This window comes from Diceros bicornis, chromosome 24, assembly GCF_020826845.1.
Source record: "Diceros bicornis minor isolate mBicDic1 chromosome 24, mDicBic1.mat.cur, whole genome shotgun sequence".
Classification (NCBI taxonomy): Eukaryota; Metazoa; Chordata; class Mammalia; order Perissodactyla; family Rhinocerotidae; genus Diceros; species Diceros bicornis.
Genome location: NC_080763.1, coordinates 18,186,234 through 18,247,083, shown reverse-complemented (window position 1 = coordinate 18,247,083; position 60,850 = coordinate 18,186,234). Strand labels below are relative to the sequence as shown.

The window sequence follows — 60,850 nt, the reverse complement described above, 5'->3', positions numbered from 1 at the left end:
AGACGTTAATAACAGAGAAACCTGGATGCAGGGTATATGGGAATTCTCTATACTATCTTTACAATATTTCTGTAAATCTAAAACTGTCTTAAAAAATAAAGTTTAGTGGGGCCGGCCCGGTGGCGCAAGCGGTTAAGTGCGCGCGCTCCGCTGCGGCGGCCCGGGGTTCGCTGGTTCGGATCCCGGGCGCGCACCGACGCACTGCTTGGGAAGCCATGCTGTGGCGGCGTCCCATATAAAGTGGAGGAAGATAGGCACGGATGTTAGCCCAGGGCCGTCTTCCTCAGCAAAAAAAAAGGAGGAGGATTGGCAGATGTTAGCTCAGGGCTGATCTCCTCACAAAAAAAAAAAAAAAAAAAAAAAAAAAAAAAAAAAAAATAAAGTTTAGTATTAAAAAGTGGGGATAAGAGAGAGGATTCTGAGAAAATGGTGGCAGTGGCACAGTTTTTAATCTCCTATCACTCCCGCAAACACAGATGGAGTAACCAGGACAGCAAAGTCAAGGCCCACAGACAACATCTACGACAGGATTAGGTGACAAGGTATCCCCACAACCACTGAGTATACAACCGAGGGGCAAACCTTCAACAGCTACGAGACTTGCCTGGAATTGGCATCTGGTTCAGCAGAAGGAGAAGGAAGGTCCTGAGAACAAGAGAACCCCAAAATTCACTGGAAAATGCAGCAAGCCAATCTAAGAGGAGTAGCTGGAACCCAGAGGGGCTGCTGCAGGGTCCCATTCACGGGTCGGGGAAGGACACACGACACACGTGACTGATGGTGCTCGAGCAGTGTGGACCCTACAGACTCTCAAAACCAATACGCCACACCACCTTTCCAGAAAAAGCCCCACACCAAGGAGAAGGTGCCGGAAATAGTACCCAAATGGAAGAAGATTGGACGGTAGGAGCGAAAGATAGAAAATGTCACCCAAAAGTAGGAGAGTGGGACAGAGGAAACAGATGTCAGAAAATACAACGCCATATTTTTTGTCTCTTTGCAAAAGCAACAGACTCCTCACTCAACTCTTTCTCCAAAAATACTCAATTCACTTAAAAAAAGTAGTAACAGAAAAGGCCGTTTGAACATCTAAGCAAGAAGACCAAATCACTTATAAGGGAAAGAAAGTGCGATTGTCATCAGACCTTTGACAGCAATGCTTTACACCAAAATACGATGGAATAACATATAAGACACTTGAGAAAAGAAAATGTGGGCTGTGGATTTTATATCCAGCCAAACTGACCTTCAAGTATAAAGGCCACAGGTAAACTTTTAATAACATGCAAGAATTCAGGAATATTTTTTCCATGATCTCTTCCTGAGGAATCTACTAGAAAATTAGTTTCAGAAAACAAAAAATGATTGGAAAGATACCTACATAAGCACTGGTCGTGGGCATTAAATATACATTTGCCTGTAAAATTAAGACCAAATGATGATTATAAGTGAGACAGGAGAGCATGTGGTGCTTATATGCTCTGACAATGTAAATATAGCTATCATAAAATGGGGCAAGAATGGAGAGTGTATATGAAAACTAGAATGAGCATGTTGATTGCCTTGTAAGCGTTTTCTGGGAACAAGAGACTATTAGTTCAAAGACTGGTGGGAAAGGAGGAGATGGGGAGGAGAAATTACTACCTAATTTTAATATTGTTCATATTATGGCATCAAAAGACAATAGGCCACCTCCAAAGAAAAGAAGAGAGGGTACTACAGGCATTATATAAAGATATGAATATAAAGATAACCATTAGAACAAAAACCAAAAGCTTCCTAAATACTAAAAGCTATATTGAGAGAAAGAATGAAAAAGTCCACATAGTGAAAGATACATGACAAGGTATAAGAAAGACAAAGGAGATATACGACGTACGCCATAATAATATGACAGAAATGAGCCCAACATACTTATCATATCAATAGGGTAAATATGTTTAACTCACCTATTAAAAGGAAAAAGTTTTTGAGGCCGGCCTGGTAATATAGTGGTTAAGTTCGCGCACTCTGTTTTGGCAGCCCAGGGTTCGCAGGTTTGGGCCTAAACACCGCTCATCCAACCGTGCTGTGGTGGCGTCCCATGTACAAAACATAGAGGATGACTGGCACAGATGTTAGCTCAGGGACAATCTTCCCCAAGGTAAAAGAGGAAGATTGGGGGCCAGCCCGGTGGCTCAAGTGGTTAAGTGTGCGCGCTCCACTTCGGCGGCCCAGGGTTCGTGAGTTCAGATCCCAGGCGCACACCGTCGCACCACTTGTCAAGCCATGCTGTGGCGGCGTCCCATATAAAGTAGAGGAAGATGGGCACAGATGTTAGCTCAGGGTCAATCTTCCTCGGCAAAAAAAAAAAAAAAAGAAAGAGGAGGATCAGCATCGGACATTAGCTCAGGGCTGATCTTCCTCACCAAAAAAAAAAAAAAAAAGAGGAAGATAGGCAGCAGATGTTGGCTCAGGGCCAATCTTTCTCACCAAAAGAAAAAAAGGAAAACATTTTCAGATCAGCCAAGAAAGCAAAATGAAAACCTATGCTATGTACAAGAGACACACCTAAAACAAAGAGATTCAGATAGGTCGACAATTTTTCAATGGATGAAAGTATGCCAGGAATATATAAATCCAAAAAAAAAATAGGTGTGACATTAAGAGAGACAAAGAGGGGCATTTTATAATGATAAAGCCTATAATTCACCATGACAATATAAAGTTATCAAAATACAGCAACCACTTTAACGAAGGAGAAACTATAGCATTTGCAAGGAAAAATATGAAGAAACACACCAATAGAATTTCATGGCATTTTTATGAACCAGCCTTAGAAGTCATATAGCATCATTTCCACCATACTCTGTCGGCCATGGTAGTTACAAAGACCCACACAGTTTGAAGGGAAGAGACTTAGACTTCATCTCTTAAGGAAGGAATGGGTTTTAGAAGAGCACATGAGATGGGGATATTGTTGCAGCCACATTTGAAAATTGCGCTCTGCCACAACAACCTGCTCTGTTGGTGAGGCTATGCGGAAATGGGCACTCTCATCCAATGTTAGTGAGAATGAAAAATGGTACAATTCCAATGCAGGGAAATTTGACAATATTTAATAAAATTACATGTATATTTAACCATTTGATCCAATAATACCACTTCTAGAAATCTATCTCAAAGATAGTCTGGCAAAAATATGAAAAGACATATGCGCAAGTCTATTTGTTGCAACATTATCTGTAATAACAAAAGGGTAGGGGTGGAGATGTTCATCAACAAGGGACTACTTGAATAAACTATGGTATATCCACATGATGTAACACTATACAGCTGTAAAAAGGAATAAAAATATCTCTATAATATTATGTAGTAATCTCTAGGATATGGTGTTAAAGGGGAAAAAAGAGAATTGGAGAAAAGTAAACCTAGTATGCCACCATATCTTGAAATGAGAGTAGAATATAAATGCATATACTTGTATATTCATTTTTAATGGAAGGATAAATGATAATATTTTTTTAAATGATTACCTATGAGGGATAGAGGAAATGGAGCTGAAAGGATAGGGATATAAGATGGACTCCTTTGACTGTACCTTTGTTTATATTATTTGACTTTGCAATTATACAATATATTTATATAATTTATAATTTATATAATATATAAAAACAAAAATATGCTTATAGAGTAATACCTAAAAATCAAAAGTTAAATGTTACAAACAAACCCAACTATGTATTCAGTTGGAAGCATAACCACACAGAGAAGAACCATTCCAAGAGATTGTAAAATACAGAAATTTGTAAATCCCTAGTGGGATATACCCTAAGGACAAAAAAAAAAATGTATACCAAAACAAAAACCCTCTTAAATGGTTTTCAGTATTCATAATGTTGGTATGTGTGTTGGCATTCATATTCTAAATACTGGTGTGTGTGTAATGTGGAATAAACCAAATAAGTAATTTGTTGGTAGTGTTGAAAACCAAAATTTGGGGTGTGGTCAAAAGGTGACACTGATGCAAGATTAATGAGGTTGTATAAAAAAGTCTGAAATATTAATTTTATCTGTAAATATATACATATGCACACTCATGTTTTCTAGCTCTGTCCACTCAAAGGGCCTAGCAATAATGACCAACTCATTGGTAATGAGCACCCAAGCACACAGATTGTGGTTTCTAAATATCATTCCCATTAAAAGGAGCCAGAACTCTTGAGAAATGGCTGATTCCAGTTCTGAGGCAGGAAATGTACAGGAAAAATCTGAAATATCTTACGATACCAGATAGCAAGGAAACTCTCAAAGACTACCAAGATTGTGTCAAAGAGACTCAGGGGCCAACCTGAATAAATTCCCACTGGCCAAAGATGGGACAATTTGACCACTGATAAAGATAATAACTGTAGGATTAAGACACATCGAGTGTATTTAATTCATGATTTTATAATGATATTAAGAAAATCATTGGTGACCTTTGAAAGATGCTAGGCAACCAACTTATTATCTTCAAAACTGGTAAAGAAATGGAAAGAGTAAGGTTTTCATCCCACCCTTCCTATAACATTTATACCTAAGGTAACTAACTAGTTGATTAAGGGAAGTTCTCTTTATCAGATTACTCTAGCTAATCAATAAAGAAACATTGATAGAATTAGAATATAATCACTTCTGCAACTCTCAATGGATACATGAATCTACTTAGCAAAGATCGTCAATGGCTGATAATATCACAAAAAAAAAGAATCAGACTTTATATACCTCTCACTGGAGGTGTACATCACCACCTATGAGATAGTCTTGCAAAAGAAAGAACAAAAAAGAAACCAACAAAAATCCCTAAAACGGACCTAACTTCAAATCTAACTTCCCAGATCCAATTTATAAAAACACAGGGGACAGAGGAACACATTAACCAACACCACAATTATTAAATCAGCAAAAAATAGGAAAATTTGTGAGCCCACTTCACCCCACATCTCATCTCTGTTAGATATAACTAATCCAGTCCCACAACCCCAGCCGTGGCTGCACGTGAAGAAAGAGAGAAGAAGCCACATGGGATAGAGGTGGAGGGCCAATGGAGTTGGGTTTCTAGTCCTCCCTAATGGGAGGTTATTGAAGACATTGTCTTTAATATCCTTAGTGCCTAGCACAGGCACTCACCCAAATCAATACATACACACACACACACACACACACACACACACACGCAGAGCAACCCTTGACCCAGTGACAGACATGGAAAATGGAATAGAAAACAGATTTATAATAACAGTAAAAAACATTGGGAAGGTTTTCATGTATTACTCGTGTCATTAAATACAAATTTTTTTAAAGAATGTGGGAAATTTGCCTAAGAATTAATTTCAGTTTGTACACATAATATGCATATATTATGCAAATGTCCCTGAGTGTCCATAATCACAAATCAAACCCACTTTCTGGGGCATTTGCCCTCACTCCCCCCTCCACCTCCACCCAGGCCCCCGGGGCTTCTTGGCCAGCCCTGCCCGCACGTAGCTCAGCTCCAGCCGTGCGGAAGCACCAATTATCCTTGGCAGGAGGACCCAGGCTTGTGACCCGCCAAAGGAGGTCTGAGGGTCATTTCAGTGTGAATATCTTGAACTATTTATTTTCAAGCAGGCTGAGAATGGGGGTACAGATGTGTCTAAGACTTGGAGAAACCTTAGACCCATTTCATTTCCCTACCTGGCTCATTCCAAAACACGTGTCCAGGGCTTTCCATGCAAACTCCAGGGAATCAGAAGGGTTAGTCCCAACAGGAGAAGAAGCAAGGAGCCAGGAAGCAAGTCAGCAAGGCCTCAGCTTTGTCTTGGAAGTGGGGAGGGCTAGCTGCAAGCAGGAAGGTTGAAATCTGAGTGAGATTCTGCAAAGGAAAAATCCCACGTCTGTGGAGTTTCCCACAATTTAGGAGACAGGGAGATCCACAGCCTGCCTCGTCACTGCGCCATCATAACCACCTCCACCGGGTGGCAATGCCCCGTGGCCCGATGATATCCATGGGTTTCACAGCCCCGGTTTCTAAAAATCAATTCAAAACAATAAGATGGCTCATGGGGAATTACAGCTTAATGAGCACGGGGTTTTATTAAGGGGTAATTAAATATTTTGGAACTAGACAGAAGTGGAGATTGCACAATAGTGTAAGTGAACTAAATGTCACTAAACTGTTCGCTTTAAAATGGTTAATTTTATGTTATATGGATTTCACCTAAATAAAAAACTAAGATGGTTTGATACAGTGACTGAATAGGAAATTAACACCCAGGAATCGGTTATTTTGACATGGAACAGAAATGTCCAGTTAGAAGAGGACACTGGAGGCCAAGTCCATTTTAAAGTACCAACCAAAACTATGAAACACCTGGGATTAAATTGAACAGGAAGGTGCAAGATCTGTGCATTTAAAATTACCACACTTAATTTAAGGGCAGGGCAGAAATAACTTGAATACATATGGAAAGATTTGCCATAATCCTAAATAGGAATCTAAATATTATGTAGATGGTAATTCTACCCGCAGTATTCTATAAATTAAAGGCAATCTTAATCAAAATCCCAAATTTCTTTCTGGAACTTGAAAAACTTACTACATAATTCATTTAAAAATATAGAAACTAGAAAGTGTAATCTCTGCAATTTGCCCATAATCCTAAAGAGCACAGGTTACTTCTTTCGACAGTCTCACCGTATCGTCTTACATCAGTGTAAACGTTTTTGGAAAAGCCATAAAGCAAAGTGGCAGAGATCTTGGGCTCTGTGGTCCGAGTTGATCCCAACTCTGCAGCTTACGGTTGTGTGTATGACCTTTGCCATGTTTCTTAACCTCCTAAAGCCTCAACTATTCCTTTTGTAAAATGAGGATAATGCCTACCTCATAGACGTGAGGATTAAATGAAATTATCATGTCTGGGTGCTTAGCCTCATATTTCCAGCATAATGATCTCAGCATTCAGTAAATGGTTACTATTACATTTATATAAATACATGATAGCATGTATGTGATTGTATTATACACTGTGAGCTGGTTTTTCGTTTTGTGTGTGAGTGTGTGTGAGGAAGATCAGCCCTGAGCTAACATCCAATGCCAATCCTCCTCTTTTTTTTGCTGAGGAAGACTGGCCCTGGGCTAACATCCGTACCCATCCTCCTCCACTTTATATGGGACGCCGCCACAGCATGGCTTGACAAGCGGTGCGTCTGTGTGCGCCCAGGATCTGAACCTGCGAACCCCAGGCCCCTGAAGCGGAGCGCGTGAACTTAACTGCTGTGCCGCCTGCCGGCCCCTGAGCTGGTTTTTTTAATTCAATGTTCTGTTATGGACATCTTTGCGAGTTAAAACACGTATTTTTATTATCTAGTGCCTAAGCCGGCACCAATACATACTATGTGCTCAGAATATATTTGTTAAGTGAAGAAATGAATCTTAGCTCATCTTTTTTTTTTTTTTTTTTGTGAGGAGATCAGCCCTGAGCTAACATCCGCCAATCTTCCTCTTTTTTTTTGGCTGAGGAAGACGGCCCTGGGCTAACATCGGTGCCCATCTTCCTCCACTTTATATGGGACGCCACCACAGCATGGCTTACCAAGCAGTACTTCGGTGCGCGCCCGGGATCCGAACCAGCGAACCCCGGGCCGCCGCAGCGGAGCACGCGCACTTAACCGCTTGCGCCACCGGGCCGGCCCCTCTTAGCTCATCTTTTTAAGCATGCAACTGGTTGTAACGGTTGCCTTGGGTTCCAGCAGGTGGATGTACTACAAGTGAATAACCAGTCCGCCACTTACAGACATGTTTTATTTATAATGTTAAAAAAAAACCTGAAAACAGCTCATAGATTCAGAGAATGGATTGGTGGTTGCCAGAGGCAGGGCGTGGTGGGCAGGAGGTCAAAAGGTACAAACTTTCAGTTACAAAATAAACGTCATGAGGATGTAATGTACAGCATGGGGACTATAGTTAATAATATTCTATTGAATATTTGAAAATTGTTAAGAGAGTAAATCTTAAAAGTTCTCATCACAAGAAAAAGTACATCACTATGTAACTAGACAATGTGGTGATCATTTCACAATATATACAAATATAGAATCATTATGTTGTACACCTGAAACTAATAAAATGTTGTACGTCAATTATACCTCAGTAAAAAAAAAAAATAACTGAAAACAACATTTTAAAGATCCATTAATGGGGATTATGGATAGACTTTGTGCTTTAAGTAATCCCAAATGTTAAAACACTTTCACACCTATATTACTTGTGACCAAGTAATACCTGGAGGTCATTTCAATGTGAATTCCTCAAGTAAAAATAGTAAAGATAGCTCCATTTTTTTGGAAGGTGGGGGCCCTGATTTTGACTCCTCTGCAGAGCTGACTCTACCCACTAGGAGGCTGCTGTGGGTGAGGACCCCTCTGCGGGTCACAGAGCCTGGAGGAGCCCCACCTCTCTGTGTGCCTTCACTGGTTTGACTTCTTTCTGCTTTTCCAGGAGAAAATGGTAACTGTTTCTTTGTGGGAATTGACCACCAAGTGAGAAATAAATATAGTGAAAATGTCTCTACAGAAAATGTGAGTCAGGAGACAGCCTGGAGCCGTAAGAGCCTTTCTATGTCGGCAAATATGGCGATTCTGAGGTCTTCAAACTGACGTGAAAAAATGTGTGACCTATGACCACATCTTCCACCAGGTACACCAGCAGCCGGGGTCTGGAGCAGGTCCTCCTAATATCTGCAGGTGAGTCACAATACAAATGGAGGACCCTGCCCATAGCCCACCATCCATCTCTTCCCACTCCCAACAGCATCCCCCATCGAAGGGGCCTTGCATGCACATTAGTGTCCAAACAACCTAGTTTGCACGTCCAGCTGCTTCCACCTCCCTCCCGCCTCTGTAGACACCCTGGGCCATCCCTCAGGGGTAGGAGTGCCCACTCCATCAGCCAGGACAACTGGCAGTAAGCCCACGTAGACCCTGGAAAACAGAATATGGTTCACAAAGGTGGGGTTTCTCCAGGTAGGCATGTCCCCTCGGCGCCTGGACTCCCCACCCTGTAGGGAAGGCAGCTGCTGGAAGGGGGCCAGAGCAGGACTCCTGAAAGGCCAACGCCTGCCAGTCTCCTGGCAGCACTGGTCTGCAGCACCCAGAAGCCCAGCCAAAGCTTCCGATACATCATTGGCTCTCAAGTGGTGACGGTTTTGCCTCCCAGGGGTCATTTGGCAGGGTATGCAGGCATTGTTGGTTGTCAGAAGCAGGAGAGGGGTGCTCCTGGCATCTAGTGGGTAGAGGCCAGCGATGCTGCTAAACTTCCTGCAACAACCAGGGTAAAGGCCTGTGCCCCACCCCCAACAAAGAATTATCCAGCCCAAAGTGTTAAGAGTGTCGATGTGGAGAAACTCCATGATACAGGCATGAGTGTGGAGGCCAACAGATTCGGGGTTCAGACCCTCACTCTGCCACTGACTTATTATGGGACCAATTTTTTCTCTCCCTGCACCTCAGGATTCTCATTTGTAAAATGGGGTTGATAGTAATTATTTCACAGGACTGTGTGAGAACTAAAAGGGACTTGATATGTAAAATGCCTGGCACAAAGTAGGTCCTCAATAAATGTTATAGGTGCTCCTAAAATGGGGAAGGAAGAGACTTCGTATTCTTAAATGTCTTTTTATGAACCAATTAGAAGTGTCAGAGTTTGGAAGAGAAAATTTAGGCCATGAAAGCAAGAGAAGCTTATATAATTTAGAACTGCTGTGGATGAAAGATCAAGAGGAAATATGGATGTGTAGAAAAATAGTCTTAAATCATGTTAACAAGAAAGTTGTTTATACACCGCGCTGTAAGAGCTGTGAATTGTGCAAAGCTGAGTTATACTTCTGGCAGGTTATTCCCCTTTTCCATGAAGGATTCTCCATATCAAAACGCCATCCCTACCCTTTCCATGGCCTCTACCCACACCTCTATTTACTCCCCCGCCCTCATCCCCCAGCAGTGCCTAGGTGTAGGGCAAGCCCATCAAAGGTGACTTGCTGCCATCTGGTGGCAGAATTGGTGAAGGTGGCTGAGATTTTGTACATTGGTTTGATTTTTTTTTTTTTTTTGGTAAACGCAGAATGTGATGTACCCCACACAAAGCATTTTTTTTACTGAGATATAATTGACATGTAACATCATGTAACTTTAAGGTGTACAACATGTTGATTTGATACATTTATATATTGTAATACAATTGCCATTGTGCAATCATTTACTTAACAAGAAATGTAAAGATGGGGGCTGGCCCAGTGGCGAAGCGGTTAAGTTTGCGCGCTCCGCTTCGGCGGCCCAAGGGTCGCAGGTTTGAGGGTTCGAATGCTGGGCGCAGACCGGGGCACCGCCTTTCAAGCCATGCTGTGGCGGTGTCCCATATAAAGTAGAGGAAGATGGGCACGGATGTTAGCCCAGAGCCAATCTTCCTCAGAAAAAAGAGGAGGATCAGCAACAGATGTTAGCTCAAGGCTAATCTTCCTCAAAAAAAAAAAAAAAGGAATGTAAAGATGGACTAACCCGCACTCCTTCCCAAAATCAGATGGAGATATTTGGGTTCCTGGGCAGCTGATAATAACTTGGGGTCCCTTCAAACCCGTTCTAACGTATGTCTAGTTGGAGTAGGGATGCTCCATGTAATAAAAATAGGAATTATATAATTCCTTATGTTCAAATAAGGAATTTCCTACATGTACTCACATAAAGCTCTAACCATTCACGCTTAACCAAGGAAAGAGATCATTTACAAGCATATAGATATAAAACAATGCCCAAAAATGCTTACAAATTCTTTTTCTGACTTTGGCAGCAAAATGCTTCCACTTTCCTGTATTTCTTGTATTCTTTTGCTATTTTCTTAATTGGGCAACTTTTTTAGAGGCAAACTTAAGGATTTAAAATGTAGATAATAAATCAGGCCTTACTGATAACACTATGCCATGATTATTTGATTTCAGAGTGTCAGCTGACTTCAAAGCCCTGCCAGGGCTCATAGTGTGACCCAGCGTTGCACTGAACAGGTTACATTCCAGGTCACAAAAATACTAGATCCAGTTTGGTGCTACCAAGAACTGTTTTTTGTTCCTGATCCAGAGTGTTAAATCAATGAAAGCAGGACCAATTTACCTTTCCCCGGATGTGAAAAGAGTTGCATGTGGAAACCTGAGTTAACTGGCACTGGATTTCCAATTCATTCCAGTGATTTTTCAAATGCTTATATTTATTATAAAATGTTTTCTACATCTAAGTAATGCATATATATATATATATACATATAAAATAAAATATATACCTAAGTATGTATCGCCCAAATCAAGAAAGAGAACCTTGACAATGATTTCCAAGGCCCTGTATACTGTATCTCTCCACTCCTACCCCTCACCACCAAGAGGAATCCAATCCAACAAGGTTTTTGCATCTTGTATGAGTCAGAGTTTCTGGTTGAAAACAACAGACACCAACTTTGCTGGTTTTTAAAAAAAGGGGTGTTGTTGAAAGAAGAGAGGGGTTCTCACAGAATTCATAGGAGGCTGGAGGATCAGATCAGACTTGGAATAAACAGAACCAGCAGGGCTCAGGGCTGGTCTGCCACCTCCAACACCGAGAAAACACTACTCCCACAGACGGGAACCCATCTTACCTTTGCATCCTTCACCCACAATTTAGTTTTGTAAACCTGGGTCCTGTGCCCACAGCAGGCAGGGGTGGCTTCTGGGGAGATCAAAACCTGAAAACTGACCACTACAGTTGAGTGGCCCAGAGCTGCCCAGCTGGTCCACCACACCCGTCTCTGCTCTTGTCCCCCTGGAGCTTTCCATCTGGGAGGAAGCCACGCAGGGAAATGAAGACCTGAAGAATATACAGAAAGTGTCCCGAGAGGTCCCCAGATCTTGATTGAGCAGGTTCACTGAGTACACACAAATGGGACAACATTCAGGGGGAAGAAGATACTCCCTCCAGGAGAGCTGAGCCCCTACAGGATGGGGAGGATTCACAAATGTCATCAGATCATGGAAGGCCTTGGATATCTTGCTAAAGAGTTCGGATTTTAATCCTGTGGGACATGGAGGGCTGTTAAATGGTGTATGTGTGTGTGAGTGCGCGTGCGCACGCGCGCGCGCGTGCATGCTGTGGAAGAGCCGTGCTTTGGGAAGATTATGCTGAGGGTGAAACTCAATTCAAGGAGACCTGTTGGTTGTGGGGTCAAACTGACTCAGTTCGGCCAATCCTTGGATTCTCAGAGAGAAAGGAAAAGGTAGGTATGGGGGCATCTCCATCCCTTGGCTTTGGTGTAATTCTCCTGGCCCAGCCTCCCCTCATTCACTCTCCCCTGAGGATGTATTGTGACTGATCTGAAGGGTGAGCTTGAGATAAGGAGCCAAGGAATGAGTTCAGCCTTTCCCTGCTTCCTTCCCTTGGGAGCCAGCCTCCAGCAGGCAGCCTGATTTCATGTCTGATGTTCCAGGCGGTGAGCCTTCAGGAAGTTTTGACACCACACTCTCACTATCATTCTCAGTCTTCCTTGCTGGATTGTCCTCCTTTTCCCTAACTCTAAACACTGAGATGCCTCAGGGCTCTGACCTCGGAGCTCTTCTCCTGAACCTATGTTCATCTCCTACAGTCCCAGTGCTAAGAATCCCGTCCAAACACTGATGACTTCCAAATGTGTCCTGACTTTTCCTCTACATTCCAACCTCATATTTAACTCCTTGGGTGACAGAGACCTCTCCCTCAACATTTCCAAAATTTATTCGTTAATTTCCCCTCCCCAAACCTGTTCCTTCCTCAGTGTCCCTCATCTCTGTAAATGGCACCACCAATAAACCGGCTGCTCAGCCCTCGCTTCTTACCTCTCACCTTTTCGTCAGCCCTACTTTCAGAATCGACGCAGAATCCAATCATTTCTTACCACTCCAGTTCACGCTCCAGTTCAGTGCTGCCTCATAGAAATATAATGTGAGCCACAAATGCAAGCCACATATGTAATTTTAGATTTTCTAGAAGCCAGACTTAAAAAGTAAAATGGGGGTCAGCCCCGTGGCTTAGCAGTTAAGTGCGTGCGCTCTGCTACTGGCGTCCCCAGTTCGGATGCCAGGTGCGCGCTGACGCACCGCTTCTCCCGCCATGCTGAGGCCGCGTCCCACATACAGCAACTAGAAGGATATGCAACTATGACATACAACTATCTACTGGGGCTTTGGGTGGGAAAAGGGAAAAAAAGGAGGAGGATCGGCAATAGATGTTAGCTCAGGGCCAGTCTTCCTCAGCAAAAAGAGGATTGGCACGGATGTTAGCTCAGGGCTGATCTTCCTCAAAAAGAAAAAAAAAAGTAAACTGAAGCAGGTCAGATTAACTTTAATAATGTATTTTATTTAACCCAACATCATCAAAATATTATCACGTCAACATGTAATCAATATTTTTAAAAAATTATCAGTGATATTTTATTTTCTTATTTTTGTAGTAAGTTTTTGAAATTCAGGGTGTATTTCATACTAACAGCACATCTCAATTTAGACTAGCCACATTTCAAGTACTTACAGCCAGCATGTGGCTAGTGGCCTCCATAGCGGACAGCCCAGCGACAGTCTAAGCAGCCTTCATCTCTAGTCTGGATGATTGCAATAGTCGCCTGCTTCCGCTCTTGCTCTCCGGAAGGCCTTTTTCCACAGAGCAGTCACATCATGTCACTTCCCTTTTTAAGACCTTCAGTGATTTCCCACCGCTCTGAGAACAAAATCGAGGATCCCTTCCACGTCTGACAAGCATTAGCACAATCTGGCTTTGGCTTCTTCTCTTTCCTCATCACCTACTACTCGCTCCCTCCCTTGGCTGCTTTACTGGCCAATCCTTTTTGCTGCCTCCAAGCCTACCAAACAGACCCGCAGCCCAGACCCTCTCCACTTGCTGTTCCCTCTGCCCAGAACACTCCTTCCCCAATCACTGTCTGTCCATGCACCCTGCTTTCCCTTATCCGAGCCATGAAGTCCCTTGAGACCCAGCTGGTCACGTGCCCTTTGGGCCTCAGGAGTCTCAGAAAGGAGAGATTCACCAGCATGGGTCGTCTCTGCCCAGATGCGCCATCCTGCCATCTCCACACGACTGCTGCTGGCCACAGCAGGGGACTCTAGATCTCAGGACTCCCCCCAGGCTCCATCTGGGAAGGAGCACAGGTCCTCTCTGCTCTCAGAGCCCTCAGATTTACTCAAGTGACCGTCCCCAACCTGGGGTCGTGACCCTGAGGAAGATTGTGGTGACAGGGTGCAAGCCCTTTCTGAGGGGCTTCATTTCTCTCTGGCTTCCTCTCTAATTCTCTTTCCTCCCCCTCCCAGATCTTCTGAAACTTGTTTAGACCTTGGTCTTGAAAGCAGTCAAGACTCTTCTCTGCTTTAAGTTTCAAATAACAAGCTGAGTCTCCACATGCTGCTTTCTCTCCTCATTTCTGATATTCTCCACTAAAGGCCTCAGAACTTACCGGCCAGGCAGGGGAGGGGCCACAGGATGCAGAATAGTGTGGGATTGGGGAAGGGGAAAGGTAATATTTGGCCTTATTATCCTGCCACTCATTAAAAGGTATTTCTGTCAAAAGATATTTACCATACCTCAATAATAAAAATAAAGGACCAGCGCTGAAATGATCCATTACATGATGTAATGGCACCACGATCTGTCACAAATTCAGTTCTTGTTGCACAGCCCCTGACCTCCCTTTGAGGTGGAGGTACGTGTGCGGAAGGGAAGGCTCTAAGCCTTCGGGGTCCGTAACCCAGAACCACACCGTGAGCTGCCTTCGTGTGGGCTCCTGTATGATTTCCCACGGGTACACCAGCGGGGCTGCAGGGCTCCAGCCTGCCGGCCGAGGCACATTGATGACAAGTGCAAATAAACGCCCAGGAACAGCAGGAGGGGTGGGTTCAAGGCTGGAAGAGAGAGACTCACATAGTCCTGTGGGGGGGCGGGGGGGAGTCTCCATGAGGTTATTTCTCATCCAAGCTCACCTGCACATTTGCTTATCGCAACTTTTATATGGTCCAAATCTTTTATCCTTCTTGGATTAAATTCTAATAGCATTTGCAGAGTCTTAGAATCACCTCCACAGAATCCTGGGTCCTCCAGGAACCCAGTTGGAAACCATCAGACTCAAATATTAGCTGTGCTTGACGTTGGGTGGTGAGATTTTTGTTTTGTTCTTTGCGCTTATCTTTATTTTCTGTCTACTCTAAAACATCCTGTGTGACTTGTGTAATTTTGTTTAAGCTGAAAAAAAATCAATGTGATAATGTCCTCCCGACCCTGGGAGTCCTGTGGCTCTCTGCCCTGGGGAGTTTCGTCTCCCATGCCCTTTGCTCTCTCCTGATCGCGGAATATTTGCTTACGTTTACAGGCAGGTAAGGAGTGCTTCAGAGGTGACGCTGACCTCCACTCCTCCGGGCTCACCATTTTCCAGGCTGAGGGATGTAGGAAGAATCAAGAGTGGGGCAGTAACCACAGCCTGAGTGATTCCAGGGGGATAATTAAAGGACTTCTTCAGCAAAAGTTGTAAGACACTGGGAGTAGTCTTCCTCATCCCCCAGTTCTATCTCATAATCATCAGGTCAAACAATCATGGTCCATCAAAATCCTAATGACCTCCACCCACCACGGCCTCCTCTGGCCAGCATCGACCTGACCTATCAGCTCTCACAGATGGGCCAAGTTCCCTATTATCGGTCTCACTGTGGCCACCTGAAAACCGGCTGAGGCCCCCAGCATCGAATTCAGACATTTACAAATGTGTTTTGTGTAACAGAAAGAGTTCGGGCGTATTCCAGGAACGTTATCACCGTCTCCAGCCATAGAATGTGCGAGGACAAGCTAGCCGTTCTTCCAAAACCCCACCTTCCAGCATATTTTATATTTATTTTGGAATGGGATCAATCCTCTGAGAGTGTATGAAAGGTAGTGCTTGCCATCTTTGCTGATTTAGAAGCTTGTGTACACATTTCCCAACCACATGTTAGAACACTGAACAGATACTATTTTGCTTCAATATCAACAGACTTATAACTAACAGGCCATGCTTAGGACCGTGTGAACCTCTTCTGTTCATCCTCCTTTCACTAACCTATCCCCTCTGCCAACTAGTCTAACCCTAGAATCTCAGGCAAGAAAATAACTTGTTCATCTCCTTGCCCAGATCCCCACCTGATACTCAGTCCCCCGAAAAATGGTCATCTCTGCTTGAACTCCTCCCACCCGCCTCAGCCCTAGTGACAGGCACTTCAAAGATACTTCATTCCTTTCTCAGACAGTTACAAGTTAAAAATTTTCCCTATGTGGAATCAAATGCAGATTCACCTTTCCAACTCTGCAATTTCCGAATCCAAAATGTTCTGAAATCTAAAAGTGTTTTTGTAATTCCTTTGACAACAAACCCTATTCTGAACCGGGGTGAGGCTGTTCATAGTCTTTATTTACCCCATCACAGGACTCATTGCAGAAATATCAATTTGTTTGATTATAGTACTGCCTCAGTCCCCAATTGGGATGTCATATAATATACAGTACATATACTATATCACCTTCCCAAACTTTGAAAAATTATGGAAGGTTTTGGATAAGAAATTGTGAAACTATATCTCCATCTCTAAATATACTATTCTGGTCTATATTCTAATTTATTTTTTCCAGATGATCTATCACTGATTGAGACAGGTGAATTAAAGCCTCCTACTATTTGTTTGCTCGTCTTTTTTTCCCCGTATCTCCTGTAATTTTAGCTTGATGAATATTGTGCTTTGTTATTTGGTACATAGATATTCATAACTGTTATGTCTTCATTGTCAATCACATCTTTGAGCACTATAAAGTGCCTTTCTTCATCTTCGTTTTATGTAATATTAAGATTATGACCTATGCTTTCTTTTCTTTGTATTTGCCTTATATACCTTTGAACATACTTTTATTTTCAACCTCTCCGGAAACACTTTGTCTCTGATGGGCCATTTGCTTGATTACAGTATAATTTTATTTATTTATTTATTTTCCCCCCAAAGCCCCAGTAGATAGTTGTACGTCATAGCTGCACATCCTTCTAGTTGCTGTATGTGGGACACGGCCTCAGCGTGGCCAGAGAAGCGGTGCATCGGTGCGCGCCCGGGATCCAAACCCAGGCTGCCAGCAACGGAGCGCACGCACATAACTGCTAAGCCACGGGACTGGCCCTTGATTACAGTATAAAGTTGGGTTTTGCCTAGGGAGCAGTCTGAATATTTTTTTCTTTTAATAGGTGAGTAAGCCTATTTCAACATTTATTGATATGTCACATAGGTTAGTCTTAGTTTTATCATATTAATATTATATTATACTTTCTGTTTTTGTAGTTTTTAAAAAGGTTTCACTAAGTAATCTTTTGTCTTCGTGGCTGTGAGTAATTCTCAAATTTCAGAAGGTTTTTGTTTTTGCTCTAGTTTTTGCTTTTATCGTGAAAACTTCAAAAAATACCTCTAGTTTTCTATTATTTAACCAACGTCTATTAATTCCTTACTATGAATAATGAAAAAATAAGCACATTTTCTCTTCTTCCCTTCCTTTCCTCTTCTACTCAGTTTTAGTCAATAATATCTTTCACAGAGTTTATCTTTGCATTTCAAAAGCATTTATTTTCTTACTTGGTTTGTCCGTTCTGTGGCAATGTTTTCCTGGTGAGTGTTTTCAATTATTAGAAACTTTTGCTACTCTTTTCCTCTTTTACTTTAGTGGGTTTAATTTGATGCTGTGTATTACTCATCATCGAATGGGCTAGTTGCTTGCACGAGGCTCCCGCAGAGGGGGCCAGGGCAGCCTTCCAGGCTAGCTGGCTTCCCCACCACCATCAGCCACGGACACAGGCTGCTTCCTACGACTGCTGCTCGCCCATGTGATTCTTTGGGTAGCCCCATGTGGAGGATTAAAAATGGCCACAAATTCTTTGCTACTCTACCCATTCAGAGGTGGAATCTACTCCTCCCATCCCTCGAATCTGGGACGTCTTAGTAACTTGTTTGACAAATAGAATTAGCGCATAAGATGCCTTGGGAGCTTTGGTCCAGGCCACTTGGAGCAATTACTCTGGGGGAAGTCAGTTACCGCGTAAAAAGTCTGTCTTTCTTGAGACCACCACGCCCTCAGGAAACCCAAGCTGGTCACATGGAGAGGCCACGTGGAGAGACAGACGCCTGACAACCTGAGGAGCCAGATGTGTCAGTGTAGAAGACTTCAAACGACTCATCCTCGGCCACCATCTGACGGCAACTGTATGAGGAACTCCAGGCAAAAGCCACGAGCTGAGCCTGTCACATCCCAGAATTGTGAAAGATAATACTCAGTTGGTGTTGGATCATGATGAAGTCACTAAGTTTGTTATGCGGCAATAGGCAAGTGGAACACGCACTTCTGTTGGTTGTATGAACCTATACATTTCGGGGTCTAAAATGGCTCTGCCGTCAGCCTGGCTCACCCCAGCCCCCATAACTGCTGTTGCAAAGAAGGGGTGCCACTTTTGTATATTTCTGGAGCGTTCTCACATCTGCCCCCTCTCCCCTTCACTTTCTTTTTTGTGATTTCTGCCTGATATCAGGCACTTTGGCAGCCCTTCCACATATTTTGGAGTCTGCAAATTATATTTGTCCTCTAGTTTCACCAAAAAATATTGTCTGTAGGGTTTTCCCTCCTTTTTTTTTTTTTTGGTTGTTGTTGTTGTTGCTTTTGAATGATTTGCGAGAAAAGAGAGGGAAATGCCAATTTCTACAGCCACTTGCACAGTATAAGTTACTATTACATTTTTTTAAATGGCTACATTCTTTTAAATGCACCATAACCAATCACTACTAATAGACACGAAGGTTGTTTCCAATATTTCACTATTACAAGCAACGCTGCAGTGAAAATCCCTTTACATAGAACCTTTTTGCACTCAAACAAGTATTTGTGTAGGATAATTTTCTGCAAGTAGAATTTTGGGGTCAAGGGCAATGGCTGATTGAAGGCTTTTTATGACACTTCAGAATATGGGAAAATAGCCCAGTTTTGCTAGAGCTGAAGCTACAGTGCTCAAGTAAATTCACTTGGCCACCGCTACTCCTATTAAATTGTTTGAGTGTTGTGTTGCCTGGTGTATCCAGCCTGTGAAAGAAACAGTCTAGTCCAGTTTGGAAAAAATATGTAATCACAAGGGCTTTTCCAGTCAAAGCTTCCAGGTCTCAAAAAGCAGGGTAACTAGTGAGATAGGGTGAGGTGGAATTAGGAACACGACAAAGCAACACAGCATAGCAGCGAGGGGCACAGAGTGAGGATGGGTGTCAATACCCCCACTCTCAGACCTGGGTGTGAATGACGATTCCACCACTCAATAGCTGTGCAAATTGGGCAGATCGCTTAACCTCTCTGAGCCTTACTTTCCTGATCTGTAAAATAAGAATAGTAATCGTATTTACCGCATAAGGCTATTGTGCGGACTAAACAAGAAATGTAATTTACATCACACTGTCTGTCACATAATATGTGCTCAGTAACTGTCAGCTATCATTAATATAACACAAAAGATCCTCCAGCTCCCAAAATTTTATGGCATCAGAGTAAGTGCAGAGGAGACACGGAGAAAAGGATGGAGGTTGACCGCTTCCTAGAAGAGATTTTTCCATTCCCTACAAAGGCAGATTGCTGGGAACAAACAGAGTGGATAGGAGAAGAGTGGGGAGGGAGGCATGGCCAAGACAAGAAGGTGTGTTTTCCCAAAGGGAAAAGTCCACAGTAGGAGGTAGGACTTTGGGTTTCTGAGAAGAGGCAAGGAGGGAGAGTTGGTGGAGACAAAATGGCTTGGTATCCAGTTTACAAGTCTGTTAATGGGAGCTCTGCTCTATGTGCACAATCTGATCAATAGATACACTCTATGAGCCTGATCTTTAACAGATACTGATCCATTACTCCTCACCCTCTTAGGCATCAGGCAGATGTATAAAAATTAATGCCATCCTTTGGCTTCAGGGCCCCAAGTATGGTTGCACAGGATGTCTGTGTGGATAGTGTCTCTAGTGTTGTACAGTACACAGCCTGCACAACTGTGCCTGCCTGTACATGGCAGCCTGCATGGACTTCACCCCAACGTGCTTCTGTTTGCATTGTGTACCACATGGTCCCCTATGGTCTCACATGGACCATAAGGTCCCTGAAGGCAGAAACATGGATTATACAGTTTTTTCTCCTCCCACAGTGCCTGGCACTCGGTTGATGATCAATAATTCTCCCCTAGGGGCCGGCCCGGTGGTGTAGTGGTTAAGTTCACGCACTCTGCTTTGGCGGCCTGGGGTTCACAAGTTTGGATCCCCAGTGCGGACCTATGCACCGCTCATCAAGCCATGCTGTGGCAGCATCCCATATACGAAACAGAGGAAGATTGGCACAGATGTTAGCTCAGGGCCAATCTTCCTCACCAAAAAATAAAAATAAAAAAAAATAATAATTCTCCCCTAGCAACTCTGTTAGGGAGCCTCTTCTGATTCGCTCCAGGAAGAGAAAGCAGCCTTCTTTGGGCCTGCCCCTGACCTTCTAGGCACACTTGGTCAAAGCTCCACACACCCCCATCAGTATCCAGTGCCCAGCACCCTGCCTGCTCTCCCCTTGAGACCAGATCAACTCAAGCACCAGGAAATCATTGACATCAGAGACTCTCAGATGGAAAGAAGTTTCAAGTTGTTGTCACTCAGGGCCATGGAATACAGCCCTGCAGGCTGTGCACTGCACGAATCCAGGAAGCTGCCTTCTCATGCATCTTATGATGCACAGTGTGTGGATCCTGTCACCCAACCCTTATCTATGCAGGATTCCAAAGGCTCCCAGGGGCCATTATTGGAGAGTGCTCATTTTCAGGTGGTTCCTCATACCAAGCCGAAATCTGTCCCCACCCCTACCCCACAGCAGTTCACACCTTGGAGTGAACTGGCCCTCTGGAGTCCCACACAGAAAGCCCAATTTCCTGTTTTAGCAAATATAAAACTATGAGACCCCACCCAGACCTCGTGGGTTCCAACCCAGCCACGAGACGATTGTGTTTCTGAAGACTGCTGCCTTGTTCCACCTCTGAAGGTACTACTCCTGCCGCTGGGACGGGCGGAGGGAGGCCCAGGACGGCCATGCATCCACGGCTGTGCCTGCCCCAGGCGGGCCTGTCCCTCTCTCTCTGCTGCTCCAGCCAGAGCCGGGCTCCCAGTCTGAGACGCACAGGCGCAGAGCAAAAGTAGAGCAGTCAGGAAACGGAAAAGAAAAGCCCGTGCATTCCTGCTTCCTTCTCAGCAAGCTTCCAGAGCGATGGGGCTCCTCAGGCGGCTGGCTGGAGAGTCTGGGCACAAACAAACCTCCACAGCCAGGGTTCCCTCAGAGCTGCCTTTTGGAGAAAGAGCCCCAAAGCCTTCTGAGAGCCCTCAGCCATCCCACAGGCTCTTCCCTCTGGAGGTAAGAGTGCTGGCGAGTGTGCCCCTACCCTGGGACCTGTACCATCCAGGTTTGGGGGTGGCACAGGGGTTTCCCCAACACAGGCCAGAAGGACACGGGCACCTCTCATCTCCCAGGAGAAGATTCATGGCCTCCTGGAGGCCAGCGACACACCTGCCCCTACTCTGTCCCACAACCCCTTGGGATATGCTACCTTCACTCAGGTAACACTCAACTCTTTTCACTCCTGTGGGTTTGGGGGCAGATAAAGGCGACCGCTGGGCATGGGGAGGGCACCCTCCCCTGAATGAGAAACTAAGGCATTAGGGACTGAGCAGAGCACAAGAAGGGCTGGACCTGGACTGGTCCCCAGGAACAGAATGTCTGTGGGCGTGCTCAGTGGCTATCGAAGGAGAGAACTCAGCCCTCCTGCCCCGGAAGCAGCAATGTGTAAGAGAGGAGTGTGCAGGGCACCCAGGAAGGCAGCAGAGGTGGTGGAGTTCCGGAGAGACAGGGCAGACAGGCAGATAAGGCTCTGGGCTCTCTCCCCTCTGGGGCCCCAGCCAGAGAAATAGCAGGCCGGTTGCATAATCCTTCTATTTGCCCAGAGCTACATTTTGTCCTGAAACACTCCACCCTGGGAGGTGATTGAAGAAGGATCCAGCAAGGACCAGGCAGGGAAGGGAATCAGCAGAGGAGCAAGACGTGTGCTGGATCCCTCGGCCTTCCGCTGCCACCCAAGAGGATGGAGGCCCACAATGCATCCGCCCCACTCAACTTCACCCTGCCACCCAACTTCGGCAAGCGCCCCACCGACCTGGCGCTGAGCGTCATCCTTGTGCTCATGCTGTTCATCGTCATGTTCTCGCTGGGCTGCACCATGGAGTTCAGCAAGATCAAGGCTCACTTCTGGAAGCCTAAGGGGCTGGCCATCGCCCTGGTGGCACAGTATGGCATCATGCCCCTCACTGCCTTTGCACTGGGCAAGGTCTTCCGGCTGAACAACGTTGAGGCGTTGGCCATCCTGGTTTGTGGCTGCTCACCGGGGGGGAACCTGTCCAACATCTTCAGTCTGGCCATAAAGGGGGACATGAACCTCAGGTAGGCCTGCGGGTGAGGAGGGGGGAGCCTGGGGACACGATTGGAGATGTCACAATTGAGGGGAAGAGCTAGGCTAAAGCCAGGAGAGGGAGTGAGTGGGGGCTCGGCGAATGCTAGGGCAGGGAGTGTCAGGCATTTATTGTCAAGATCTTATGCTGGGCTGGGAGCAGGGGCTGGGGTACATCTTGGTTTATGCATCACGCCCAAGGGGCCAAGCTAGAGACTCCCCTACTCCCAGAAGTGTCTCAAGTGGGGCACAAGGATTGTCTTGAAGGAAGACTGATTTAAACCAATGGGGCCTCTGGAGAATTCTGCCTGCCTACAATGGTGAGCAAGTTGTCTGCTCTGAGGCCAGAGATCTAAAAGGGGGTGCAGATTGGTCCCAAACATCTCCAGGGAGATCAAGGTGGCTTGGAACCAAATGAGCCCCTCCAATTCCTGCAGAACAGGCAAGAATTTCCAAAGATACTCCCAACCATCCTGCCATGTGGGATATCTTCCCCTAACATCCCCCATCCACCCATCAGATGCAGAAACACTTCCAGGCAAATACACAACAGTCAGATCAAAGAGTCTCCCAGCCCCTGTCTAGGTTATGCTGGGCATCACCTCAGCCCAGCCGGTAGTGATTACAGCAGAAATCAGTGAAGCCTCCCTCCTGCAGGGGCCCGTCCTTCCAAACAGGTGGGACTCTGGTTGGGCACACCTGCCAGAGTGAGGCCGTTTCAGACCTGCTCCATTTCCAGCAGCAGCAGCTGGTTCCAGCAGCACCAGCAGAAGCTCTTGCCTTTCTCTAGGCCTCTGTCTCAGGCTCAGTGTCCTCTGGCTCGGTCCTCAGTGGAGACACCATGCTATGCCAGGTAGGGCAGAGGATTCAGACAGTCCATCTGCTATGTCTGTCAGCACTCTGCCCCTAGCTGAACTTTACTAAGGAAACCAGCCAAGTAAGGAACCCTTTCCTGGTGATTCCAAGTGGGCGTGGGGCCGATTTTTTTTTTCTTTTTTTTTATTGTGAAATTTTTTGTGTGTGTGTGTGAGGAAGATCAGCCCTGTGCTAACATCTGCCAATCCTCCTCTTTTATTGCTGAGGAAGACTGGCCCTGGGCTAACATCCGTGCCAATCTTCCTCCACTTTATATCAGACGCCGCCACAGCATGGCCCACCAAGCGGTGTGTCAGTGCGCACCCAGGATACAAACCAGCGAACCCCGGGCCACTGCAGCGGAGCGCGGGCACCCAACCACCTGCGCCACCCAGCCGGCCCCTTTATTGTGAAATTTTTGTTGTACATTATTGTTTATCAGTCACCATATAAGTGCATCCCTCCACCCCTTGTGCCCACCCCTCACCCCCATTGCCTCTGGTAACCACAATACAGTTTTCTCTGCCCTTGTGTTGGTTTATCTTCCACATATGAGTGAAATCATGCACTGTTTGTCTTTCTCTTTCTGGCTTATTTCACTTAACATAATACCCTCCAGGTCCATCCATGTTGTTGCAAATGGGATGATTTTGTCTTTTTTATGGCTGAGTAGTATTCCACAGTATATGTATACTACATCTTCTTTATCCAATCATCAGTCAAGGGACACTTGGGTTGCTTCCATGTCTTGGCTATAGTGTATAATGCTGCGATGAACATAGGGGTGCATAAGCCTCTTTGGATTGTTGATTTCAGGTGCATTGGGTAGATACCCAGTAGTGGGATAGCTGGATCATAAGGTATTTCTATTTTTAATTTTTTGAGGACTCTCCATACTGTTTTCCATAGAGGCTGCACCAGTTTGCATTCCCACCAGCAGTGGATTAGTGTTCCCCTTTCTCCACAGCCTCTCCAGCATTTGTTGCTTTTTGTCTTGGTGATTATAGACATTCTAACAGGTATAAGATGGTATCTTAGTGTGGTTTTGATTTGCGTTTCCCTGATGACTAGTGATGTTGAGCATCTTTTCATGTGCCTATTGGCCATCTGTATATCTTCTTTGGAGAAGTGTCTGTTCATTTCCTCTGCCCATTTTTGGATTGAGTTGTTTGTTTTTTTGTTATTCAGTTGTGTGAGTTCTTTATATACAATGGAGATTAATCCCTTGTCAGATATACAGTTTGTAAATATTTTTTCCCAGCTGGGGGGTTCTCTACTCATTTTGATCCTGGTTTCATTTCCCTTGTTGAAGCTCTTTAATCTGATGAAGTCCCACTTGTTTATTTTTTCTTTTGTTTCCCTTGTCTGAGTAGACATGGAATTCAAAAAGATCCCTTTATGGCTGATGACAAGTAGTGTACTACCTATATTTTCCTCCAGGAGTTTTATAGTTTCAGGTCTCACCTTCAGGTCTTTGATCCATTTTGAGTCAATTTTTGTGTATGGTGAAAGAAGACGGTCTACTTTTATTCTTTTGCAAGTGGCTGTCCAGTTTTCCCAGCAACATTTATGGAAGAGACTTTCCTTTCTCCACTGTATGTCCTTAGCTCCTTTGTCAAAGATTAGCTGCCCATAGATATGAGGTTTTATTTCTGGACTTTCAATTCTGTTCCATCGATCTGTGAGTCTGTTTTTGTACCAGTACCATGCTGTTTTAATTACTATTACTTTGTAGTATGTTTTGAAGTCAGGGATTGTGATGCCTCCAGCCTTGTTCTTCTGTTCCAAGATTGCTTTAACTATACGGGGTCTTTTGTTGCCTGGGGCAGATTTTTGTGTGTGTGTGTGAGGAAGATCAGCCCTGAGCTAACATCCATGCTAACCCTCCTCTTTTTGCTGAGGAAGACCGGCTCTGAGCTAACATCTATTGCCAATCCTCCTCCTTTTCTTTTTTTCCCCCCAAAGCCCCAGTAGATAGTTGTATGTCATAGTTGCACGTCCTTCTAGTTGCTGTGTGTGGGACGTGGCCTCAGCATGGCCGGAGAAGCGGTGCGTCGGTGCGCACCTGGGATCGGAACCCAGGTCGCCAGTAGTGGAGCGAGCGCACTTAACCGCTAAGCCACGGGGCTGGCCTCTGGGGCCGATTTTTAAATGAAAAAATGAGTGATACTTGGGGTTTACCAGGACCTGCCAGCTGAGAAACTCTGGACTCTATCCCTCTGATCCCACCCTCTCTGAGGTAGTCGATGGGAAGAGAGGCACAGAGAGGAGGCTTGGCTTGTATAGTCTCCCACCGGAACATATGTAATGTTCAACCACCTCACTGCGAGGAAGTGCTTCCCTCTATCTAATCCAAACCCTTCCCGCTGCAGAGCAAGCCCTCGGTCTGGATCTGGCCTGTGGACAAGGTCATCGAAGCCTCTGTGTCCCCAGAAACCCGAACTATATCTTAATTCCGCTGTAGAAGGAATGCAGAAAGTTGGGTGTCGGGGAAGGGGTGGGTTACTCCGAGGGCTTTGTGAGTCTACAGAAGCAGCAGAGCAGGGTGGGACAGTGTAAGGGACACTGGCAGAGTTTTTAAGTGTGAGTGCCCTGGTGTCCCAGCCTCTTCAGCCAGAGGGTGCCAAGAAGGTCTCTTCCGTAACAGCTGCACTTCTGAGTCTCGGGGCCCCCACCGCCTGAGCCTCCAGCGACTCAGGAACGCGACCCCTCACGCTCTCCTGCTCAGCCTCCTTGTCTGCGCACGTGCGGACTGTCACTTCTGCCTAGACCCCGCCAGAGATAATGCTCTGCTGGGACGGCCGCCTTCTGCCATAAAGCCCCTTCCCACAGACGACCCTCCCATGCACATTAAGCCGTGCCTCAGACCTCGCTGGCAGAGCGTGAATCTCATCCTCTGTCATTACTGCTGCCAGACTTCCAGTTCCAATCGGAGTTCCTCTGGGACCACTTGTTACGTGTGTTATAACAACGGTAATGATACCGATAATAAACAACAGCCAGGCCCTGCAGCACGCACGTCACATGAGATCCTCATCAGCACCCTGTGAGAAGGCGCTGGAAAGAGCCCCACTTTAGAGGTGAGGATTAGAGAGGTTAGTATATTTGCCCAAGGTCCGGGGGCTCCAAAGCCTGTGTTTTCACTCAAGCACCTTCAGGGTCAGGCGCGTACGTAAACAACCGCAGCTGACTGCCAGCCTGGGAGGCGTGGGCCCCTCACCAGGGCAGGTGCCGTGCATCTCCGCCACGGTGTTCTGTGGAGCGGGGACCACCACCGCCACAGCTTCTCGCTTTTCAAGAGAAGGTAGAATCTCCCTTTTTGAGTGAAATCTCCAAATCTTTAAATATTGGCAATTCATTCAAAATTTTTTAAAACTGTGCAAGCCAAACTATAGATGTCGAAGGGCCAGATGCAGCTCAAAGCCACCAGTTTGAGACCTCTCTTTAAACACGACACCATGCTGTTTCGCATTTAGATCAGGGAGGAATCTGAAGGCACCGATTCCACTTTACACACGAGGAAGCCAAAGTCCGGGGACTTGCCAGAGGTTTCCCAGAATTTGTGGGAAAGCCGTGTCTGGAGCCAGCCCCAGGCTCCCTCCTCCCGTTTTTCTGCCTCAGCTGGAGCGAGTCTGGGGGCAGCCGCCATCACAGGCAGGCGGGCACCTTCCTGGAGGCTGGGCCACCAGATGAACCTCAAGCTGCAGGCATGGCGGCTCCCTCCTCAAGGATGCCGGTAGACAAGCTCCAAAAAATGCAAGTGACCCACGGGCCAGAGAAAATACCCTCCACGTTGAAGCGAGCTTGGCTCCTTGGGGACGGAGGAGAGAGCGCCACAGGGAACTGTGCACCTCTGACCGCCTTCACTGCCCCTCCAGTTTATCTGCTCCCCCCACCTGGCCCGCAGCAGAAACTAGAGCCAATGGCTGTGGGGACAACAGACTTGGACACAATCCAAGGACTCCCACAGGTCTCTCCACCAGAATAAGACAGAAGCCATTCGGGTTCCCAGAAGTTTCTCACTTCACCATAGACTCTGATGTGTCCCCTCACAGCTCCCTCCGCTTCTGCCTCCAGTGCCGCTATTGACAGGCACTCAAAACCCATCCCTCAAACAGGGCATACAGATGTCCAAAAGCAGGTGTATGCAGTGCTCTGAGAACTTAAGCAGGAAGGATAAACAGAAAACCAAACGTGCTCCTTTCCCCTGGTCCCCTTCTTCCCTGAGAGGCAGCTAATCCAGCCATGTTACTACAGAACAGGTTCTGATCTCAAAGCTAGAGTTTGAACAAGCCACCTCCCATCCCTGCCCCTCAGGGGCAACTCAGGATCACGACAGTCACAAATGCCAGCAAGTTAGGAGATGGGCGTCCCATCCAGCGCCCAGCACTTGCACATGTGGAGGAGGTCCCTGGAGGTCTGGGAGCGTGGTTCCCACACACCCGCGTGCACAAGGCATACCAAGTCCCAGAGCAAATGCCAAAACCCCTGTCATGCCAAGCCAAAGTAAGCACGACTCCTCCGCTCCAGACATCAAAACAAGCATGCAAGTTATGTGTGGCTTTTCCCCTAAGAAGAAATCAATAGCTAGCACTGAAGCCCCCTGTGCCCCTCCTCAATCCCATCCGCCTCTACCCACCCCAAAGGGAGTACCTTCCAGAATTTGGTGTTCAGCTCTTCCACCGTGACCCTTTTATACTATTACCACTTATGTACACATCCATAAACAAGATCCACTGTTGTATTTGAAAGTTTTTAAATTTTATATGAACAGTATCATACTGATTATATCACTTGACAACTTGCTTTTCTGAGATATAGGCATATAAATAAAATAGCTACTTCGTGCATTTGAACTGCGGTGTAGTTACTTGTAATTACCCATTCTCCTGTTGTCGGACATTTATGTGGATTTCACATTTTGCTGCTGGGAATGGTTTTGTGCATGACCCCCTGTGCTCACGTGTGAGTGTGTGTGTGATAAAAAAGCAGACTGCTGGGACGTGAGGTTCACGCTTCTTCAACAAATAAGTCTCCAAAGTCGTTCCACTTCACACTTCCCCGAGCAGTATATGAAGATCCCTGTTCTCCATGTATTCATCTGTATTTGGAATTGTCAGACTTTTTAATTTTTGCCATCTGGTGAGAGTGAAATGGGTCATGGTGGTTTTAAATTTGATTTCATGGGAGGTCTAGTGCCTTTTCATATGTTTATTGGCCATGTGGGTATCCTCTTCTGGAACTATGTCATTTGCCTATTTTTCTGTAGGACTATTGTGTTTTTCTTGTTAATTTGTAAAGTGGTTCTTTAGATATGTTGCGATGGTGTGTTCACAGTTTGGGGCTTGTCTTTACACTTTGATAATGATGTCTTATAATACAGAGTGCATATTTTACTTTAGTCAAATTTACCAATATTTTTCCTTAACGGTTTATGTTTTTTGGGTTTCTTTAAGAAATTTTTTACTACCCTCAATGTCATGAGGATATTCCCCTATATTTTCTTTGAAAAGTTTTAAAGTTTTGCATTTTACATAGAGATCTTCAAGCAACCTGTAACTTATTTTTATGTATGGTGTGATCTAATTTTATCTTTTCCATAAGAATAAAGTCCCAGTACTGCTGAGTGAATTTTTCTCCAGTAATTTGTACTGTCGTCTCTCTCATAATTTCACACATGTGCATGGGTTTGTGTCTGTCTATGTGGCTACCTTGCACCATACATTTTCTTAATTACAATGACGATATAATAAGTCTTGATGTCTGAAAAGTACGTCCCCTTGCCTTGTTCTTGAAAATTATATTAGTTATTCTCGGCCCTTTTCTCCTTCACTTGAATTTTGGGGTTAGATCTCAAATCTACAAAAAGTATCTCTGGAATTTTGATTAAACTTGCATTAAATTTATAGATAAATTTAGAGGCCATTTTATAATATTGAGTCTTCCCATCCACGAAAATGGTATCACTTTTTTTAAATTTAGGCTTTATTTTATACCTTTTGATGAAGTTTTAGAATTTGTTTCATAAAGATCTTGCATATCTCTTTTAGGTTTATTTCAAAATATTTTATAGTTTTGTGAATAGTATAAATGGTATCCTCTTAAAAAATTTATATGCTAACTATTTTTCCCAGCATATCGGGACCCAGCTGATTTTTTTATATTGCTAATGTATTCAGAACCTCATAGATTCTCTTATGTACTCCTTATAATGGAAATTCACTTGGATTTCCTCTGTGGACAGTCCTATCATTGGCATATAATGAAAGTTTAGTTTCTTCCTTTCCCACTCCTATGCCTTTTCTATTTCTTGTTTTGCTGTGCTGGGAAAGACCGATGTACAGTATAATTTACAAAAGAGGTGATGACAACTGGTATCCTGGCTTTATTCCTCTCGTTAAAGGAAGCTTTCCAGTTTTTCACCATTAAGTTTACTGTTTGCTGTAGATTTTTGGTAGATAACCTTTTCAGGTTAAGGAATTTCCATTCTGTTGCTAGCGTGCTAATTTTTATCATGCATAAACATTGGATTTTGTTTAATGACCCTTTTCCGCATGTATGAAACAATCATACCGTTTTTTTCTTTAATTTGATAGTATAGTGATATATATCAGTAGATTGTCTAATGTTAAACCATTCTTACATTGCGGGGGTAAAGCTGTCTAGTTCATTGTATTGTTTGGTAAAGGTATTGCTAAATTCATTTGCTAATATTTTATTTATGACTTTTGCTTCTATGTTCATAAGAGAGAATAGCCTCTAATTTTCCTTTCTCATAATGTCCTTTTCCAGCTTTGATTCTAAAATTATACTATTCATATATGATAAATTGGGGCATGTTTCCCCTTTTTGTGGTCTCTCTCTCTTATAATATTGGGACTATCGATACTTTGAACATTAGTAGAACTCTACTGTAAAACAATATACATTGTGCAGGGTTTGGAGGGTAGATTTTAAACTATTTATTAAATATCTTTATGGGCCGGCCTGGTGGCTTAGTGGTTAAGTGTGCACGCTCCGCTGCTGGCGGCCCGGGTTCGGATCCCGGGCGTGCACCAACACACTGCTTCTCTGGCCATGCTGAGGCCGCGTCCCACATACAGCAACTAGAAGGATGTGCAACTATGACATACAACTATCTACTGGGGCTTTGGTGGGAAAATAAATAAATAAATAAAATCTTAAAAATAAATCAAGGATTCTTTACATTTTTAAATAAATAAATAAATAAATAAATATCTTTAGTGATTCTAAGTTGCTTCAGGTTTTCAGCTTCATTTTGAGTTAGTTTTTGTAGATTATATTTCCCAGGAAATTGTCCATTCAATCTAAACTGAAAAATTAAAGCATAAAACTGCCCTTGGTTTCTTCTATGACTCTCAATCTTTATTGTATCTGTAATTATGTACTCTTTTTCATTCCTAATATTATCAATTTGTGCCTTCTCTCCTTTTCCTTGATTAGTCTTGCCAGGGGTGTCTATTTGATTGGACTTTGTGAAAAACCTATTCTTGGTTTAATTGATCCTCTTAATTAATCCCAGATGTTTTTAATGAATATTTTTTGAGATATAATTCACCTTTCTAAAGTGTATAATTCAGTAGTTTTAGTATATTCACAAGGTTGTACAACTATCACCACTATCTAATTCCAGAACATTTTCATCATCCCAAAAAGACACCCTATACCCATTACCAGTCACTCCCCATTCCTCTCTCACCCCAGCCCTCAGCAACCACTAATCTACTTGCTGTCTAGATTTCACATAAACAGAATTATATAATATGTGCCCTTTTACGTTTCTGCTTCTTTCACTTAGCATAATGTTTTCAAGACTCACATATGTGATAGCATGTAATAGTACTTCATAGCTTTTTATGGCTGAATAATATTCATTTGTATGGATATACCATATTTGACTTATCCATTCATTAGTTGATAGATATCTTGATTGTTTTCCATTCTCTTAGGTACATTTTTAGGAGTAGAATTGCTGGGTCATATGATGACTCTATGTTCAAACTTCTGAGGAGCTGCCAAACTGTTTTCCAGAGCAGTTGTATCATTTTACATTCCCATCAACAACATATGAGAATTCTAATTTCTCCACATTCTCACCAAGACTTATTGTCCATCATTTTTATTGTAGCCATACTAGTGAGTACGAAGTGGTATCTCGTTATAGTTTTGATTTGTATTTTTGTTATGACTAATGATATTGAGCATCTTTTCATGTGCTTATTGGCCATTTGTATATCTTCTTCAGAGAAATGTCTATTCAAGTCCTTTGCCCATTTTTAAATTGAGTTATTGGGGTTTTTTAAATTGTTGAGTTGTAAGAGCTCTTTATATATTGTGGATACTAGACCCTTATATGATTTGAAAATATTTTCTCCCATTACATGGGAGAATTTTTTGATAGTGTCCTTTGGAGCACACAGGTTTTTAATTTTGATGACTTCAAATTTATGTTTTCTCTTTGGTTGCTTGTGCTTTAGGTGTCACATCTAAGAAACCATTGCTTAATCCAAGGTCACCTTCCCACGTTTTAAAATATGTGTTGACGGGCCAGCCCCGTAGCTTAGTGGTTAGGTGCACGCACTCTGCTACTGGCGGCCCGGGTTCGGATCCCGGGAGCACACCGACGCACCGCTTCTCCGGCCATGCTGAGGCCGCATCCCACATACAGCAACTAGAAGGATGTGCAACTATGACGTACAACTATCTACTGGGGCTCTGGGGGAAAAAAAATTAAAATATGTGTTGTATTATTATTCTCTTCCAAATATTTTCCTTTTTTTTTTTTTGAGGAAGATCAGCCCTGAGCTAACATCCATGCTAATCCTCCTTTTTTTGCTGAGGAAGACCGGCTCTGAGCTAACATCTATTGCCAATCCTCCTCCTTTTTTTCCCCCAAAGCCCCAGTAGATAGTTGTACGTCATAGTTGCACATCCTTCTAGTTGCTGTATGTGGGACGCTGCCTCAACATGGCAGGAGAAGCGGTGCGTCAGTGCGCGCCTGGGATCCGAACCCCGGGCCGCCAGTAGCGGAGCGTGCGCACTTAACCGCTAAGCCGCGGGGCCGGCCCCCAAATATTTTCTTTTTTCCAATATGATTTCATATTTGACCCTTGAGATAATTAAATGTTTTCCTTTTTCAATAATCCTTTTATTCTTGGTTTCTTGATTTCAACACTCCTCTTTTCATAGGCCTAAGACCTCAATTCTGGTCCCTCCGTTGAGTATTAAAACCTCCAGATTACCAAGACTAATGCTCCACCCTCTACCCCCTCCACACTGCAGCTTCAGCATCAGCTCGCCCACTAACTACTTTGCATTCTTTGTTTCTGGTCCCTGGAAATCTCCCTTACTTTCCTACTAACTCAGTAAGTGTTTTAGGTGTTCATAGTGGGAGGGTTTTCCCATGATTTAGTCCACAACACTCTTTGAGGGTCTCTCCTCACCCCTGACAGCTTCTTATCCCTGGTGATACCTCTACCTATTGCTATGCTTAATGACTACACTCTGGACCTTTTGGTCTAGGCCATACTTGATGTTCATTTAAACCATATTTCACCTCTGTGGAAACAATGAAGAAGTGTAGATAGAGGATAGGACTTTCAGGAGGGACACACACTTAGTGTGGTTTTCCTGAGGTCTTGCCAAGCCCTCACCCCTAACCTTCCCACTGGAATGGAAGCCAGAGCCATATATTGTAACGTGACTGTCCACAAATCCAAGAATGTTCATTCTCTCAGTTGGTCTTTCTGGAGGACTTCTCCCTACACAGGGTGCTGGGACTAACATGTAATAGATTCCAAATGGAAATGGTAATAGGACAATGGGGATATAAATTAGAGCCGGGAGGAGATATTATTCAGGCTCTGAGACTCACACTCAATTTCTCTTAAATAATGTAAGGATAAACCAGAAAGTAAAGAACAAAATATCAATGTTGGGGACTAGAATAGTCAAGAACAGAATAGAATATTCAAGATACAAAGCAGGTCTGATGGTTATCTTGTCAGTTACTCAATAATGGGCCACTATTGCTGCCTTCTCTACTACTGCACCATTATGGTCCTTCAATTATTCTGTTTCTACTGCTTTGCTGCTATTTCTTTTTACAGTCCTTCTAACCAAGACCTCTGTTTACTGCTTTTTCTTTGCACGGTTTTTGGCTTCTGCCATCCCTCCCATGCCACCTACTCCCAAAGACCAAGTGTTCTGTCACTGTGTCTCATTTTCAAACTCCCCAAGAAAGAAAATGTTCTTTATGTAGCTATTCCTTGTTATCTCAGTCGGACAGAGCCACTATTTCCAGCTACCCCCTAGGCTGTAAGGCAGGCACTTAGCAACTGTGGGACAGCAGCTATTCTATGATCCAATGGGCTGTAGTCAGAGCCATGGGATCACATAGTCAGCTTTCTTCAAAATGGGTGGTGCATATACAAGTGCTCGGAGAAAAAGAGTTCTATGACAGAGGAGATCAGAATGGCTCCTTCCACAACGAGCACACAGGGATTGAAGCAGTTGGACAGACCTGGGTTTGAATCCTGCCTTGGCCATTGCTACCAGTGTGATCCTGGGCAAGTCACAACTCTTCTAGTCCTCAGCTTTCTCATCAGCAAAAAGGAGATAGTATGTTCACCTCCTAAGGCCACCGGGAAAAGGAAATGAAGCAGTGTACATACAGCGCTTAGCACAGCGCCTGCCACATAGCAGCTACTCAACAAAATAATCTGCGTTAATGGGCTCTCTACATTCTTCCTATGTCTCCCTCCTAGCATCGTGATGACCACCTGCTCCACCTTCTTTGCCCTGGGCATGATGCCCCTCCTCCTGTATGTCTACTCCAGGGGGATCTATGAAGGAGACCTGAAGGACAAGGTACCTTATGGAGGCATTGTCATATCACTGATCCTGGTTCTCATTCCTTGCACCATAGGGATCTTCCTCAATGCCAAACGGCCACACTATGCACGCTATATCGTCAAGGTAAGACTCTGGGGGCCTGGGCAGGGAGCAAGAACACCACCATCCTCTCAGTGTATGGCTTGAGGCAAGTCATTTGGGCTTTTTCTGTGTCAGTTTCCTTGTTCGTTTAAGAAAAAAAAAAAAGGTCTGCTATTGGTACACTACTTCATGGGATTCTAACGTGAGAATATTTCTGAAAAGCTGAGAGAAAAAAAGGAAAACATCCCACACAACTACAAGGTATAATCATTAGCTTAATAATATAAACTTGTATTATGCACCTACCAGATGCTAAGTTTTATGCTACACTCTCTGAGAATTCACTGTGCTCAGAGAGTCTAATATTTGCAGAAAGTGAAGTAACACAAGAAGCAAGATCCAACATGGTGTACAATCAGGTGTTGAAAGAAGACAAAGAGGTGAGGTTAGTGAGGGCCGGTGGTCAAGGAAGGCTTCCAGGAGGGGACAGGCCTCACCCAGACCCTGAAGAAAGGGTTGGATTTGGGTCAGGCTGGGGAGAAGCCTGAATAGAGGAGTTCAGACGGGGGACAAGGGTAAACTTGGCTGACCAGATAAGACAGAAGAGAAGAAAGGAGGGGAAGAGGTGGTGTACGCACTCCCCGCATTTCAGGGGTGTGGTGGGAGGGAGAATGGAGTAGGGCCCCAGAGGATTTGGGGAAGTGCTGTGGTTACAGACGGGGCATCATGCCACTGCCTTGCTCTTGGAAGAATCACAGACTCTTGGAGTACAGCTACGGTCCCTCTGCCAACTTTTGTGACCTTGGAGCTCAGTCCCTGGCAGTCTCCCCTCTGGCTCCCTGTTCATCCCCCAGGGCCAGGGCTCGATCCTGGTCCTCAGGAAGGACTCTGCCTCCTGACATCCTGAGGGCCTGTTTTGTCTCTGCCCCTGGAGCCATGCCTTTGAGCTGGTCTACAGGGCATGCTGCTTGGAAGCCCAAGATTTGGCAGCAACTTTGGGCCTGGGACAAAGAAGCTGCAAGTCAGGTATTCAGGGTTTTTTTATTTTCACACTACTATTGTCAAGGGTGGTCTTTGCCCTTATCCTGGCGCAATCCTAATGCCTGGCTACAGCTCCCCTTCCCACCTGTTGGAAGACATGAAAGTCATTCCTCCTCCTGTTCCCAGCTGATCACCTCACCTCACCTCTGGATGGTATCTTCTGTTCCCTCCACCTTTACTTCTTGGAGACCTCCTTTTATTGTTTATGCCCTCCACCCCCACAGCCTCCATCCACCAGCTTTTTTTTTTTTTTTTGGCTCAGGAAGATTTGCCCTGAGCGAACATCTGTGCCAATCTTCCTCTGTTTCGTATGTGGGATGCTGCCACAGCATGGCTGCTGATGAGTGGTGCAGGTCTGCGCCCAGGAACCAAACCCAGGCCACCAAACTGGAGCGTGCCAAACCTAACCACTAGGCCACAGGGCTGGACCCCTAGCTCTCATTTCTTAATTGTCTCTGTATCTGTTCTTCACAATCAGCATTAATACAGGTTCACATCTCTCCTATCTTTAAAGAAACAAAACAATCCCTCACTGGACTCCACCTCCCATTCCAGCCAACACTCCTCTTTCCTCCCCTTCCTAGCTACACTTCGGGAAACACCCCTCCCCCACACCCACGGCCTCTCGCACACCTGCCACTTCCACCACACCACCACCAGGGCTGCTCTCACAAGTGACCAGGCCCTCAATTAGTCTCCGGTATTCGAATCCCACTCTTCTCTCCTTGGTCTCCCATCCACTCACCATCTTGATGACCACCTGGCTCCACTTTCTTTGCCAAATCCAATGGACATTTCTCAATTCATTCTTGACCTTTTAGCAGCTTTTGGTATGGCTGACCACTGTCTCCTTCTCAGAAGCCTTCTCCCTCAGCTTGTGACAGCACTCCTGCTTTCCTACCACCTTTCTGGAACTTCTTTTCACACTGCTTTGTGAGTTCCTCTGATAAAGCTTACTTCTCTGCGTTCAGCCCAAGCTTTCTGCTTTTCTTGCCAGATTTCCCTAAGCCCTGGATCTCCCCTCTGCAAGATCTGGTCCACCTCAATGACCATCTACAAGCTGACGATTTCCAGAAGAGCCTCTTCAGCCCTCAACTCTCTTCTGACTCTAGAATCCACTTATTAACTGCCAAATCTTCCCACCTGAATATCTCAGAGCTCTAAAACTCAGTATGCCTGAAACTAAAATCATCTCCTCCTCAAGTCTGCTACTCTTCTCCTCACCTCCTCTTGGGATTATCTCACCAAATGGCATTCGATGGGCCCAACTGCCGGTCAGAAACTGGAAAGTCATTCTCAACGTCCCTCTCTCCCCCCACTCACACCCACCTATCAGTGACTTTCAATTCTACCTTCTGTTGCTTGAGTCCACCCATTCTCCTCCATCTCTGCATCCACTATCTTCATTCAGGCAGCGATCCTCTCTCACTAGCCAACTGAAACAGCCTTCTAACGTGGCTCCCTGACCCAGTCTTACCCTGAGGGTGGAGATGCAAAGTACAAACTCGGTTACTTCACTCCACTGCTTCAAGCCCCTCACTGGTTCCTTACTCTCCCCAGAATAGAGTTCCAACTCCTTCACGTGGCTCCTCAGGCCTTTCTTGATTTGGTCTCAAATGACCTCTCCAGTCTCAGCTCTTTTCTCTTTGCATATGCCCTTTCCTCCACCTGGAATCTTCCCCACATTAGCAGAAAACCAACCAACCAACCAGAAATGTGTTTGTGTCCATTTTATTTATTCAAGATAGTTTGGCGGGTACAGGGATAAAAAAAACTCACAGAATATAAAAATGTAAAGTGACCCTTGATATCATTTAATGCAACTCTGCCCTTCCCCATTTTATAGGTGAGAAAACCAAGGACCAAGTTCACACTGCTAATCACACTGATATAAGAACATATGCCTCCTTTTTACCTTAAAATAACTTTAATTAAAAGTGTTCTTTTGGGGGCCAGAGCAGTGGCCTAGTGATTAAGTTTGCACACTCTGCTTCAGCGGCCCAGGGTTCACGGGTTTGCATCCTGGGCACGGAGCTACATACCGCTCATCAAGCCATGCTGTGGTGGTGTCCCACAAAGTAGAGGAAGACTGGCACAGATATTAGCTCAGGGACCATCTTCCTCAAGCCAAAAGAGGAAGATTGGCAACAGACATTAGCTCAGGACCAATCTTCCTCACCAAAAAAAGTAATAAAAAGTAATAATAAACAAAGTAATAAAAATAAATTTAAAAAAAAATGTTCTTCAGAACTCAGATCTTAAAGCTGGAAAGGCTTTCAAGATAAAGTTCAGTCTCTTGCCTTATTCCCATTCTATAAACAGAGTAACTGAAGCCCAGGGAAGGCTCTTGGCAGTGCCAGGATTATTAATCAGTCTCCTGTTCCTGTTGTGTTGCACATCCACTACTCAATTCAACAGCAAAAAGAGTCCAAATGACCCCAGAAAACATTAAAACGCCTTGGCTGGAAAGACTTGTAACAAAGAACCGCGTACAAGGTGATCTACAAAACACAGGTGTACCTTAGACCCACTTTCAACCCAGGGTTGAACAACCAGAAGGTCAACAGCCCCATTTATCAAATACTTCCAAACCCTGAGGATGCAGACAAGCGTGTGGTCAACGTGCAAAAGCTGAGGTTTCCTTGCTTTTATGGCTGAGGGCTATGCTCATCTTTCATCTCCCTGTTTCATAAAATTTACTGAGTTACAAGCTAAAAAACGAGCAACCGTCCCAGTCTCTTTGCACACTTAACCCTCCTGGAGACTTTCAAATCAAAATTACCCAATTTCTATAATTAACTCTGCCAGAAGATATCTGCTCAAACTCTGCTGCATCAGTCGCAGCCCCTAGTGGGAGGTCACATTTGGATACAAAATACAATTTCAGGGATGCCATTTGGAAAAGCAATTCATGTAACACTTGAACTTACCCACGCAAGGGTTATACAAGGTTAAAAGGTTGATGTATCTGAGCATGGCACAGTCCAGGAGCCATTTTTTTTTTTGTGAGGAAGATCAGCCCTGAGCTAACATCCGTGCTAATGCTCCTCTTGTTGCTGAGGAAGACCGGCTCTGAGCTAACATCTATTGCCAATCCTCCTCCTTTTCTTCCCCAAAGCCCCAGCAGAATAGTTGTATGTCATAGTTGCACATCCTTCTAGTTGCCGTATGTGGGACGCAGCCTCAGCACGGCCAGACAAGTGGTGCATGAGTACGCGCCCGGGATCCAAACCCGGGCCACCAGTAGTGGAGCGCGCGCACTTAACCGCTAAGCCACAGGGCCGGCCCCCAGGAGCCACTTTTACCACAAGCCATCCACCACTCATTAACAAAGATCCCATCATTACACGGACTCAACCAGTCTACCTATGTTTTTCCCATCCCTGCTGCTCCTGATGAACTGACCCGACTCGCTGCCTCATAGCTTCTGCCGGCTTGTGGCTTCTGCTGCTTCCAAGCTGCTGTGTCTTTTAACACTTGCCTCTGCTCCTGCTTCCCTCTCTGTAATTCTGCAAACTCCTTAAATGAGAGGATCTGATCAGTTCGGTCATTCACCAACTTGTGTAGGGCCACCTCTGTGGGAAGAGTTTAGGCCAGGTCATCTCCTGGGTCACCACAAGCTGATGTACTGGCCGCTCATGAATGGACACTCCTCACGGCTTCAATCAGCTATGACAGGGCAGTGAAGTCAGGCAGTACAAAACACAGTGACCATGAAGAAGCAACTACCTATGGCCTTTGTCTCAGCAGGAGGTTGTGGACGTAAGATTTCCACAGATGGCAGGACTGAGAGTGACAGGAAACTCTGGGACGTTCAGTTCCTCTCCTTGATCTCTGAGTAATGACAGGAGCTACAATTTAGTGAGTGGTTCTCACGTCAGGTCCTGTGCTGTCCATCTCACCCACAGAAATTGAATGACTCGCCAAAGTTGACACACTCGGAGACCGGCAGAGCCAGCTTTCACACCTGGGTCACACCACCATCTGTGCTCATAACCGCTCCACAGCCCCCAAGAGTGGGAGGAGAGTGAGGGAATGAGAGTGAGAGCCCACACACAGAAAGAAGGCCTCTGGATTCGTGGGCAATTCTTGTGGCCCAATGTCCCCCACATTATCCATTACACTCTCTCGATGGGGGCAAAAGCCGGTCATTGGGTAGAGGACAAAACCAAAAGGTGAAATCAATTAAAAATGCACGGGCAAACTGGGGGGCCCACCACTTAGTCTTTCAATAAAACTTGGAAAAGGTGGTAATTGAGGAGATCTGTACAAGTCCTTCCTCGCCTGAGACAGGACCACTAGCTGGTCCCGGGGACATTTCATATAATCACGTCAGATGCAACATGGATTAAAAAACACAGAAAGGCAAAACCGTGCAGCTGAAGTCTGAGCAATATAAATGTTAAAATGTTACCAGGACAACTTGTGAATGTAATTAATGCCACTGAACTGTTCACTTAAAAATGGTTAAAATGGCAACTTCTGTGTTATATGTATTTTACCACAACATTTAAAAATGGTACTAGGAAATATAAAATACCACACTTGAATGAACTGGAAAGTGAACCAACCCATATAACCATTACAAAATAACGTGCTAAGTTCAAGAAAAGTTCGCTATATATTCCTTTACTCAGAAAATGAGAGGGACAAAGAGCGTTAAATTTGTGCGTATATTTTATCAGTTTGGAGTGTGTCGTTCTCTAAAATTTAGGTGCACTTTGAAGGCCTGCATCCTTGTTACATGCTGAAAAATCTTAAGGTTGTAATTTCATCATAAATCTACCTACTGAAAATTTCAAACAGTAAGATACAACTACAAAATAAACTTTTAATGAAAACATCCCATTGTTCATAATGAAAGCTGCTTTCACATTGCTTACCTGGCAAGGATGGACCCAGTTTCCAACGATGACGTTATTACCCAAGACATTTTGAAACTCCTTTGGGGATCTTCCTTCATATCCAACTTGCAGGTCCCTCAAGCGAGTAAGCTCATCCCTTTACAGTTATACATCATTTGGGATCTAAAACCACATTACCTGACTTGATCACCCGCTTTGTTTACCAGCCTCGCTTCAAATGACTCTTGGCAATTTCCAAACACCAAATTCATCCTAAAACGGGTAAGTTACCACTTGCAACGGAGGTATCTCAGACCAGTATGACAGGTTCTAAGAATAACTTCTAATGAGTTCCAAAATCTTTGGAGTGATGGCAGTGTTGTAAGACTGTGTACACAGGCTCCAGAGATAGACTCTGCAAGAGAACTTTTAATTCACAGGATCACTTTGAGGACTGAACAGTCTCCTTTCTTCACAACCACAGTACTTCACTGAAAACCTGCTATCCAGAGACGCAAGCAAAGCTGTGCTTGGCTGAATCTCTAGTAACAGAGATAATCTCTATAATCAGGTTACTCAGGTCTCTGTTCTCCAAGAAGCTTCCTAGCTACTGATAAAAATCCCAAAACAATGAAAGATGCAAGTCTTTTGTATTGCCTTCCACTTCAAACAGATTTTTTTTATTCAAGTGTTTTCCACCTCCAATGCCCACCCAATCTTCCCCACCCACCTCTGCTTCTCCCTGCCCCCCACGACTCTTCTTTTTGTCCTCCTCCACAGGGAGGGATGATCACCATGCTTCTGTTAAGCGTGGCCATCACAGCACTCTCGGCCATCAATGTGGGCAAGAGCATCTTGTTTGTCATGATGCCCCACTTGCTGGCCATCTCCTCCCTGATGCCTTTCATCGGGTTCCTGCTGGGCTACATGCTCTCTGCTCTCTTCTGCCTCAATGGACGGTAGGTATTGCCTTAGGCCCACTGTCCCACAGGACTCATTCTTGTCCTGGTCTCTCAGGAAAAGGACAAGATATGAGATCTGGGGAAGGCACTTTCCTACCAATATGTTCAACTGCATCAAGTGAAGAAGGAACTCTGGGCTGTGACAAATATCGGAGAGGGGAGGTATTGAATGGGTTAGAAACATACATCCAGAGACCAAAGGCAACGGCATCCAAAGAACAGCAGCTCCTGGCAAAATGCTCCCTCCAGAGCCTAGATTCCACCTCCTGCCCAACTCCCTGGTAGCTAACGGCACTGGGGTAGCTCCATGTCATCATGACAAGTGTTGATAATATACCTTTCCTGCCTAGGCTTTAGTCTTAACAAAAACACGGTTGGGTGCCAGCTGTAGTAAGTGGCACTCAGAACTGAAGTAGCTGTGGACCTTGGCTATAATCTAACCCAGTTCACGAACACAGCTGCTACTTTAGAGGAACAGACAACTTGAGAGCCTGGTGTGGGAACATAGGCGACCTGTCAATACAGAGCAACACCACATTTCAGGAACTTTTCCTCTTTCCAGCCATAGACAAATGCTATGCAGGAGTCGACACATTAGCAGCACCCTAGCTCCCCAACCCTGCCAAAAAACACCGAATTGTTTTAAAAATACAATTTAAAAATAATTATCCATTTTAAAAAACATGCTAATAAAGAACAAACTACTACACAATGTAACACATGGTGATATAGTAGAGTCAAAAGGCTGCCAACGACCGCTTGATGTCCAATTTCACGAACAGAGTGATACAAATAATAAACGGCCACGGCATCAAGTGCCATCACAGTAGTCTCCCTCTTAACAAATGTACTGCGACAGCTCTCAAGGGTTTTTTAGTGAATAATAACTGTTTTAATACACTAGTTGCAATTCAGTGAATTGAACATGTGTTCATTAAATGTAAACATCTCATTCTTTAACCCATAAAATGTAAAGCAAAACCAAGAGAATGTGTTACAAAGATGGATAACGGGGTTGAATTAAGTTTTTTGGTTTTTTTCCAATCATCATGTGTTTTGGAGTTAAAGATGTCAGAGCTAGAAACTTGGGAACAGGACAAGGACCCCAGACATTTCAGTCTTCTACTCTGTGTTGAAACTGTAATTGTCCTATATGTAAACTCAACATAACAGGCCAACAAATGATACAGGGTCACACCTCTCTTGCAACTCTCACCAGCCAGACATTCTCCAAATTTTAATCTGATAATCTCACAAAAGTAGACAAATCATCGATTTCCAACCTACTCAAAAATCCTCATAAAACTCCCTGACATGAAGCTCCTAGTCACCATCTTCCACAAGGCTGGATCTGTGATTTTAAGACATGGGTCAACTTGACTTTTCTTGAAACCACATGCACTCTACATACAAGGCTCACTTCCCTCTTCCTGTGTTGGACTCTTCAGTGGGTCTTCAGAGTATCTCGCAGGAAGGAGATGGGCTGGGGAGGCTGCACCATCTCTCTTTCCGTGAAGGCATACGGAGTTGGGTTTTTTTAACCTACACAGGTGCAGACGCACTGTCAGCATGGAGACCGGATGCCAGAACGTTCAGCTCTGCTCCACAATCCTCAACGTGACCTTCCCCCTTGACGTCATCGGACCCCTTTTCTTCTTTCCTCTCCTCTACATGATTTTTCAGCTTGGAGAAGGGCTTCTCCTCATCGCCATCTTTTGGTGCTATGAGAAAATCAAGCCTTCCAAGAGTGAGTATTGCATCATCCCCCTTTGAGTTCTGCTCCCATATTGAACCTGATCCTGCCAGCAAGTTTCTGGCAAGGACTAAGCCACTAGGAACCAGGTAGCACCAAGAAGTAGGAAGGGACCTCAAAGAGCCAAGGCTCCTTCTTTAACGCACTCCATTTCTGCCGGTAGAATCAACTGGGGATGGAGTTTGCCTCATGGGATTGAGGTGATTTGGGGCTGCTTTGTTTAACTGGGGAGACCACATCGGGCTCCAGACAAGGAAATAAGACAGAACCATCGTGGACATTAGACAGTTGTGAGACAGTGTGTGAAAGGCCCCTATTCACAAGAGCTCAGGAAGTTTCTGCGTTCTTTAGGACTAGGTTCTCACTGGAACCAGTTCAGAGCCCCAGTACCACTGGCACCCCTATACAAGGGAAAACATAAAAGCATGCAGTCTAATAACCCAGAATCCAAAAAAGGGGGCTTCCAATTCTGGTTACACAGTAAAGAAAACCCAAGCATAATCTTATTAAATAGTAACTATCACTTCAATAATCTAGTTTAATATGATTTATACTTTAATCTGATTACTACTGGATTAATAACTTCCTAGCCAATGAGTACCTTTTCCAAGACACTCAGAGCATTTCATTCTCTTCAAAATGTAATCAAACCTCAAGGGAGCCCACTGAGCCCCTTCCTCAAAGGGACTTGAATCCCAAATCTTTCAGTTTTTTCAAACCAAGAAACTCAACCTTACTTGGTAACATATTTCAGTATTTTCTAACTCTAAACATCAGTATATTCTTCTTAATCTATCAAATCCTTCAACTGACTGGAACTTAACTAAGGGCCCCTTTCAAGACCTTTTCCAGGCAGGACCATGGGGACTGATTTACACCCTAAGGGAAAGATGCAACTTCCCCTGGGGGGAATTCAGTATCTTATACAAGCAAATACAGATTTACAATTAGCTCAAGTGTCATCCTGGTTATCATGCAACCACAAAGAAATCGATAAATAGCTGACATACTTCAGAACCATTTTATAAGCTTTAAAAACCACAGTGGAGGGCCGGCCCCGTGGCTTAGCGGTTAAGTGCGCGCACTCCGATGCTGGCGGCCCAGGTTCGGATCCCAGGCGCGAACCGATGCACCGCTTCTCTGGTCATGCTGAGGCCGCGTCCCACATACAGCAACTAGAAGGACGTGCAACTATGACATACAACTATCTACTGGGGCTTTGGGGGAAAAATAAATAAATAAAATTATAAAAAAAAAAAACCTACAGTGGAGTCGTGGAAAAGATCTAGTCTGATGCTTATCTGCGAGCAACTCAAGAAACCTCTTGTCCTTTGAAGTCTCCACCTTCTTACAGAAAAAAAAATAAACGCTAGAGAGGGAAGAAGTTGCTGAAACCACCAACCAGGTGCCCAAGCTTGCAGTTTCAGTCCCAGAAAGGCCTGGAGTGTCCTCAAGGGGCCACATTCTAATCATGGGTCTTTGGCTCTCAAGACCTAAAAATAACTTCACTCACAAAGCACCTCAGAAGACCTCTGTGGCAAAACTAAGTGAAAACAACTTACCGCTTTGGAGTTTATGGACTGTTAAGGGGCCAAGCAGCAGTGGTCAGGGTGAAGAATCTGTCACAAATTTTGTGCTTTTAACCCCTGGACCCTTCTACAGAGATGGGGGGATGGGGGAACAGGAAAGGTGGACCCTAACTCCTATCTACACAGCTCTTGCCCACATCCATGTAGGCAGGAAAAGGCGTAGACCAAAAAAATGGGGGGAGGAGGAACCTTGAAACTCAGCTTGGAAGACTTCCCTACAGTTTCTTCCTCCCTGCCCACTCCTTGATCCCAAATTGCAACATCTTGCTTAAACTCAACACCCCTACTGTAGTGCATGTATAAAGAATTGGAGATGGGATGATGAAAAGTCAATATTCTGCTATATTAGACCTTTTGTTACTAGCGTTACCATTAGGAATGCTGAGGTGAAAGCAAATCTTTCCTTAGACTTTAAGAGTAACTCCTGGGAAAACAGATGGTAAAGATATAGGAAAAAACAAAACAAAACCACAAGCACACCCTAGAGGTAAGTTGATATTCTTTTGTCTTTCAGGTAGAACAAGCTTTGTAATAACTACTGTTTTCTTTCCCCACTCTTGACCCTTTTCAACTTCACAGATAAAACAAAAATGATCTACACAGCTGCCGCAACTAAAGAAATCATTCCAGCAGCTCTGGGAAATGGCACCCACATACAGGAGGAACGCTCCCCTTGCCCAGCCTAGCCTTCGTCCAGTGGCCTGGATTCTGGTCAGAAGGCAATTCAGAAGGGATGTGTGGGAACTTCAGAGAGCAGAGGAAACACCAGTAGTTATCTGAGTCTTTCCCCAGCATTTCCAGCCGGAACTATCAGAATCCTCAAGCCTTGCCTGGAAGACAAAGAGAGTCTACCCAAAATGCCTCACCTATCCCAAGCTTCGAATTTTGATACTTGTTTAAAAAAAACAAAAGGACACACATGTTCATTGACAGCCCTATGAAAGCAAAAACCAAAACTATCTTTGTGCCCCTGCATCTCTAGAACAGTTCCTGACAAGTATATAGAAGGCAATTTCTGAATTAGTCAATAAATAGGTTTTTTTAACCTAAAATCAATTACCCAAATATTGTTCCAAGTTTTGTGACACAAAAAGGAAATAAATGCTCAGAGCGCTGTAGGATTAGTAGACTTCAGATGTCCTTTATACTCTTAAAAATTCAGATCCCATTCCTTCCCTTTTGACATTATTGAGATCAAAGCTCCTGAGAACACAAATATGACACCAAGTATACAAAAGCAGACATGATAACACGCAAAGGCAATTAGACAAGACAAACTCAAAAACCCAGTCGTAATGAAACAAGACAACATTTTTGTAGAATGCAATCCCAAAAGTAGAAGGGGAAAATACTTTAACAAGGAAAAGCCAGGAAACAACACAAATATCAACAGAATTGTTTCACTAACCTAATAATCTAGCCCCAGTTCATTAAGTATCAGTGGTTTTCACATTATGCTCCCTCAAAATTCAGAGTACTGCAAGCTATTGCCAAAATGAGTGGTTTCTCAATTCAAAGAAAAATACTCAAATTAGAATTCTTGGGCCGGCCCCGTGGCTTAGTGGTTAAGTGCACGCGCTGTGCTGCTGGCGGCCCGGATTCGGATCCCGGGAGCGCACCGACGCACCGCTTCTCCGGCCATGCTGAGGCCGCGTCCCACATACAGCAACTAGAAGGATGTGCAGCTATGACATACAACTATCTACTGGGGCTCTGGGGGGGGGAGGGGGAGATAAATAAATAAAATTTAAAAAAAAAAAAAGAATTCTTTTAAAGTTCAAACTTTCTCCAGTGAAATTTAAACATTTTACATATTACTCATATGCAAACAAGCATTAGGTGAAAGATTAACAAGCAACCAATATTAACACCTGTAAACAGCTGACCATGCCCACTTACTCGTGGTTTTCATATCATTTAATACGATTAGGTACAACTGAAACCAAGACAAGTTAATTTTAGGGCATCACTCTGGCAAATGTCCAGGACTCCCAATAGCAGAACAAGTTTAAGAATCAACGATTTGGGTCACTAACACCCTATTAAAAATGCAGAGTTGCGAAAAGGTCTGCCACCTATCATTTCTATGTATTATACCCATATTTATGTAACCGTTTAAACTCTTTTCTCTATCTATCCAGCAGATGTACTTAGTTAAGTACAACAAAGTAACATAAAAACAGGCTTATCTAGCTTTTTAAGGAAGGTAGGGCTGTACTCGATATTACCCTCAAACTTTTCCTTACGTAACTAGATGAAAGGAATATACAGAACACAAAAGTTGCACTATGTTCTGCAAAGGCTGGTCCTCAAACTTTCTTTAGGCTTACACCCCATCCTCCTCACAAGACTTTCCGGGTCCTCGATTTGGGAATTTAGGCTAACTTGGTTCAAATCCACCCTCAGCCACCTCTGCCATTTGTTCAAAGAAAGCGTCTTATTTTATTGCCTCACTGTATAACAAATATCTGTAATATTAAAGTCGTAAGCCACTGATATTTACCTCAAGTGGAAAGAGACGAAGGAAAAAAAAAAAGTCAACTGGTAAAATATACACTATTCCACCCTGAGTTACCTTATTCAAAAGCCTAAGGGAAAACAAATTGCCTCTCCATTTGATAACAACTGAGGGCTGACTTGTACAGCCTCCACAGATGTACTACAAAGAAAAAACCCAGGTTCCACCATTTTACAATAAGCCAGTGCCCTCCATCCACGTAAATTAACAAGTATACCACACAAGCCCTCCCTAGAATCAGCCTCACATTCAAAGGATCAGCTTCACAATTTTATAGCCTAAGTTCCAGTCTTGGATACAGGGGAAAGTGGCCTTCATGCAAATATACCAAAAACCTTTCAAACCTACCCCGAAATGGAGATTCCCACTACCCAATCCCCGCACTTTGCGGAAGCCAAAGTCAATCTTTCTAGTGCTTCTAATTCAGCTTTCCCCAAAATACCTGCAAAGCTAGGGCAGATGAGTCCGTGCTGAAAAGTTATGGTTTTGGGGTTGTGGAAGTAGGAGGCTCTTGCTGGGTTCTAAGACCAGTCCACCCTTTACTTGCTCTTCTCTTTGGCCCTGAACTCCCTCCTGTAAAATGGTGGCATTACATAAGTAGTTTTAGAAATTCAGTGAATATGCAGTCCAGGCACTTAAAACCATGGGTCTGGCTACTATGTGTTGTTCACTGTTACCAAATATTTATCGAGCCTAGCACTCAAACAGAGGACTAAGAAAAACCCAGTCTCCAAAATTCCTAGAAGAAACAATGGAGCTCATTACCTGCAGGTAGAGGGCTCTAACATTTAATAAAGATGGATGAAAACCTTAACCAGTTTTTACTATTAAATTGTTCTCCCCTTAACATACTGCCACATCTATGTCTCAGGACTAAAGGAAAAAGCATATCAAAGCCCTTTAAAGCATTGGTGTACACGGATTTAAAAAAAAAGCTTTCTGTGTTTACCTCTGACCATCGAAATTATATTACAATCTGCAAGATGGGCATGAAACATTAACGTTTACAGTTTGCCTCCCAAACTGTCCTTCCCCTGACTACAAGAGAAAGAGCATGGGAAAATCACATACAAAGAAAACTGTCATCAACTGTTAGCTGTCCTTGTTTTGAAGAGTTCACTGACTTCTCCGCCCATCTACTGACCAGCCTGGAAAGGTCAGAAGTACTATTTAAATTCTTAAAGAAAGAAAGAAAAAAAAAAACCCAACCATCCAAACAACTCCAAGTCTCTACAAGGGATTTTAAATGTGTTGAATGTAGAAGGGGAGGGAGAGAGGAGTAAATAGGATACTTCCTTCAGACAAACAGACAAAAGCAGTTTTGTAATCTTTTATTATCAATAACAAACAGCTGCTTTTACGTCTTGGCTAGGCAGCTGTTAAAGCCTGGGTGGGAGGACACCCTTAACCCTAACAAGGAAAACTCAAATTAAGCCTTTATGTACAAGCAAATTTAGAGCTCTTTTAAGTGTCCAAAGCTATTAATTAGTTTAATTGAGGCATTAAACTAATTCTGAATTAACATATTTGAATAACCAGGAACTAAAATGTTCAAATTTTTTCTAGTACAAAAAATTAAATTTGCTTTAGTTATAAAAGAGCTCTGTCAATATACACAAACTATATACTTCAGACATCCACAAAAATGTGAGCAGAAGGCTTATCAAAAGACATTTAATACAATTAGTTTTCAACAACCCCTTGGTGGTCCACATCTACAAAGATATCCAGCCCAACCCAACCCCCCTCCAAACCCCACCCCCACAGAAAAGCACATACTTACCAGAATTTTTAGCAAGTATGGTTTGGGAATTTGTTTTTTTTTTAAAAAGGCCCCCAGGGCAAGTTATTTACAGTTTAATTGCCACTGTCAACTGATCTGGACCTGGACCGGGACCGAGATCTGGACCTCTGGCGATCCACAGATGCTGGCGACTTAGATCTACTTGAAGAACCACGTTTCTGGCTCTTCTCAGGCACAGGAGACCTACTAACAGAACGGGACTTGCTCCGGCTCCGGCTCCTGCTCCTGGACCGACTGTAAGACTTGCGACTCCGGGAACGGGATCGGCTACGAGACCTAGAGGAACTCCTGCTCCGGGAACGAGACCTGCTTCGTGACCTACTAGGAATGAAAAACAAAAAACAAAAAAACGTTAAGTGGCAAGCCCTACGAATCCATTAAATAAAACTTGGACTTGAAAACATTCAAGAGATACCTGTGCCTTTTGCTGCCTTCAATTAATTTGATTTTTCTCCCATTTATTTCCTTTCCAGAAAGTTTTTCAATAGCATTCTTTAAGTCACCGTAAGAGGCAAACTCAACCACCCTACAACAGATAAAAGCCATATGTAAAGTTACACACATTTTATAGTACCAGAAACTACAGTCTAGACTAAACACCTTTTCTCTGTTCCTTTTGCTACCACTGTATTAAGAGTCTTATCTCTTGATGGATAACACAGCATTAGAGTAAGGTTTCTCAACCTGCAAACCACTGACATTTTAAGCCAGATATTTCTCTGCTGTGGGGGGGCTGTCCTGTGCATTGTAGGATGCTCAGCAGCATCCCTGGCTTCTACCCACAAGATGCCAGTGGCACCCTCAACCAGTTAAGACAACCAAAAACGTCTCCAGACATTGCCAATTGTTGCCTGGAGAGCAAACTCATCCCTGATTGAGACCCACTGCACTTGAGCCTGTCCAAATTTTAAGTACTCAGAAACATGCACAATAAAAATCCCGGGGTGTTTTGAAAGTCTCTTATTTTCAGTATATACTCACCCTTCATTTAATTTAGGTCGATGTGCATCAGCAAAGGTTACTTCCCCAGCTTGTCTCATGAAATCTTTGAGATCCTTAACACAAGACAATTGTGTTAAGGAGAGAAAAGGAAACGTGACATACAAACAACCACAAGGTATAAAAACAAGACTACTGAAAGAGAAGATGTTAGATAAAGTACAAACATGGCATTTACCACACTTGTATTCTATCAGAATTCAAAAATTATCTATGTCAGGGCACGAAAAAAATAGCATATTGCTTTTAAGCAAAATGCTAGAGGAAATTCAAATTTTAACATTAAAGTAGTATTAGTCTATACTGAGCTCAATACAAAAGGAAAAAAACAAAAAAAAAAGAAAAAAAAACAAAAACAAACAAAAAGGAACAGTACATATTTTTAAAGTAAAGACTAAAGTAGAAATTTTATATTTAAAAACAGAACATTTACAAGACATCAGTTATTTTGTGCCCCATATGTCATTAAAAAAGTTTACTTTACCTTTATTATTATATCCCTAGGCTAGTCAAGCAGCAAACCAATAATCGGTCGGAGAAACCTTCATGACATATGCCCGACTGGCTCTTCGCCACCCACTTGAAGGACACTACCCAATCGATGGAAGCCTTTAATCGCACAGCCCTCCCTATAAGCAGACTACTGGCGATGCAGACATGTTCTACTCTCGTGCAGTTACCAAGGACCACTTTACTGCGATCAGGATTCCAACGACCACCTAATTTCGTATCTTTCAACTCTTTTCGACCAGGACCTCTTATTCGGAAGCGTTACAGAAGACAGCTCTCAACTTAGGAATCAGATCACGTTATCAACGCTCTGGGATCGCTGCAACCTGGCACTTCAAGTAAGTGCACCGATTACGTCTAGACCGGCAAACACAGATCTAGAGGTGGCCAATTGATCACTGTAGGAGCTGACTGGCAAAGTCAACCAGGCCCAACCAAGAGTGACCAAGACAACGATTAGGATAACCCACAGGCACTCCTCGTCATAAGGCCAACGACACAGATAGGCTGGCAAATAAAGGGTTTAATATTTGGTTAAAATTGATTTTAAGAAACAAGAAAAAATATCCTCAAAACATTTACATTTGATCACTAATATTAAAATTTGAAATATCCCCCAGTTACGTTTAATTAAAATTTTAAAATTACAATTAAATCCATTAATTTAATTAAATTTAAAACTACTTTTAACAAAACATATTAATAAAAATTAGCTACCCATTAACTTTTAAAAAGCCACATTAAAATAACTCAAAACTGTATTTCAACAAACCTGCCAGCTGACTCTTGAAGATAAATTCTCAACTATAAGGCGATTTTCTGTTCTTACAGGTGGAGCATTTCTGAGGAAGAAAATGAGTACTCACAATGGAAGAAATGCAGTGAGGTGCACTTATTGTGTTCAACTGTGGGCAAGTTCAAGCAATCAGATATGACAAGTCATTCAAATGGCTTCCATCAACAGTTCCTACATTGTTTTTATATGAATCATTATACAGACTTTCAACAGTGGACTACCACAGGAATAACCAAACCGATTACACAGTAAATGCCAGAATCACCTATTACTAATGGTTCTTGAACATTAAATACATCTTCTGCAGCAATGATCATTCAAAGCAGCCATCCATGATCCACCACATACCGTCTATCATTTCGAGGCCTTCGACTACTAAAACGGTCAGAGTAGCGTCCTCTACCTCTTCCACCTCGAGATCGAGCCCTAGCATGTTCAATAGTAACCCTACAGGAAGGAATGAAAAATCTTCATTATCCACTAAGCTATATAAGTGATCTACTTAAGAAAACACCCCCGCTGACCCAGTCTGCTCTATTTCACAGCGCTAACTAGTTATAAAACTAAAAATAAGACTCTCACCTTTCACTGCAAAGTTCTTTTCCATCAAGTTCATACACAGCATCATCCGCGTCCCTGGGATCCTCAAATTCCTAAATAGAAGCATGAAAAAAACACAATGCGTTAACATGGCTATAAAAGTGTATTCTACAACATAATAAGAGAGCTAAAGACATGTGACACAATGGGAGCATCTCTTAATGACAGTGCCATATAGATAAGCCTGATGGAGAAGAGACCAGCAGCGGTTTCCCTCCAGCCAGCAGTGAAGTTCTTTCATCCCCTTGGAAACTTCACCACCTTAAGGATTCACAACGTTTTCTAAAGCTACTCCACCTGGACCCAGTAAGATCCAAAACACTGCTTATCAAAATCTTAACCTATTCCACAATAGATAATCCGGCCAATCTGAACACTTACCACAAAACCAAAGCCTCTTTTCAGATCAATGTCTCTTATCCGTCCATACCCCTTGAAGAATCGTTCCACGTCCTTCTCCCTGGCCGCTGGATTTAGCCTCCCGATGAACACCCGACAGCCACTCATGACGTCCGGCTAGGAGGTCCTGTTCGAAAATAATTCAATTGAGATAATACCAGTGAACATCCGAGGAATCCCTGGTCAAGGGGGTCAAAGACATAAACAGCATAAAATAAAATGTTTACCCGGTGATGTTACAAACAAGATTGCCAAGAGCGCCTCTTATTAGGCCAGGTCCCTTGCAGACAAAATTAAAACTCGGCTCCCAACACGATCCTTCCCTGGGCCCAGACCGCAGCAACCGCAACGCCCACTGCCGCCTCCGGAACTGCGCAGCCGCACACTCTCCCCGGCTCTTCTGGCCCCCTCCCATCTGCCGCAGTTAGGAAAGGCCGAGAAGTGCGGGCGGAGCCGGCCCCGCCCTCCGCCAGGCCAGCCCAATGGCGACGGGCCGCGCGCGCGTCGCCGCCTCCCGGGAGCGTCACAGCGGGGGAAAGCCGGAATCTCGCGACGCCACGGCCGCGCCTGCGCAGACGGCAGCGGGCGGACGCCGGGCAGCCACAAAATGGCGGCGGCGTAGCCAGCGGTGGGGAGAGCCGCGCGTACCGAGCTCCCTTCTCCCTCCCCCTCCCCCGACTCCACGGTTCCGGAGTCCGTGTGCCCACCCGCGGAAAGCCCTAGCCACACCCCGAGCAAAGATCTCGGCCCGCCACTCGGGGGGGTTCGGACAGTGATGAGGTAGAGAGGCAGGGAGGGGCATCCAACCCCTCGGTGTGAAAATGACCATAACCACGACCGCCCTTCCACCTTAGCTTCCCCTCAAACAAGACCCCAAGGGAGACGTGCCCCAGCGCCCACCTCGAGTAAACTGCGCTCATTGGACGCCGTCCTCCGCAAAGAGAGCAGCCCCGGCCACTCGCCATCCGAGCGGCCATGAAGAAGCCTCGATCCGAGAAGCCTTGCCCTCAAAGTGAACCACTCACCTACCGGACAGGATCTTTGGCAGCAGAGACCCAGAGAGGTCCGTAGTCTGCGACGGAGCCGTCTGCCTCCCCGCAGACCAGGACCCAACTCGTCTACGTCTCCCCACAACTGACGCACTTAGCTGCTCGGGCGTTCCACAAAATGGAGGGCGCGCCCCTGCGTCACTTCCGGAACCGCCCCTGGACCTCCCCCCCGGAGCCGGGGACAAAGTTCCCGCGGGGCCCGGGACTCTGGACGGTGACCGCCGAGCCACCCTCACCGCGAGGGGCGGGGCCGGGGGCGGGGCGTGGGCGCGGCCACCAGGTGGCCGGCGCTGAGGGTACAGCTGTTGAAGACGTTCGCCTCTCCTAGGCCGTGAGGTTGGCTTCGTCGTTCTGTCTCGCACAAAATCACCCTAAGACAGATGACACCCCTTTTCCATCTAAATTTTTTTCGAGATACTCCGAGGTGTACTGGTAAAAGAAACTCAGGCTTTGCAAAAATATCTGGCCGTCTCTGACCCCTTGCTGCTTGCAATTTAAGGTTGCGCTTTGGAGGGCGCTCCTTGATGCTCAAGTGACTATTTTAGCCCTACCACGGACGTGTGGTTTAGTTATGGTAAGAAGACTAAGGGACCGCAGTATTTTTTAAATGGAAGGTTTTTGCGTGGTGAAATATTGAAATTGGAACTGCAGCTGGAAGGCCATCTTAAACTGAGGCCAGGACGCAGATTTCTGCATTTCCGCTACTCTAGGACTGCGCTGGCTGGAGGAAGTTTCAAGCTACTTTTAAGTTCAAGTGGTGTTTGGTTAACCCTCCCTGTTCGGGTTTCTGTAACACGTGGAAGTCTACCATTCTCCAGAAACTCTGTGTTTTCAAAGTGGGTATGAAACATAGTCCTCCCCCTCCTTACCTCCGCGTTTTCCCAGTAATGCTGGCAGGCTTAGAAATTTAGGCATAAAGAGACCGATAGTGAAAAGGTGACTTTTCTTGAGTGTTTTTAGGTGGAACCCAAGGCATTCCATTTTTGAGAGGTGCCGGGAATCTAGGGTTGCTGCTTGCCACTGGAGTTACACGGTGATAAAGTAGTTCTACAAAGAGCAGGACTTCCGGACCTTACTCTTATCTGGGGCCGGTAGGAACTCTGGACTAGAACTTGGATGGTTTGTATGGCTGAGCTCGTCCATTCATACATTTTAATGATTAAAAAGTGCTTCAGCGTGTACACAGCACGCTGTGTACTTGTGAACTTTAGCTCCTTATGGTGAGGGAATGAAAGATGGATTTAAAAGAAAATATGTATTAGCTAAATTAAAAGAAAACACTTATCTTTAGCTGCCAGCCTGATCAACATTGGCAATTTATAATACACATATTGTCCCAAGCACCAGTACTTATTTAATTACATTTGTTAGCTTTTTGCATAATTAAAAAAATAGGTCTTCCAGTTAGTTTCTACATTTTGCGTCGACTATGAAGCAACTGCTTGTGGTTACACTCACTAAATGTTATTTTTGCTGCAATAAGAGAAAGTAATCTGGAAAAGGTTTTCTGGGCGTGAGAAACAAGAATGAGGGTGCTGTATGCCATGGAAAAAGCTGCTGTCTTCAGCCCGTGGTGGTGTGGTTTTCTTCAGGACTAATTTTTTTATAAAGCTTTTCCTCTTGATTTATTTACTGTTAAGTCTGTCATTTCCACAAAGGTAATTTTTCATTAGTAGTTCCTTGACTTAGTCTGTGTTTTAAACCACTTGTCTTCTGCAATGTTTGTTTTTTCTATGACAACTGCCTAGTAAATCTCCCTTCCGGATTCTTACCAATTTCTCCAATAAACACAAAGTCATCTTCCATGAGCAGAATTACTCTCCCTCCTGTGTGATCCTACATATTCTGTGTATAATTCCTTCATCACTCACTTGTAATATACATGTGTTATTCATGTTTTTGTTTCCCAGAAATGCCTAGCAGAAAAGACTCAATATTTGTAGACCTGGATTTGCATTAGCATTTGGGGGGGTGGGTTGTACTGTTCCTATATTAATGTTTCAACAAAATGGCTTGGCATCCTTTTCCTAAGACATCTGAATAGCAAATCTTTAGTAAAGGAAAAATGCAGAGAAATCACGGATTAAAATAAACACAAAGTTGATTGGCCATGTCTGTTGGGGACTCTCGGCATAACTGTGGGATGTTTCATTCATCACGTTCCTAATTTCATCTAACTCAGGGGTCAGCAAATTACAGCCTGTGGACTTAATCCAGCCTGCCACCTGTTTTTGTAGGGCCTGAGGATGGTTTCACGTTTTTAATAGGTGCGGGAGGGGAATCAAAAGAAGAGTAATATTTCACGGCGTATGAAAATCATATGAAATTCAAAGCTCAGTATCCATTAAGTTTTTTTGGAACACAGCCACTCCTGATCATTTACTTATTGTCTACCTCGGTTGTCCTGCTACAAAAGCGGGGCTGAATAGTTATGATAGGGACCGTGTGGACCACAATACCTAAACTATCTACCATCTGGCCATTTTCATGACCCCTGAGCTGATTCCTAAACTTTAAACTGCTCTGGGAATGCTCCACCCAACTCCCTTTGTCAGATAATAAAATCAAAGAAGAAGACAAGGATTTGATCTTGATTTTTAAATAGTTTATTTTATTCCAATTATAATAAGAAATATATGCTCGTTATTCCAAAAATGTTCAACAGGAACAATAATTGAAAGAGGAGAACACTCATGATCCATCTCACCAAATCAACCTCTGATTATATTTTGCTGTATTTCGTTCTCATGTTTTTACCCCTGAGAGTTTAATATATGTTTTCCAATTCAAAAGTAATACATCATCATTTTAAAAAATATAGATATGAGAATTTAAAAGGCCATCCTTATCCCTAACCCTGGAGGATAACTATTTGGCTTTTTATATTTCCCTTTAGTGTTTTCCTGTAAGCACAATTGCATTTTCAAAATATGAATCATCCTCATTTATAGAATTTGGCATTATGAGGGTTTTTTATTCATAAAACTTAATCATGGGTATTTTTCCATGTTTCTTTGTTTTAATGTATTTATGATCAAAAGTGTATATCCAGATTTATATTTATTTTTCCACTTAACATGACACAACTACATGCCTGGGGACAATATTCATTCTTACCAGCAATTTTGTTTTTCTGAAACAGTCCGAAATATCACCAGATGCTTAAAAATTCATATCCGAAACTCCCAACACTAAGAAAAAGTGTTGCTCCCTCGCTTCTAGCTAATAACTCTAAAGATTTTTTTGAAAGAGTACCCTTAAGGAATCACTCTTGAAAATTGATGGTTTTTAAAAATGTTCGGTTTTTGTTCAGATTCACCCCTACATACCTCTCTGACTTCTCTCTATTCCAACATCCTGGTGTTTTGTTGTTGTCCTTTAGTCGTGCACAGTAATTAAAGTGCCTGTGGACCCACTTCTTTAATTTGAGTGCCTGGATCAGTTTTTCTCAACACAGCTGTGCTCTGAAATCACCCGGAAGTGTCTGTAACATTCTGCTGCTGGGTCCCTGCTGGCAGACATTCTGATTTCACTGGTGTGGGGTGGAGCCCTATTTGTTAGTAAGGGCTGCAGGTGATTCTAATACTCAGCTGGGAGGATCAGAGGCGTGTTGACCTGGATCTAGGAACTCACTGTTCTGTCCTCCATGAACTCCATCTGTCATCTGGCTCCATCTTCCCTCCCCCAAGGACTCACATCTCACTCAGGTTATGGCTGGAGCCCGGACTGGGACAGTCATGGGGAAGCAGGTTTGGGACACAAACCATTCTAACATCAAGAGAAACTTAAATTCAGGGCGCCTAAGCACATCGTCCCTACCCTCCCCCTTTATACTGACAGCTGCTGTTTCCTGAGCTGTGTTAAGGACATTACACACACTATCTCAGTCAATCCTCATGCCAGCCCTTCCATGTAGGTGTTATTATAACATTTTTTAAATGAGGAAATTTAGGCTTAGAGAATCTAACGATCTGGTCTGCCCAGAACATCCACTTTCTGATTTTCCGATCAATGCCCTTTCACAAAGCTGCAGCATGACCTTCCCGTGATACCTGTCTGTGCACTAGAGTGGCCAGCGAAATCCCAGAAGTGGGAAGCACTTCTACTGAATTTGCAGAGTCCTGACCACCAAGGCCTGGGAAGGTTGGAGTGAAATAGAGCTTAGAAGAGGGGGTCGGCCCCGTGGCTTAGCGGTTAAGTGCGCGCGCTCTGCCACTGGAGGCCCAGGTTCGGATCCCGGGTGCGCACCGTCGGACCACTTGTCCGGCCATGCTGAGGCAGCGTCCCACATACAGCAACTAGTAGGATGTGCAACCATGACATACAACTATCTACTGGAGCTTTGGGGAGAAAAAGGGGGGAAAAAAAAGGAGGAGGATTGGCAATAGATGTTAGCTCAGGGCCGGTCTTCCTCAGCAGAAAAAGAAGAGGATTATCATGGATGTTAGCTCAGGGCTGATCTCCTCACGAAAAAAACAACAAAAGAACTTAGATTAGGCAGAGGATCTCTGATGCGGCCTGAACTGAGGGAGAAACAGTATCTGTAGAGAGAAGCAGCAAAGAAGCTCATCGTAAGGGCTCCTGAGAATATTTTCATAGGCAGGGATAGAAGGTAATATCAATTCAGAATTTGTTGCCAAAACTTAGAAATTCTTTATAGGTCCGCAACATAGCACTTATTTATGTCAGGTTGTGCTATGAATTCATACTCAGCTTAAATTCTAGCTTTAGCTGCTGTTTCTGTCCCACTTTTACGTCTACTCTCTATTATCCTCTAACTCAAAGAATCATTTGGGCACTATTTCAAATGCGGATTCCCAGTGCCATTTTAGCAGAGAGCCTGAGTCAGGAATCGGAGGCTCAGGAATCTGAGTATTTAACTGGAACCTAATCAGGTGGGTCCCAACTATAGTTGGCAACCTCTAATCAGCCCTGTATTGTTAGGTTCATTATCTCAGCAGCCATTCTGTGCTTTCAGCTCTTCTCAAGCGACAATGACATACCATGGTGTGTTAGTTTCCTTGGGCTGTCATCACAAAGTATCAAAAACTGGGTGGGTTAAAACAACAGGAATTTATTGTGTCGCTCATCTGGAGACTAGAAGTCCTAAATCAAGGTGTCAGCAGACCACGCTCCCTCCGACAGCCCTAGACGAGGATCCCTTCCTTTCCTCCTAGTTTCTGGCGTTTTTTGTCTGAAGTCCTTGATGTTCCTGGCTTGTAGGTGCATCACTGCAGTCTTCACGTCATCTTCATTCTGCACGTGTCTGTCATTGAATTTGTGTCCAAATTTCCCCTTTTTTAATAAGGACGCCAATCATAGTGAATTACCCAGCAAAGCTGCTCCCAGATTCCTAACCCTCAGAAACTATGGAAGATAATATGCATTTGTTGTTTTAGACTTAAATGTGGGGGTAATTTGTCACACAGCAGTAGGTAACTAACACAGATGGTGAGGCAGAAACAACAGTTGTGCATTAAGTCAATCATGGGATTGATGGGGAGTGGTAAAGGGAGGGGACAAATGGGAGAATATTAAGGAGGCAAATTGTGACAACCTAGTGGTTGATTTGACATGGTGGGTAAGGGAGATAAAAGAATTGGATTTCACTTCTAGGCTGTAGCATGGGTGTAATAGAGGACACAGGAGGAAGGGTAATGCCCATGAGTTTACTTAGGTTCACCAGTTGGAAGTACCTGGGACGTCCTGGGAGGAGGTCCCATCAGGCAGTAGGAACCGAAGTTTTGAAGCATAGGAGACAGGTATGAGTCAGAGCAGTTTTCAAGATCCAGTTGAAAGGAATCCCCATAAATGTGACAGTTGAGACCAGAAAAATAGATGAAGTCACCCAGGTTTTTGTTGAGGCAAAGATGTGGAGGGAGTATTCTGTGAACAGATTAAGAATGTGTTTGTCCTGAAAGGAGCCTTCCAGTGACCGGTGGAGAAAGGGCCGTGAGCCCAGAAGATCCCAAACATGAACACTATGGGGACAAGAGTTCGGGGAGACCAGTTCACCAAAGGCTTACAATCTGGGCTAGGATCAAGTGTTTCAGGGACATGATTAACTTAGAATTCAGACAGGACCCTGGCACAGTCGGCGTGTGTCTACTCCTCACTTGGTGCATTCGCACATGTCAATGTGGCTCACACGCTCTGGATTGGTCCATCAGAAACACGTTCTTGCTTTATTGCATTTAACACTTGATTGTAAATAGATACTCCTTCTGGTTGTCGTTAGAAGGCATGTTAAGTCTATTTTTAGTGTTTTGTTCAGTAAGTCATTGGCCAACCTCGACATGGCCTGGAATCTGTGCTGTTGTCCCCACAGCTCAAAAGTATCTCGCCTTTCTCTAAATTCCCGTCACATTTCATGGCTTGTACATCTCCTCTGTTGTCACAGGCTGCCTTGGAGTATTATTATTTATGGGCAGATTATAAATTCTTTGATGTCAGAGACCCTGTTTTATAAATCTTTGCATCCCTCTCAGCGAGAAGCACGATTCCCTGTGCCCGTTGCAGGCAGCCGCACACACCAGCTTGTACATCACTTGGGCTGTACATCACCTGGGACATCACTTGGGCTGGCTGCTGAGTGCCCACTCCTTGGTCTTGGAGAACGGCACGGCCTGTCTTCATGGTCAACTCTCTCAGCAGCTCTGTTGCTGCTGCCTGAGCCTACTCCGTTACTAATTTGCTCATCATGGATCAATGAGATTCTCTCTACCCCAGGAATTTGGAGTTTTGAACTGAAAGACCCATCACTGAGGTGTCTTAATGGCAGCAGGCCAGGAGGATGTCAGCTTCCCAGTCTGTGGCTGAAGTACCCAGAGCTGCCTTCAGCCAGTGCTGGCACCTCCTGAAACTGGTTCACACCTCCTGGATCTCACGGGATTCCTCTAGCACCTTCCACCAGTTTCCTCTTTTTGCCTAAGCCATCTCAAGCTGGCTTCTGTAACTTGAGCACAAAATAGCTTAACACACAACATTATCCAGTGCAAGCAACAAAAGATGGGTTTATCATTAAGGACTCAGAAGTATCTCATGAAATCCAAGGGCAAGAATGTGCCCAGCCTGAGGGGGAGTCAGGAAACAAGGAACCAGGAACTGTCAAGAACTCAGGAATGTACAGTCTCCCTCCTCTCTATTTTTTTTGTTTGTTTGTTTATTTCATTTGCTCTCTCCCTGGAGCCTGGGTTTCCCTGCCTCTCAGGTCCATATGGCAGAAGATGGCCACACCGTGTTATCCAGTTTTTATATCTCCTCCATCCAAAAGCAGATCCCAGAATGAGAGTGGAACTTCTTAGTCCCAAATCTGATTAGCCCAGTTTGGGCAAGGTGTCTATCCTGGTCCAACCCGAAGCCGTGAGTCACACAGTACAAACACGGCAGTCAGAGAGCCAACCTCCTAGACAAGGATGAAGTTAAAGAGGGTCATTGTAACCTAGGCTGACACCCCGAATGCTGAACAAACGAGCAGCTCAACTTCAAAATGGCCCAGTCTGCCCTAGATCCAACTTACAACCACCCTTCACCCTTCCACCAGAGCAGGCCTAACCTGCTTATCTGTCTTCCTGCGCTAGGCTCTGC

General features: G+C 44.3%; 2 protein-coding genes across 9 annotated transcripts; one reads left to right on the top strand and one right to left on the bottom strand.

The window, feature by feature from the left end:
• Positions 1–21,058: 21,058 nt before the first annotated feature.
• Positions 21,059–45,709, top strand: SLC10A1 (solute carrier family 10 member 1). Of its 4 annotated transcripts, none has more exons than XM_058567212.1 (6): positions 21,059–21,501; positions 22,089–22,581; positions 34,231–34,441; positions 41,065–41,243; positions 42,797–42,993; positions 45,168–45,709. In XM_058567212.1, exons 2-6 carry the CDS (start codon positions 22,226–22,228, stop codon positions 45,272–45,274), a joined length of 1,050 nt encoding a protein of 349 aa, XP_058423195.1. In that variant the 5' UTR covers positions 21,059–21,501; positions 22,089–22,225; the 3' UTR covers positions 45,275–45,709. The 4 variants fall into 4 exon arrangements, with proteins under 4 accessions (XP_058423195.1, XP_058423196.1, XP_058423197.1 ...); XM_058567213.1 differs by lacking the exon at positions 21,059–21,501 and adding an exon at positions 21,518–21,704; XM_058567214.1 differs by lacking the exon at positions 21,059–21,501 and having other exon boundaries at positions 21,518–22,581; positions 34,303–34,441.
• Positions 45,710–48,422: 2,713 nt separating this feature from the next.
• Positions 48,423–53,358, bottom strand: SRSF5 (serine and arginine rich splicing factor 5). 5 transcript variants are annotated; one of them, XM_058567217.1, is made up of 9 exons: positions 53,240–53,358; positions 52,442–52,494; positions 52,197–52,341; positions 51,798–51,868; positions 51,564–51,662; positions 51,192–51,261; positions 49,892–49,965; positions 49,326–49,436; positions 48,423–49,231 (listed from the first exon to the last, which is right to left on the bottom strand). In XM_058567217.1, the coding sequence occupies exons 3-9, from the start codon at positions 52,320–52,322 to the stop codon at positions 48,964–48,966; spliced, it is 819 nt and encodes a 272-aa protein (XP_058423200.1). In that variant the 5' UTR covers positions 52,323–52,341; positions 52,442–52,494; positions 53,240–53,358; the 3' UTR covers positions 48,423–48,963. The 5 variants fall into 5 exon arrangements, with proteins under 5 accessions (XP_058423200.1, XP_058423198.1, XP_058423202.1 ...); XM_058567215.1 differs by lacking the exon at positions 52,442–52,494; XM_058567219.1 differs by lacking the exon at positions 52,442–52,494 and having other exon boundaries at positions 48,423–49,228.
• Positions 53,359–60,850: the final 7,492 nt, after the last annotated feature.

Excerpts from the sequence above, each read along its gene's own strand:
- SLC10A1 (XM_058567212.1), top strand. The coding sequence starts at position 22,226 with ATGGAGGCCCACAATGCATCCGCCCCACTCAACTTCACCCTGCCACCC. Across the intron at positions 22,582-34,230 it reads AAGGGGGACATGAACCTCAG|CATCGTGATGACCACCTGCT; the intron begins GTAGGCCTGCGG and ends TCTCCCTCCTAG. Across the intron at positions 34,442-41,064 it reads ATGCACGCTATATCGTCAAG|GGAGGGATGATCACCATGCT; the intron begins GTAAGACTCTGG and ends CCTCCTCCACAG.
- SRSF5 (XM_058567217.1), bottom strand. The coding sequence starts at position 52,322 with ATGAGTGGCTGTCGGGTGTTCATCGGGAGGCTAAATCCAGCGGCCAGG. Across the intron at positions 51,869-52,196 it reads AAAGAGGCTTTGGTTTTGTG|GAATTTGAGGATCCCAGGGA; the intron begins GTAAGTGTTCAG and ends GCTTCTATTTAG. Across the intron at positions 49,437-49,891 it reads CGACCTAAATTAAATGAAGG|GGTGGTTGAGTTTGCCTCTT; the intron begins GTGAGTATATAC and ends TATCTGTTGTAG.